General features: G+C 46.8%; 3 long non-coding RNA genes across 4 annotated transcripts; 2 read left to right on the top strand and 1 right to left on the bottom strand.

The window, feature by feature from the left end:
• The first annotated feature begins 170 nt into the window (after positions 1-170).
• LOC144141159 (uncharacterized) lies at positions 171-6,965 on the top strand. The gene is made up of 3 exons (XR_013316452.1): positions 171-807; positions 2,234-2,503; positions 5,388-6,965. It is a non-coding gene; the product is annotated as an uncharacterized LOC144141159 (long non-coding RNA).
• Positions 6,966-54,842: 47,877 nt separating this feature from the next.
• Positions 54,843-57,802, bottom strand: LOC144141964 (uncharacterized). The gene is made up of 3 exons (XR_013316776.1): positions 57,176-57,802; positions 56,325-56,500; positions 54,843-55,115 (listed from the first exon to the last, which is right to left on the bottom strand). It is a non-coding gene; the product is annotated as an uncharacterized LOC144141964 (long non-coding RNA).
• A 418-nt stretch (positions 57,803-58,220) lies between these two features.
• Positions 58,221-61,318, top strand: LOC144141158 (uncharacterized). 2 transcript variants are annotated; one of them, XR_013316451.1, is made up of 4 exons: positions 58,221-58,330; positions 58,412-58,567; positions 59,235-59,410; positions 60,600-61,318. It is a non-coding gene; the product is annotated as an uncharacterized LOC144141158 (long non-coding RNA). The 2 variants fall into 2 exon arrangements; XR_013316450.1 differs by lacking the exon at positions 58,221-58,330 and having other exon boundaries at positions 58,342-58,567.
• Positions 61,319-72,089: the final 10,771 nt, after the last annotated feature.

The raw sequence follows: 72,089 nt of genomic DNA, 5'->3' as shown, positions 1-72,089 counted from the left end.
CAATATTCGTTGACAACTTACGTAATTATAGAGTTGTTTTAGGCGCCTTGAACACGCCCGCCGACATAGCTGTTTGTTAACGCGTCCGTTTACTGTTTTGTAGGTCAATGGTTCGATTCCTCGTCGAACGTTTTTTTTTCTTTTTTTTTTTACGTGAGGGTTTCATTAGCTCCTTTTTTAACGACCAGGGTAAGCACCTGTTCCTTGCTTTCTATCACGCCGACATTTACCGCCCTCTTCCTAAACCCAAAGTAGCTCGTTTTCTCGCACGTTCTCTCTTGAGAAGCCCGCCGTGAAAACAAAACCAAAACAAACGTCAAACCTCTTTACAATATCAGTATATATGTCAATTACTTTATGTGTATTCACTTTTTGTGTTTAAAAACCTTAAATTTAAGTTATAAACACATTTCAGACTTTGAAAGCAGAAAGATAATTACCAACATTACAGTAGTAACACAATTTTCGTCAAACATAGAGGTGCTGCATTTGAAGTCTGGCAACTATCTCTCACTTTTGTGTGTGTTTTTTCATGGCGTTTTGTGCCGAGTGGTTGGTGGCGTGATTTAATCTGTTTTATCTATTTCAAGCTTAAATCATAGTTATAGAAGCTTTGTGGGTGATGTCTACCCTTCTAACCTACGCGTGTGTTGAACATGGGGACCCCGGAAGAACGATCATCGCCGGATAACATACTGCGCGTCAAAAGTGGATGACATTGCATCAGAACAAAGCGTGTTCGTGTGTCCGCGAGATGAAGACGACAGTGAAGGAGAATTTTACGTTGGAAACATCGTTTTTGCTCGGGTAAGTACGCATTTTTTATTATTCTGTATTTGGTTGGAATGAGTTCTGGTGTTTATGGGTCAGTAATTCGCTAGACCCCCATCTCGTTTGCTCTGAGAGCCTACGTGAGTTAGTATACTTGTTTGGCGCCCAGTCCACCGTTTCCGCAGAAGTCAGCATCAATTTACGCTGAAGCTAGACCTTGGCTACGATGCTCGCGCTATGGTACACGGCTGCTAGTAATTTCACATCACGCAAGGCTCTTTAACACCGGGGCGTTTGTTTATGTGTCTCTCAAACAGTGCCTTTGCGGTTGCAGATCGCAGTCGCAATTTCGCGTGAGTGGCACAACGCTGTGATTAGTCCTCCCTCGTGAATACCCGCGGTATACCAAGAAATAACATGAACAGGAGGTTCCCTGGAAGTGCATGTGAAAACGCGTACACGTGATTCCATGGCTGGCGTCTCGTAGGTGTTGTGAAATCTCTCCCCCCCCCCCCCCCCTTCACGAATTCCGTGCAGTGCGCTTCGCAGCTATTGCGCTCGCGAGACCGGCGACCGTACGCCTCGCGGTCTTCGGGCCGCGATATGTGTGCTGTTCTCGTGAAGCTCGACAACAGCGAAATTGCCGTACTCGCTCGCCAACGCGCCCCGACAGCGTACGCGTCGACCGGGTGCTGACGGAGTTGTGCTGGAAGAAAAGCAGGCAAGAGATGAGGGCGCACGAGGTGTAGTTAAACATGAGAATTTACGAAGTGCAAGGTGGAGAAATTAGTATGCAAGGGCCGGAAACAGTGAGAGAGTTCGGGCCGCGTGCCAGCGAGCGAGTGCGGTAATTTACGTTGCCGAGTTTCACGAGTCCGGCACGAATATGAGGACGCCCGTCTGAGAGTTCATAGAGGTATAGAATTCACATACGTGCAAATTGAAGGTGAAATGCGCGCATGTGGCCTCGCAGGGAGTTAGCATAGTCTCGGGGTAGTGGGGGAGATTTCACAACGCCTACGAGGCGCCTGCCGATTCTGTCAGAGTAGCTCTCGTGAAGTCTGGGGCTTGATATCAGAGGCATATGTATTGTTTAAATTAGTGCAGAAAATTGAGCCAATTCGCAAGTTCTCATTTTCGCAAAACCGCAGGCCATACAGAGACTAACAAAAAAGCTGTAGGCACTCACTCAACTCGATTTATATTGGAGAATTGAACGTGCAGATACAAGTCAGACATTGAAATGGAGGAGCCTCAACTATCACACACCAGTTCCGATTGAAAGCAAGGGATACAGATGAGCTGCTAGCATGCGTTCCATGCAAATTAGCTCAGTAGCTAGCTTTGCAGGTTACTGTCTTTAAACGATTAAAAATCTACTTGATGTAAGCATTCGTGCTTTGTGTGTGCTCTTCTTGTATTTCAACAAGTGTCAGCACACTCACAGATTATGCACCTGCAGGTGCTGCTGCTGGCTGTCCTGGGTCAGCTGCCTTCCAGTCCAGTTTCAAAGGCTTTGCCAGGGCCTCCCTTGGCCAACCGACACTGCACCAGCTGTACCCAAGTACTGCCTGGCCTTTCGTTGGTGCTCCGTACGCTTTGCCGCCAGGAATGGTCATTCATCCATCATCTGGCCGCTTGGACCACCCGTTCAGAAGTCAGCGCATTTGCTCGACACATCGGTCCAGGCACTGCTGCCATATCGGTGCACCCACCGATTATGTATTTTCAGGTTAGTTATTGCATGTTGTGGAACTTGCCATGATGTATACCTGTTAGCAGTGCTGTGGCCTCTGATTATTTGAAACATTTTCATGAAGCAGTGCTGTGCGTATGGAGCGTGTCATTGCTTAGCAGAGATATTGAAGAGAATCTGGGGCTGACGACTAAAGGGCAAGAAGAGAAATTGAACTTACTTTGAAGCAAGTATTCGTATGTAATCAAGCCAAGCAAACATTTAGGATCTTTCGATATGGTTTTAAACTTGCAATACAAACTGGTCTACTTCAGATCATACTGGTAATAATTATACTATACCGAAAAGTACATCCCGCAGTCTGTAGAATTCTGACAGCGCTTTTTTCGCAGTCTCTCATGACAGGCACTAATCTCAATGGTTGGAAGATAGTCGAGGTAGCACCAGTCTTTAAATCAGGAGACGGTACTTCACCATTAAATTTCCCTAACAAGCACCATATGCAAGGTCAGGAAACATTTCATCCACTCTCAGGTCGCTAATTATTTATAAAATCACAACATCACATTCGAGTATCACCACGGTTTTCACAAGGGTTACTTGAGAAACACAACTTTCAGGATTTGTTCACGATCTACATTGATCCATTGACACAGGCTTACAAACTGCGGTAGTTTTTCTCGATTTTTCTAAAGCATTCAATCGCATTGCACACCACAGACTACTTCTCAAACTTCACCCTAATGTCCTCACTTGAGCAAAAGATTTTCATTCTTCTCAAATGCAGTTTACTTCTAATAACTGTATACTTCTTTTGCTCGTGCCACTTTGTTGTCCCCCCAGGCAGGTTGCTTGGTCTATCTTCCATGTTGCATATCCTCCCATGTAAGTCTATTTGCAGATGATGTTGTAATTTATCACACAATTTCTTTCAACTACTACCGTCAATGCTTTCAATCTGATCTTAGCACAATTAACTCCTGGTGCTGCAAATGGCTAATGTCGCTTATCTCTAAAACAAAGTGCATGACTTTAACGGTGGCAAGTCTCGGATTGTAAATACTTACTTCATTAACAACAGCCTGATTACCTCTTAAGACAAAGGTGTTTTGGTAGGCCGGTAGGGGAGGGGGGATTGCATGGTGGATTTCAAAAGGTACATCGATTGGGAAAATAAGACGTGTGATTAATATTTTCATTTGCACTCCAAAACTCGCTTTATTTCATATGTTTAACCCACTGCCGTGGCTAGGGTGGTGTGCTGTGGAGGCGAATGTCGGTTAGATACCGCTTGGTGTAGCCGCTTTTCAGATGGAGGAAACACGTAAAGACGCCCGTGTTTGGAGATTTCGATGCGCACAAAAATACCCAGATGGTCAAAATTAATGCGAAGCCTTCCCTTACAGTGCTCCCCATATCCCAAGTGTAGCTTTGGCGTGTTAAACCACCGTTTTTTTTTTCATGTTTTTGGTATAGTACCAGCTGCTGTAGCAGCTGCAACTTAAAGGTAAAATTATACATAATGTTTCCAAGAGCTAAATATAAAGGCCATATTGAAGTGCGTTTATGGGTCTATCTCATAGCAGTAGTGAAAGGTTATATACTCTGGTGCAGGTTAAGAACGCCAATGGCTCATGTGGTGTAGTCCAGTGTTTGACGGAATGCCGTGTAGGCAGGTAGAAGCATTATTGCAGTGATGAAACGTAGGTCGCTGACCAAGTCAAGAAAGCCATTTAACGGTTTGTTGCTTGTTCACGGTGAGCATGTGTCGTGGAAAACGAAGCTATATATTGGGCATTACGCGGCGCAATGAGTTTGCATAGATATGGTGCAGATTGCCATCCATTATGTTGATAATGTTGGGCGTCGTCTGAACAATGAGGGACTCGAGCAGTAATCGAGAAGATAGATTGCACTCAGTTGTCAGTAATTTTGTCTTGTTCCAGTCGACCATGTGTCCCGTCCTCTCACGGTGCTCTGCCAGTGGACTTGTTTTTGCATGGCCCTTGTTCACTTCGTTCCAGTGCTGCATTAATCTTCTGTGCAGATTGCCCGTTTCGCCAATGTACACTGATTTGTATTCAGCGCATGGAATCTAATAAACAATACCCGGAAGCTTGGAGCGTGAGAGGGGGTCTCTCACGCTGACAATGTCAGAACGCAGCTTGCTAGTGGGCACATGCACAATGTATGCACTGCGTGTCTTGAAAATGTGTGCGAGAGTTTCACCGATGTGTGGGACGTAGGTAATTGCTGCACGTTTTGATGCAGTCGTTGTCCTGAATATAATGCCTAAAGCATTATATTCAGAAAGAAGCGAAGAGGGCGACTAGCAAGAATCCACATTGACATTAGCAGGCAGAAGTGTCCACAAGGCCTGTGTCAAAACGTGCTGCAATTCTCGTCCTACACATCAATCAAACTTTCGCACGCATTTTCAAGAAACACATTGTGCACATCGTGCAGGTGCCCACTAGCAAGCTATGTTCTGACATTGTCAGCGTGAAAGACCCCCTCTCACGCTTCAAGCTTCCAGGTGTTGTTTATGTTTTGAACAAAAAAAGGGCCATTTAAACGTGACACCTCCTTCCTTGCCGATTTCTGATGCCTGATTGTTCAGTTTGTGGGGATACGTTTAGCAGATTGCTCACATGTCTAACCTGTATTTGTGCTTGAGCAGTCAAACGCTGATGTTAGCAGTGAAGTAGGTGAAAATTGTACTTTGATTGTAGTTGTGTGCAGATTACCTACATTGTGTTAATTCGTAGAAAAGCAAAATTGAGGTAACCCTGCTAACTGTTCCGCATTGCAGCATTTTATTATGCGAACGTTAAGGAGTTCAGCTGCTTGTTAAAGGTGAAATAAACAGTGGTACAAAAAGAAGAGCATCTACTAAACAGAAATATCTTCACAATCGCAGGATGCCAACGGTCCGCCTACCAACTTGTGTCCTGCATCGTTTCTGCTGGCTGGAGCGGCTCATGGAGCATTTTCCAGCTTCTCAAAGTTTGTGGTCAAGCGCTCCTCCAAGTGAAAGATGCCGCAGAGGGATCTTTTGTTTTAATGCCACAATTTCACGTGCTCAGCAGCAAATTTACTCGTAAGGCTTTTTAAATATTCATCACTCAAGAGGGCATGTTACCTTCGTCTTCGGTGGAATGTGTCTGCACTCAGGTTATTTGTGACAGAAACAAGTCGACCACGTCATGAAAGTCATTGAGGCCTTGCTGATTGTGCATGCTTCTGAAATGACATTTTCATTAAGCTGAATACTTTCCACATATTACGATTTGTGAACAAATTATGGTAAAAGTCATGATTATTTGTACTACACTGCAGGAAGGAAATGCCAACATACGTTTTAAGCACCTCTGATATTTCAGATCGTTGGCTGGTGAGCAATAAAACAAAACTGAAATTTTTTTAAAGTAAAATCAAATATTCGTTGTCACCAGTGCATGACCATAGTAAAAGCTATCTAGTCACCAAATTTAGAATTAGACACGAAATGCCAAGAAAAATAGGGAAATAAACTAGACAGCTGGCTACAATAAACCAATTCGTAAAATTCCTCAATGTCTATCAAGTGATGATTCAGGCGGGTTAGTTAAGATGTCAGTGGGTTTACACACCCAACTTGCAGGGAAGCACATGAGCTCCCAATATTAACATGTTTTTAGTGAAGACCGCCTTCCTTCATTAAGCTGCTTTGTACATTGATGCCAGTCTGATAAATGTCCTGAATTTTTGTTATGATCAATCTTTTTATGGGAACCATATATTTTTATATGATGTCGCTGTGTATTTCTGAAACTGTATCTAGTCACTAATTCCAATTTGTCGTGGTCAGGTTTTTTCAACTGATTCGTAGCTTTTTTAACAATTATGGTATATTTTGTGTGCCTAAAGGAATGCCTCATTGCATGTTTAGCCTATGTAGTGTTGAAAGCGGACATTTTGCTTCAAAGTGGAATGTCGGGCTAGCAACAAGGTACTTCGCGTGCTGCTCACTTTCATTCATGCCATTATTTTTTATATTATCATTTAAAATTAAAAGCCAACCAATTTGCTGTCGTTTTAATTTTGTCACCTACTTTATACTTTCTTTTTTTTCAACTTTGTGTAAGGATTGACTATCCATATTTTTATGATACCAAGGTGTTGGACTGGGCTAGCTGGTACATGTTTGAATGGATGAAAAACCATAGGAAAACCCAGGACACAGAAGAGAACGACGGGACAAACTTGTGCCGTCATTCTGTTTTAACTGTTTCCTGTGTTTACCACTGGTTTTTTATGCATTCAAACATTTTTTATGAGTTTGTTGAACAGTGATTAGTTTAGGTGTGTTCAAACAATTGTTGGCTGCGAAAGCTCCCTGTAGCATTTGTATAAGTGCTCTCTGCTTTTTTTTTTGAGCCAATACCCCACCACCAGTCTTCATGAGGTGGTCTTTTGTAGAAATAAGTTGAAATAAATATTTGTTTGCATTGCTTTACATGTTTTGAAAGAATTTCTTGTTCATTCTTGTTTCATTCAACCCCGTTTCAGAATCCTGCTTAAGGCATTTCCTCTGTTATTTTTTTTCAGAACCAGGAAGGGTGCTCATCCTCGGTTCTTGCTGAAGCAGCAGTATCCATACTTCACACGTGAGCTCTGAACACACAGTAATTATGGTATGAAACATTCTACCAGTATAAGCCTGCTTTGTAGACGTCATTGTAGATGTCAAAGCTCTTGACAGTGTAGTCCAATGTCTGGTGTAACGGGCAATGTCTACAACTTGTAAAAATTAATTTTGTGGCTATAATGTTTGTGATTATTTTAAAATGCACGTCAACTACTATTTAGAATCGCTGTCTAAATTGGCAGCCATTTTCCTGGTGGATACAGAAAGTGAAAAAGCGCATGTGTAGAGATTTCAGTGCACCTTAAATGTCCCAAATTTGCTAAAGCTAATCCAAAGCCCTCCTTGTGGTGCACTTCATATCCCATGTACAGTTTTGCGTAAAAACAGCTAAAAATTTATGATCAATTTAAACTTATTTTAATGTTTTTAAATGCAAATATTCTCAGTTTAAGCTGCCATATTTAGAGTAAAATATTTTGTAACAATTATATAGCTACCAAAGGTTTACAGAAAAGCTTTTTGCTTTTGGTTGTGCACCTTCTTATCAAAAGAAAAATGTTGTTAAGAAAGGCAGAAGAAACCCAACTATGGAAATTAGCAAACCCTAAAGCTGCGGATAGAATGAATGTTTTGTAGAGAATCTTTTGCTGATTTCAGTTCTAGTCAACTCTAAAAAAGTCTATCGACGTAGAATGCTTACCGTGAGGCACCTCGTAATACTAGCCAAAACTAATGGGCCCTGGCTGTTGGCTTTTCATTTGCAACAGTGACAAATGACCCCACATCCACCGGCAGGGACATAATGCAAGGCACCATGTACAAGCTAGCCTCATGATAAAATAATGTTTTCTGAACAATGGCATTACATTTCAACCATGGGCTTCACCAGGGAACTTGTATGCATTGTTCTGTGATGTTTGCAGTTCTTGTTATTGCTATGTGGGGTCATTTAGTCTAAAGGTATGTTTATAAAACTCCAAATACCACCAAACCTTGCAAGTGCTGTACCATATGAATATTTTTCCGTAAAGCAAAAACAATAATGCAAACGAAAATAAATGGCTTGGGTACCCAACTTTTATAAGTAGATTATGAGCCGCAGTACGGAGGGAACTATATTATGAGCCGCATTACGGAGGAAACTATGCATTTTGCATTTGGTCTTCCTTGATATTGAACCTTCCTGCTCAGCTCAAGAATAAGGCACTAAACATTGCAGGTAGCTACCTTGATTGGAAGTTTGATGCAATACTAAGAAGCCAAGGGTTTTAAGGTTCAAGGAAGTTTTGTGTGGTTGAAGTGTTGCACACCTAATTGCTTTCACTGCACAGCATGGTTAGGCTCTGCAGTGAATCTCGAAGGATGTGTACTGCAGTTCGGCAAAGTGAACATATAATTGGTTTTTTACGAAGTTTTGGGTAATCAACTACCTCTAAAGTTATAACTGTACTGAGATGTGGCTCCTGACTTTTTAAATTGATGTTTTAACAATCGGTGACACAAGTTCAAGGAAATTATCAGCTGATGTTGAGCTTCAATGGAATGTCTCACAGAACCGAGCTTGGAAAGCACGAATGTTTCATACCATAATCGTGTGTGATATTGTGCAATATGTGGTCTCACACCTGCTGCACCTGTGAACCGAGGATGACGCACCCGTTTTGTACCCCTTTAGGTGGGTGCTTTTGCAGAAGATGCTCCTACAGATTGGGGTGCTAAGTAGCACCCTAGGATACTTTTAGGCGGACAAGGGTGTTTATAAGGCACCTGTCTTCTGGGGTGCTTCACAGAGGGTGCTCCTGCGGCGACAAAATCCAAGCACCCTAAAGGGCGTAAAATATTCAGTTTTTAGGGTGCTCCTGCGGCGACAAGCTGAAGCACCCTTTTGGGCGTAAAAATTTTTAGTGTGCAGTTGGTGCGGATTGGAGGTGCGGCCAAGTAGATAACATAATGGAAGGGAGATGGAAGGTTACGTAGCCCATAAACGATTAGAAACTCTGCCCTATGAGGAGCCAACCTAACCTAAGTGAAGGGAGGATTTGGGCAAGACCAGCAGCTGTTACTTCTAGTTCAATAATCACAATTTCGAAATCTGGATAGCGAGCTGCCTCAATCCACACCGTGAAGTCATGAGTGTAGATTGCAATACATGGTGTGGCAATGCTCTATAGCTGACGAGCGATTCAAGTCATTGCCAAATTGAAAAGCACAGGCCCGAGGAAGGATCCCTGGGGTAACCCCCCAGCCAACAAATAGGTTCTGGGGCAACGTCCCGGGTGCGTGTCTCTAAGCTCAACAAGCCGATTTTCTATGGGATATATCATTTTGAGCACTTCGGTTGGTTATGCAGCACCCAGTTTAGTAAGGATTGCGGGTTGACTGAAATTGTCGAAGGCCTTTTGCTTGGCCACAACTTAGCCCGGGTCACCGGCACGCGATGTACGGGTAATGACTCTGCAGAGGAGCCGAAGGCAGCCGTGGGTGCTAAGATGCGGACGAAAGCCAGTTTGGTAAGGATGGAACCAGTGCTGTACGTACTCGACTATGTAATTCGGGAGATGGGGCGAGGTTAGGGAGCTGAGCCAGATCCTTGTTGGGTTTGGCAATTGAGCTTACCAATGTAAACTTCAGCGTGTCGGGGACACTCCCTGTCACCCTTTGAAGATTAAACATCCCAGAAAGTACCAACTGGGTGCTCTCATCTATGTTACGGAGGTGCTATCAAGTAAGACCATCATGGCTAGGCGCAAAATGGAGTTTGCCTGGGTGGAGGGCAGCCCCAAGTTCAGGGTTAGTGACACGGCTGTATAGGGCCTCATCAGGGGATAAAATTATATGGGCAGGAAGCGGGGAGGCGGGTGATGATACAAGGAGGCGGAAGGAAGAATGTGGTGATGAGGTTATCTTCCACGGTGTCAGGCGGATTTTGTAGGGTGAGTATTCAGAAGAGCGTAAAGCGACGTTTGCCCTTTCCGACGAGACCTCGGTAAACCCACCATAATTTGCTGAGGCCACGTTCATGGCCGAGGACGGAAAAGAGATTATCCGAGCTTTTGTTAGCGAGAGGGCGTTGATACTCGCGTATGCCCTTGTATTGGTGCCGCAGTTTAAGGAGAACTTGTGTTTTTACCATTTTTTAGGTGCCCAGTATTGAGGGTATGGGACCCTTCCACAAGTTAGCAAGGTGTGCGTCAAGAGAGGCCGTTGTTGCGTCACACTCGATAACTTCACCAGACAGCCTTGGTGTCTTGCAAGGTGGCAAAGACTCTTTCAGCATCGTTGGGGTGGATAGAAAGCTTAATGCTCGGAAGGTTTCCCAATTTATATTAGGAATATTTTTTTTTTGTTCGGAGTCTTTTTCCGTAGAGGGTGATGAGTATTGAAAAGCGATCGCGGTCGCCCGCAGTGTAACAGGGGTTCCAGTCGTAGGAAATGCCTCGGGTCAGAAAGTCAGGTCTGGAGCGGTGTTACTTTGGTGGGGATGTGAACCTATGCGGATGAATGAGCCAGGATCATTTACCAGAGTAAGACCATATTTGTCATTCGTGGCAAAAAATACTTGGCGCTAGCATAGCATGATGTACCATGTAGCATCCTGAACGTCGGCTGCTGAAGGAGGCGAGAAAGCAGACGTAGAGCTGGTTTGCAGTTTCAAGATAAGAATGTATATTTCCAAAAGATGCGTACGCTGAGAGCTTCCCCCGAAGGGAAAACAAGGATAACCCCCGCGTCATTCAAAAGAGAGAAAAAAGGCCCCCCAAGCGAGCAGACGACAACGGCGTCAAGACTAACTCCAGGAGTCGGCCGCACAACAAGTTAAGCGCTCCCCCAAAGGGGACCGTTGAAGACCACCGGGAGACCGTAGAGAAAGGAAAAGTCCCCATCGGCGGGAGCCGTTTGCTCGCGGGTGCCGAGCGGCTTCCGCTACACAGGCTTCCCCCCCCCCTCCCAAGATTGCGGAGCTTTTGAAAAAGTCAGCAGTTACCTGCTAATTGGCGATGGTTAAGAGTCCCCTGGTTAGCACTAAAAACCTACGTGAGAGGCTGCATGAACAGAAACAGGCTTGGCGCGGTCGACGGCGACGACTTCTCGTTATCCATGCTCCTCTATTGTTATGGTCTTGTTATTACGTCCCAAAACTTTGAAAGGGCCGTCGTACGGAGGAGTGAGCGGCGGCTTCGTTGCGTAGCTTCGCACGTATACATTTGTGTATCTGAATCTATGTCGGCAAGAATAAAAAACTTTCTGTGGCGGTGTGAAAACCTTTCTGTTGAGGGCGATGGAAGGTGCTGCTGGGCTGGGTGTTGACCTGTGGTGAAAACACTATGCTATACGGTTTTTTCAACGACCCCCCTTCCAAAAAACGTGCGTGGTCCTTGGAAAGGGGCTGCACCGAATTAATTCTCCTCCCATTGCCATCGGTAACCTTTCCTGAACGGGATCATTTCTCTCGATTTCTTGTCATGAAATCTCTCAGCCAGCCCACCCTCTTGCATCGCAGTCATTCTTCTTGTTCGCAAAATATGTTGAAGCCATAATAGGAAAATTGTATAAGGCCAAAATCTAAAGGACTGGTGAACTCCTCAGCGAGGTAAATGACAAGCAGCAGCCCACAAAGCTTCTATTTCAGACTAGACTGGCTCTTCTCGACATCTAGGTCGCCCCACATCGGAGCCTCAACAGCTCGCAGGGTGTGATATCCTAGCCAGATCTTCTGAACGAAACGGATGCGGATATCCTAGCGGGCTTGAAAGTTCAGGGCGTCACTGCTGTGAAGTGTATCACCATACTCCGAGACAAGGAGAGTGCCACGAAGCACATCATGACTTTTGACCACGCAGTTATTCCACAACATATAAATGCACGCTTTATCCGGTGCTTCATCTCTTTCTACATCCCCAACCCACGGCGCTGTTTTAAGAGCCAAAGTTTAGCGCATGCTAAAAACCCTTGCCGTGGCCGAACAACTTGTTCAAAATGCGCGGCGCAAGATCCCGAGCGACAATTGTACCCATATCTGCCTCACTTGTGGGAACTGCGGGGACCGCAATCCCAATACTCCCGTAAATGTGGAAAATTTCAACTTTACGAAATATCATAAACGTCAAGGTAACTGAGAACATCACAGTCCCAGAAGCGAGAAAGAGGTTTGCCTCATTTCCCCTGGGGAGGTACGCCGACGCAGCTCGCCGAGGGCGGAGCGGCGTCTGGTTTCCACAGGGACCCAGTTCAGCGAGTCTGAAATGCTCCCTCCCGCACCCCCATTTGCTTGCTTCAGCCAGCCCAACCCGTCAACAGTAAGCTTGCTGAGGCAGCAGCGGTTGTGGTGCCAACCGCCTCGGTCGAGACCCATGCCGCTCCCGCCACTGCCTCCTCGTCCTCCATTATGTTGGAGGGTGCCCAGGGGACGGACATCGGGGGCCCCGCATCGGCTCCCACCGCCACCGCACCGCCCGTTCCACCCCTGGCGCCCCCTACGCAATCATTGGTGACGGCTCAAACGAAGGGCCCCCGGAGGGGGTCCAAGTCCAGGGGGCCCGCCCTGTCAGGCACCAGTATGATATCTGACAAGGAGATGGATGTCGGGCCATTCCTGCATGCAATGCAGCGCAAAGAGGGAACCCCGACGTCCAAGCCAACAGAGCGGTCGAAAAAGCCCCTTCCCAGACTACAAGCCCCGAAAGATAACACATAAACACACACACACACACACACACACACACACATACACACACACACACACACACACACACACACACACACACACACACACACACACACACACACACACACACACACACACACACACACACACACACACACACACACACACACACACACACACAATCTCCAGCATCCTTAAATGTAAATAATAGGAACAATAAACATCATTCAGTGAAACTGCGGAGGCCTCCTTAAAAATCTTGACTATGTGTAGGAGATGCTGAATGCCAATCAGCCACGTATCATGTGTCTCCAAAAAATCAACCTCAATTTCAAACAAATTTCCTAAATAGGTACATGGTATTCAGAAAGGACAGGATTGGCTGCACACACTCTTCGGGCGGTGTGGCCATTGTCACCCGGAAATCATTAGCTTGCCACCCTCTCCCTGTCAACACTCTAATTGAGGCTGCAGCAATCTATACGGTAATATGTAATAGGTTTATAACGGTGTGCTCCATTTACATCTCTCCCGATTTTGCACTTTTCAGCTCCGATTTCGAGGCACTGGTTGACCAGCTGCTCGAACCATACATCCTAACAGGCGACCTTAATGCGCACAACTCTTTTTGGGGCTCCTCCAGAACAGATGCCCGAAAAGACAGGCTACGTACCATGACCTAGGACAGAATACATACTCGCATCTTGACTTGGCTATTGGTTCTGCAGTTCTCTTTCCATGTCTTTAGTGGGGTGTGGGCACGGACCCATATTGTAGTGACCATTTCCCCACTTCACTAAAGTATACAGATACAGGCCCAAGCAGCCCATCTCCACAGAAGAGGTTTATTGAATTCAAAGCAACCTTGAGAACATCCACAGAAACAAATAAACTACACCACACATCCATTAAACACCGGCACGTGGAGGAAGCCGCCCCACTCGTTACGGTGCACAACGTCGATGCTTGCCAAAAGTCCATTTCTCAGGCCTCCAGATAGTCCCGCAACCCAAGGAGGCCCTGGTTGAGCGAGGACTGTAGGCAGGCGTGAGAGGCCCAGAACAAAGAGTGGAGTGTCCTTCGCTGGTACCGCACGACGTGTAACCTCCTCTTGTTTAAACGGGCAACCGTTTAAACAACTGTTTAAAGGCCTTTGGAAAACATGTGAATCGTGAGTCAAAAAGTGAGAGTTGGCGCGCTTTCTTTACGTGCACTACTCATACACAGACACTCACAAGGTATGGACAAGAATACATAAACTTAAAGGACAACATACACATTGCCTGCCCCTGGTCTGTACAACAGGGGACACCCTCGAAGACCCTCCTAACAGACTTGCACATCACGTATAACACGTTTTCGACTCTGCACACTTCACAATCACTTTCCTGAAACAAAAATTCTTGTAAAAAGAAGTCCCTATATGCCAATAACGGATCAGAATGAATCTGGTTACAGTTTTCATTTTGCACTCTATGAGTTCAGGCCTGCCCTGAGCACATATAAACCTTCAGCTACTGGCACAGATAAGATTCAATACACCATGATACAACACCTACACCCAGATACTCTTGAAACACTCCTACACCTTTACAACAACATTTGGCTTTCGGGGCACATTCCAAAATCTTGGAGGGAGGCTATTGTTGTGGCGTTCCAGAAGGAGGTGAAGGACCCTTCTTCTCCCGCCAACTGTCTACCCATCACCCTTACCAGCTGCCTGTGCAGGCTGCTCGAGAATATAATCAACAGGAGACTCGTTTTCGTTTTAGAGTACAATGGTCTTCTAGAGAGCTGCCAGGCCGGCTTCATGGTGGGGCGATGCACAAAAGACCAATTCGTCGGCCTTCAGTCGTATATCAAGGATGTGTTTGTCCACAAACAGTTTTCTGCAACGGTATTTTTTGATCTTGAGAAAGCGTAGGACACCGCTTGGCGATACGGGATACTTAGTGACCTAAACGATTTTATTGTTTCGGGCAATATGTTTAACACTATTTATAGCTACCTTGCGGAACGAACCTTTCGTGTAATAGTTGGCACTGCCCTTTAAACGTTTTCGTACAGGAAAATGGCGTGTCTTAAAGCGGTGTTTTGAGCTGCACATTGTAGGGACGCAGCCCCTACGTGCGCCCGCGGAGGGTGATTACACTGCAGTGAGTGCCGGACGAACACTGATAGTGGCGTCAGTGCGTCATGGTGCCCGTGCGCGCGTGTGCGATGAACAGTGAGCCGCAGCGGACACGTGTAGTGCAACAGAACCCGGAGCATGCGCACAACCAACAGAGTGGCTTAAAAGCGGCACTCACAGGAGCAGCTGGACAGTGCGCACCGAGGGACACGCGAGAGCAGCTGCGGCCGCGGGCGGCGGCGAGCCACGACCATGACGCCCGGACCGCGAGGAGCAACCAGCGTCCGAAGCGGACGCTTTTTACCCGACGTCGGCACAAGTGACTGAAGACGTCGTCGTGAGTGTACAGCACCATGCTGTACCTTTCTGGACAAGCAGGGTTTCAACCACCGCAATGTTTTCTTTACGCGCTTTCGGCGCTTGCTTGCTGTGCTCTCTTTTTGTTGCCTCCCAACCTGCCTTGTTTGTTTTTTCCTGTTTTGGTTTTCCCGGGTTCGCAGGACCACCGGAGGAACAATCACGGCTCGCAGCAGTACTAGAACCTTTCGCAGCGATGTTCACGGAAGCTCCGCGTACTGTGAACATTTTGGAGCACCACATCGAGACGGGAGATGCGCGTCCACTACGGTTCAACCCAAGGCCCTTGAGCGTCCACAAGCAACCACAGCTGGACGGAGCCCTGCAGGAGATGGTAAATACAGGAGCGGTGAGGCCATCAAAAAGCCCTTGGGCATTTTCGATTGTGCTGGCAGATAAGAAAGATGGTAGTGTCCGCATGTGCGTAGACTACAGACGCCTAAACGCGATAACTACGAGAGATTCATATCCCTTTCCATCCATCGATGCGGTTATGTATGCGCTAGGCTCAGCAAAGGTTTTTACCACACTTGACTGTAGTAGAGGTTTCCTACAGATCCCCGTAGCGGAGAAGGATATCGAGAAAACAGCGTTTTACTTGTACCAGAGGGTTGTTTGAATTCGTGAGGCTGCCTTTCGGTTTGTCAAATTCCCCAGCAACTTTCCATCGCGTGATGGACATCGTACTGGGGGACGCGAAGTTCAACTACGCGATGGCGTACATGGATGATGTGGTTGTATATTCAGACAACCTTGAGGATCACGTTGTTCATTTGCAGACTGTGTTGGAGCGCATGCAAAACGCAGGCCTCACAGTAAACCCCCGCAAGGTACAACTGGCTGCCAGCAGGATCGAGCTCCTGGGCTTCGTTGTGGACCAAGGTTCAGTCCGGCCAAACGAGGAGAAGCTCAAGGTGATCTTGCAGTTCCCGAAACCAGAGAACGTCAAAAGTCTGCAGCGCTTCCTGGGTATGGTCGGCTTCTACAGGCACTTCATTCCGAACTGTGCGGACTTGGCACGGCCCCTCCATCAGCTGCTAATGAAGGGCGCCAAGTGGTCTTGGACGGCTTTGGAGGAGCAGGCGTTTGAGGCGCTATCAACAGCCATCGCCGACACCACAAGCCTGCGGTTGCCAGATCTCAACCGCCCCTTTGTTGTTCAAACCGATGCAAGTGAGTACGGCATAGGGGCTGTTTTGCTACAGGAGCATAGCGGCGAACTGTACCCTCTGGCATTCGCCAGCCGCACTCTCTCAGCAGCCGAATAGAACTATTCAGTGACAGAAAAAGAGTGTCTTGCCGTAGTGTTCGCCCTCAAAAAGTTTAACATGTACTTGGATGGAGCAGATTTCACGATACAGACTGACCACCAAGCACTGTCATGGTTGTCACGGCTTCAGAACCCCCTGCAGGTCGCCTCGCACGCTGGGCGCTAAACCTGCAGAAGTATCATTACAAAGTGGAATACAAGAAGGGCACCAGCAACAAAGCCGCGGACGCCTTGTCTCGCGCACCCCTACCAGCACAACAGCAACCAGAACCCCAGGTCTTCGCGGTTACAACGCCTGGAGAAGCCTGGGGAACCCTTGTAAGTCGCCAGGAGATGATTGAAGCGCAGCAGGCCGACGAGCAGTGCAAGCGCATTCGGGAGTCGATTACGTCCGCAGAGAATGACGATACTACGGCGGCGAGGGTCCCGGACTACGACTGCTATGTCCAAAGCCAGGACGGCTTGCTACTGCGGTATATTCCAAGCGCAGACACGGACAGTGGTGAGTATCCCTTCCGGGTATTCGTACCAAAGCGCCTAAGAAGGTCTTTTCTGGAATATTACCACGACACTACCCTTGCTGGTCATAGTGACGGTCTGAAAACCTACCAAAAGCTATGCCGCGTTGTCACATGGCCTCGCCTGAGAAAAGAGGTAATGAAGTACGCCCAGACATGCCCAGTTTGCCAGTCTGTCAAGCCAAGAGGCGGCAAACCACCTGGCCTCATGATGTCAGTCGAGAGCCGCTTCCCTTGGCAAATCGCGGCGTGTGACGTGATGGGTCCATACCCAAGATCAGTGAAGGGAAATCGCTACCTTCTGGTCGTCACAGATCATTTCTCCGAGTGGGTCGAGCTGTACGCATTACGTAGACTTGATTCTAAGTTGATCTGGGAGAAGTTGTTGGACACTTTCACCCGCTTTGGTTTTCCAGAACAGCTCATAACAGACAATGCGACGTACTTCACCAGCAAGAACTTCGTGGACACTTGTTCGGTTCTGGGCGTAGTGCATAAGAAGACCACTTCGTACCATCCACAAGCGAACATTACGGAACGGGTCAACAGAAACTTGAAGATGATGCTGGTGGCCTTCACTGAACGTCACAAAGACTGGGATGCTCACCTCTCGGAAATGGCGTTTGCCACTCGGACTACGGTCAATCGCTCTACCGGGTTCACACCAGCAGTCATGCTTTTTGGGCGCGACCTGTGCTTTCCTATCGAACACTCGTTCAGTCGAGGTGCACCCTCGCACTTATGTTAAGTATGCGCAGGATCTCCGCAGCAGCATGAACGAGACCCTCCAGGAAGCCAGGCAACACCTGGACTTGGCACGCCTCGAACAGCGCCAGCAGTACGACAAGGGACGGCGCCAGGTCGAGTTTTCCGTGGGTGACCTGGTACTGCGCCGCACGCATCCGTTGAGCGATGCAGCAAAAGGGTTTGCTGCTTCCCTGGCTGACCGATGGGAAGGTCCTTATAAGGTAACAAAGCGCACATCTCGGCTGACGTATCGCCTTCGCAACCTGCACGGAGGGCGGGATACGGGTCCCGTAGGCATTGACGACCTTAAGGCATATTATGAGCGACTCTCTGTAGAAGAAATCTAATCTTGCTAATGTTCTTCCAGGATACGCTATCCGCTCAACGTTGCAGCAACAAGGTTCGGCGGGAAGACCTCCACCGGCACTCATCTCAAACCCACAGGAGAAGGCATCCTCAACGGCAGCCCCCCAGCGCTTCTCGGACAACTAGCGAGTTGTCCGGTCTTGGGGAGGGGGAATGTAGGGACGCAGCCCCTACGTGCGCCCGCGGAGGGTGATTACACTGCAGTGAGTGCTGGACGAACACTGATAGTGGCGTCAGTGCGTCATGGTGCCCGTGCGCGCGTGTGCGATGAACAGTGAGCCGCAACGGACACGTGTAGTGCAATAGAACCCGGAGCATGCGCACAACCAACAGAGTGGCTTAAAAGCGGCACTCACAGGAGCAGCTGGACAGTGCGCACCGAGGGACACGCGAGAGCAGCTGCGGCCGCGGGCGGCGGCGAGCCACGACCATGACGCCCGGACCGCGAGAAGCAACCAGCGTCCGAAGCGGACGCTCTTCACCCGACGTCGGCACAAGTGACTGAAGACGTCGTCGTGAGTGTACAGCACCATGCTGTACCTTTCTGGACAAGCAGGGTTTCAACCACCGCAATGTTTTCTTTACGCGCTTTCGGCGCTTGCTTGCTGTGCTCTTTTTGTTGCCTCCCAACCTGCCTTGTTTGTTTTTTCCTGTTTTGGTTTTCCCGGAATAAACCGGTGATTTGTTCTCATGCGGATCGGCGTTACTTCTTCGGGCAGGTTCGGGCTCGCGAACCCTTTACGCTCGAAGGGGGATCCTTCAACATAGATAATAGTCAAGATGAACTCACCTCGAAGGGCGTTGCCACGAATCATGTCCTGTACAATGTACGTAGATGATGTGCACATATCTTTAAATCGTGCAACATGTCTATTTACGAACACCACGTCTAGCTTGGTGTCAATAAACTAGCCTGCTGGGCTGATGAGAACGGTTTTAAGTTGAAATCAGTTAAGAGCACTTGTTAAGAGCACAGTTAAGAGCACATCCAGACATCAACCTGAATGGTGTCTCGAGTTCGGTCAAAAAAGAACACAAGTGCCTACAGTCATTGATGACAAACTTTATTTATCCCTCATATAAAACAACTAAAACAAAAATGTCTTAAAACAATGAATATTCTCAAGGTCATGTCGCATCACTCGTACGGTGCTGACAAATAACTTCTGCTACGAGTGTTTACCAGCCTTGTAGGTTCGCGGCCGGAATATGCGAGTGTTGTGTACGGATCAGGAAGGAAAACGGCTTTGAAAATGCTCGACCCAATGCAGCACTTGGGCCTTCGACTTGCGTTTGATGCTTTCCGGACTAGCCCTTTTCAAAGTATGTACGTCGAGAGTGACAAATGGTGCCTTGGCACCGGCGCAAGTATGTTGATTTACTATATGCTTTCAGAGTTTTATCAATGTCTCCCCATCACACTAACTGCATAATGAGCGATTCATCCACATCTCAATTTTTTGTGAATCATCCATCTATTTCTGCGCCTTTCTCTCTTAGGCCGAAGAAGGAGGGTTCCGAACATTGTGTCTCATTTTTAGACACCTTCAAAACATCTGTCATTGATTCTGTAGCACCATGGCAGCATCGAACGGTGTTGCGTGATTTGTCGTTTTCACCCTTTAAGAAACCTTCTGTGCCCGCAATTGGCATTTTGCAGCATTTCATGTGTCTCCAGTCAAATTATGGGGCGGCAGAATTGTTTATTGATGCATCAAAAACATCCAATGCGGTGAGTTGTGCTGCACACCGATCCAACTTCAATTCTTGCAAAACAATTATTGTGAATTGCAGCGTTTTTACGGCGGAAGCGTATAGTATATTTCTTATTTTAAATCTCCTTAGCGAACATAATACTGCTAAGTCCATCATTTTCACAGATCACTCAGCGTCGCGCGCACTTTATCATCCAAAAGGTCTTGCACAAATTATGTTGTTAATGTCGTTTTTAAATCTTTGATGTCAGCATAAGCCTAAAACCTGGTTGACACCGTCTGCTGGGTTCCAGGCCAAGCTGGGATCGCTGGCAAACACTCTAGATATAGCAACGGTACCCTACACTGAACTCAAGCCGGTCATCAGAAAACATGTACGTAAAACAAGGCAAACACACTGGAGTGAACTGACAGACAACAAACTATATGTAATAAAGCTTCACACGGGACGATACACAACTGACACACAACAGACACACCAAAGTGACCTTAGCAATGTTACGGATCGGCCACACACACGCAACACACTCGCACCTGCTCACTGGATCTCGAAGTCCAATGTGCAGCGGCTGTGGAGAGGCCCTATCCATAATACACGTATTCATTCAATGCAAGGCACTTGACAATACAAAGCAAACACTTTCGACAGCTATACGGAGAACACGTCCCATTTTAACCATCATACTTTTTACCAGACGAGCCCATGTTTTCCACCAAGCGTGTTTTTAAGTTTCTCACTAATGTCAAGTTTTTACATCTCATCTCGTAACATGCATTATGATAACCTCGCCCTTTACACCAGTAAAGTTCATCAGATTAAGTTTTACTTCATTTATTTTTACTGAAATATTGCACTTTTACATTCATGTCGCTCTTAAGAAATCAGCTTTGTTTGGCACTCTTTTCTTTTATTCGACTTCCGCCATTAAAGTCCAAACATCATCATCATAGTCATCAAATCGCTCTATCGCGCGTGGGAAGTGTTAAGCGCGATTCTCGCCACGCCGACGTTTGGAGCTTTTCGCCTCGCTGTGTAGTATACCGACAGGCATGTAGATGGCCAGATTATCCTTGGTGGTCTCCTTTCCCCCCCTTCTCGCCTACTGAAGCAGCTTGTACTGCCCTCTGCGCTGAACCCGTGCACTGCAAATTGCTCGGACGGAATGCAACTGCTGTGACGTCGCAAGCCAATGTATGACGTTATTGTAACGCACGCGCAGAGCGTCGGCACACAACTGGCGAAAGATCGCCGGTGGGGAGAATGTGAACAAAGGGGGAGAGTGTGAACGAACGGGGACAGTCTAGTATCACAGGAAGCAGGAGAGTTAGGCTACAAGGTCTGCGCTCCTCTGTCATATAGAGTGCCGGCCTTTGGCTCTGTTAAGTTCAACGTACGGGAAAATACGATGGCCATTCAGCCGCCAGAATCTACTTATTACTGGTTACGCCATCGACGCAGACAGATCAACGGATAAGGATAATGATCTGAGAATAGAATCCTTCCTTCATGGCGACGATCGCAAGACATCAGTGGGGAATGTCGTAGCTGTACAACGGAAAAGAGTCAGGGATGACCGTTTACAAATATTTTCATTCTTGGCTTCATCTTAAATTCCCAAAAAGGTAACGATGCCGCATGAGGCGCTGGGAGATAGTGGACAAGGAACTGCTCGCCACTCCTGTATTGGAGTCCTAGCATGCACTGCTGCGCGCACTCAACGGCCTCTAAAAAGCGCAAGGTGCCTGTAAAAGTTCCTATTTACACGGCATCTTCAAGCACTGCAAGCAAATTGCACACAATTCTCTCAGGCAGTTTCGGTGATACACATACCGCCATACTTGATTTTTAACGGTAGATTAAAATACACAAAATACATCTGTGCATTGCACTCTACTTAGGCATACTTTCATTATCAAGCCTACGAACGGATGTATGGATGGCCTGAAGGGCAAGCATTAGCCTTTCGGCCGTTCCAGTTCCGAGTTAAAGCAGCAAGGCTTTGTTAAAAACTGTACCACGTTTTGTCAAAAATGTCATTTTTAACAAGTGTGAGATATTTTCGTGTGGTCAGAAGCTTAATAATGTCACGGAAATTTTTAATATGTTTAATGTTAAAATATAGAAGGCTTTATTCTAATGATTCAACCGGCCACGGAACTGATAATATTGACTGCTGGGAATCCGGAATTAACGAGCAGTACCTCCCTTCTCGCAGTTGAGCTGCTCCAACTTAATTTTTAGCAGGTAATATATTCACAACCAAACATACTCTATGCACCTTTGCCACGTAATCTGGCAAACTGTTTTAGGATCGCTTTCTTCTAAGCAAGCCCTATTTAGGAAACTTTCATCACAGAAAATAAGCCAGACATAAATATTACCCGTACTGAACACGTACCTGGTATCATTCTTTGCATCGAAGCACCCTAACAGATTGCGGCCCTGTTATTAGAGGGGCTATGGTAGGAAAATACACTTATGTTTCATTAAAATACTTATTTTGCCAATAACCGCAATATAAAGTATATCTGAAACTTTAAAACAACTGTCAAGATATTTAAAAACTTCTATGAAGCTGTGGTGGCTCCGCCGCCCATTTGGGGAAATTTTTCTACGAAATATAGTTTGCGCAATTAACAGCGGACGACCAAACCCACCACCAAGGAATCTGACGGGGCGATTGCTGTAGGGCACGTAGTTGGCGACGTTATTACTACAATAATGTCCACAAACTACTGTTCTTGAGCTGTAATCACACCACTTAATTCGTAACCTGCAGTTCTCACGTTACCATAACTATCATTATCACATATAACGTATATGTTGTTACTGCAGCGTGAAATGTCAAAAGTTAATACTTGTTGCGTTTGGGATTTTTTGGTCATAAACGTGTTACGTGTCTGGTATGGAGCTAAGCCTATCACAAAAGGCCAGTTTTCAATTTTTTCAATGTCATGTTTTTTTTTCTTCGCGCCCTTTTTTTGCCCCTATAGCTTGTGGAACACTGAAAAAGAGAAAAAAGGGGCAAGAGGAAATGAAGCTTAATTTTCTCTCTTAAACTCCTTAGTCAAACGCCGCTACAACGAACGCTTCTACTACGAAATGGCCTGGCAAGGAAGCATGCCATATGGCCTGGCCAGATTCCGGTGTTTCAAATGTATTGTGAACGCCACTACAGCGAATACCACAACAGCGAATTTCCATGTTTAACGAAAAAATTATGCGTTTCCAATCGCTGAATTGTTGCTTGATAACGAATGCGGCTGGCCGCGCAGCAGCGAACCGAATCCGAGCAAACGGGCTTCTCGGTATAGGCTCGGGGCTGCGTCGCCGCGGCCCGCTGCTGCCGCCGATGGCACTCGCTAATGCAAACAGCCAGACCAAGGTTACCCCGGGCTATCTTTTAAAGAACTATAAAAATTAAAAATGCCGATAATGCCGCTGCACTGCTGCTGAGGGATATAGCCAGCGGGAGGAGGGAGTTCGACCCCCCCACCTTTCCCCCTCCTTCCGAAATATTTTCCCAGCAGCGCGCGTAAGCGAGGGCTAGTGTTTCCTCCCACAACACCCCTCCCTGGGAAGCCGACATGTTTCCTTTTCGCAGCCAGTGAGGGGACGGTTGGCCTAATTGCGCCTTTCGCCGTCGGGGCGAAGAACACAATCACTGCGGGGGCACAAACGCCTGCACAGAATGGCGGCATGGCCCGAAGGCGGTTACTCGCTCTTTTTAAGGTGTTGTCCTGGAGCTGAACCAGCTGTACCTTCGGCCTTCCTGGTGTCGACAGACGCCGAATAGACAAAATAGGAGCGCGGAAGACAATGACAAACAATTTCATTGTCGCCTCTTAACTTCCAGGTTGACCCCGCACGGGGCACCTTGAGTATTCATGGTGACGGTGTTGGCGACACCGCGGACCCCGAGCCCCCAACATAAACTGTAACCTACCGTGGTGATGTGTTTAAAGGTGAAGGGTAGATGCCTCGAACAGAGGCCGTCGGAGCCCAGGTCAAGCTCCGGCGGATGGGCTCCCTGTCTGTTTACCAGGCAGGGAGCTCCGGGACCTCTCAGGCTATCAAAGTAAAGTTTGAGAAGAAAGTACCCCCGTTCCCTGCTACTTTTACATGCCATATGGTAAATCGTAAAACCCCCCCCAAACATGATCGGCCCCTGAAAAGCGGCCGCACCGAAGGTTCATTTCCGCCACTTCCAACCCTCAGTCTTCCAAAGCCCGATAACTACCCCCGCTTTTTGGTGTTGGAATCCACTGAACAAGAAAAGCTTCTTGCATCACAGTCCGTGTTTGTAATATCAAAATTTCGGGAAGGCATCATTGGTGACAAATATAAGACCAAAAAACAACGAACTGGAGAAATCTCGGTTGAAGTACACAACCAACAGCATGCCAAGATCCTTCTTGAACAAACTCGCATAGCCAATCTTGCAATCAGGGTGACACCCCACCGGAGCCTGAACAGTACTCAAGGTGCCATCTCTGAACTAGACCTCATGAATGAGACAGATGCTGACCTGCTGGAGGCCCTGATAAATCAGGGCGTGACAGCTGTGAGGCGCATAACTATGAGGAGGGATGACAAAGTAGTATGAACCAAGCACATTATCCTTACTTTTGACCGGTCCGCACTCCCAGAGTACGTCAATGCAGGTTTTGTACATTGTAATGTCCGGCCCTACATTCCAAACCCGCGACGCTGCTTTAAGTGCCAGCGGTTCGGGCACGGAACCAACTCCTGCCGTGGTCGACTGACCTTCGCAAAGTGTGCTCACCATGATCATTCATCGGATAATTGTCCATCGTCAACCCTCACCTGCGCCAACTGCCAGGGACCCCATGCCGCCTACTCTCGAAAGTGCGAGAAGTTTAAGCAGGAGAAGGCGATTATTATTGTGAAGGTTACTGAGAACATCACGTTCCCAGAGGCGCGAAAGATGTTCGCCTCTTTCCCTCTGGGGAGGTACACCGACGCAGCTCGCCGGGGGGCGGAGCTGCGTCGGCGTACCACACATCCATTGGATGTGTGGTACGCCGACGTACCACACACAACCACACATCCATTGGACACCCACACGTCGAAGAAGCTACCCAACTCCTCACGGCGCACATCCTCGACGCCGCCGAAAAGTCCATTCCCCACGCCTCTGGTGCCCCGCGACACCAGAGGAGGCCGTGGTGGAATGAGGACTGTAGGTGGGCGCGAGAGGCCCAGAACAAGGCGTGGGGTATCCTTCGTCGGTACCCCACGTCGAGTAACCTCCTCTTGTTCAAACGGGCCAAGGCGTTTGGAAAACGTGTGTGCCGTGGGGCAAAACGAGAGAGTTGGCACTCCTTCTTGACATCCATAAACTCGTACACAGACACACACAAAGTCTGGACACACATACGTAAGCTCAAAGGACAACAGACACACAGCCTGCCCCTGGTTAGTACAACAGGGGACACACTGGAAGACCAGGCTAACACACTCGCACAACACTTCCAACATGTGTCCAGTTCAGCGCACTACACCAACACTTTCATAAAACACAAAACATCCTGTGAGAAGAAGCCCTTGCGAGACAGTAATAAGTCGACCTCGTCTTATAACACCCCCTTTTCACTGCATCAGCTGAAGTTCGCACTTAGTACTTGTAAACCTTCAGCTCCAGGTGCAGACAACATTACATACACTATGATCCAACATTTGCACAAAGACACACTTGAAGCCCTCCTTGACCTCTACAACAAAATATTTCTTTTGGGGCACCTCCCAGGGTCATGAAGGGAGGCCATCGTAGTGGCCTTTCTGAAAGAGGGGAAGGACCCTTCCTCTCCCGCAAGTTATCGTCCCATCGCCCTCACAAGCTGCCTGTGTAAGCTGTTCGAGAAGATGATCAATAGGAGACTCATGTACTTCTTAGAGTACAATGGTCTTCTCGACAGCTGCCAGGCTGGCTTCAGGGGTGGGAGATCCACCAACGATCAACTGGTTGCGTTGGAATCGTACGTAAAAGATGCCTTTATCCATAATCAGTTTTGCATGACAGTCTTCTTTGATATGGAAAAGGCCTATGACACTGCCTAGCGGTATGGCATGTTGAGTGACCTCAAGTCGTTTGGTGTCTCTGGCAACATGCTGAACACCCTCGCTAGCTACATGTCGGAAAGGACCTTTCGAGTGAGGGTTGGCAGTGCACTTTCCAATGTATATGTGCAGGAAGATGGCGTTCCCCAAGGCGGTGTCCTGAGCTGCACGCTATTCATTGTTAAGATGAACTCGCTCCGGAAGGCATTGCCACCAACCATTTCTTGTTCTGTATATGTAAATGACGTCCAAATATCTTTTAAGTCGTGTAACTTCTCAATTTGTGAACGCCAAGTCCAGCTTTGGGTGAACAAACTTGCTGGCTGGGCGGACACAAACGGTTTTAAACTGAACCCTGTAAAAAGTACTTGTGTTGTGTTCTCCCGGAAGCGCGGCATTCATGCGGATCCTGATATCTCTATTAATGGTGTAGTAATCCCTGTCAGAAGGTAAGAGAAGTTTTTGTGATTAATATTCGACAGTAAACTCACATTTATCCCTCACTTGAAACACCTCTAACACAAATGCCTAAAAACAATGAATATTCTTAAAGTCCTGTCACAGCAATCTTATGGTGCTGACAAGCAGCTCCTCCTGCGGCTTTACACTGCAGTGGTAGGATCTCGCTTGGATTATGGCAGTGTTGTTTATGGGTCCGCGACGAAGACGGCGCTAAAAATGCTTGACCCAGTGCTACATTTGGGGCTTCGTCTTGCCTGTGGTGCCTTTCGCACTAGCCCCGTTGAAAGCCTCTATGCAGAGTGTCACAAATGGTCCCTGTATTACCAGAGGACATACACTAACTTGTTGTATGCCTCTAAAATAATGTCTATGACAAATCATCCTTTTTTTCCAACCATTCATGATGCATCATCAGAGCAGCTCTTTGCAAATCGTCCATCTATTTCCATGCCGTTCCCTCTCAGAGTGAGAGCAGAAGCTTCTGTGCTGTGTCATTTTCACAGATCTACAACACACCCATTACTGATTTTATTGCGCCGTGGAACTCCGGGCAGTTTGTTGTGACTTGTCCTTTCTGCAATTTGACAAAAACAGGGCACCAAGGGTAGCCATTATTCAACATTTCCTGTTCCTGAAGGAGAAGTATCAATGCGCAGAATATTACTGCGACGCATCAGACAGCTACAGCTGTGTCTTGTGCTGCGCATGGGCCGAACCTCAGCGTATGTAAAAGAATGAACTCCCACAACAGCATTTTTACGGCTGAAGCACACGGCATTTTACTTGTTTTACATCACATCGTTCAACATCAAATTTCAAAGTCCATAGTGTTTACAGATTCACTTAGTGTTTTACGCGCACTTTTGTCAAGAAAACGCTAAAAAAAATATGTAATCAATCTTGTTTTTAAGGCCCTTATGTCGGCATACGCCTCAAGTCTTGGAATAATAATTGTTGGGTTCCTGGCCACTGTGGAATAGGAGGGAATGAAACCGCAGATCAAATGGCCACTGCTGCTACACTCTTGAATACAGTGGACATCTCAACAGTGCCGTACACAGACATGAAGCCACACATTAGACACCAACTTCGCAACGCCTGGCAAATACACTGGATTGAACAGACAGATAACAAGGTACACGTAATAAAACCACACTTGGGAGCATACACTACTGACTCACACAACAGACACATTGAAGTTACCTTAGCTAGGTTGTGGATAGGCCATACACATATAACACACTCACACCTGCTCACTGGTTCTCCAAGACCCATGTGTAGCAGGTGTGGGGAGGGTCTATCCGTAATACACTTCTTAATTACATGCAAGGCACTCGACACAACAAGACACAGGCACTTCAAGGAACTATACAGACAACACATTCCGCTACACCCTTCCTTGTTTTTGGGTGACAATGCCATCGTCTCTGTGAAACGCGTTTTTAAATATTTGTCTGATGTTAATTTTTTAAACCTCATATCCTATCATGCACAATCAACACTGGCCCTATAAACCAGCCATCTCCATTGGTTTTATTTGATTTTACTGTTATTCTCGCTTGCACATTTTAGTAGCCACTGTTTTCTGTTGTATAATTTTGTTTGGCGCTCTTTGCCCCAGCTGGCCTTGCGCCAAAAAACCCCAATCATCATCATCACTTCCAGGTTGAGTGGCCTTCCTTTTCTTCCGCTCCCTTCACTGTTTTCGTGCCGGCGGAAAAGCAGTGTGGACCGAGTTTCGTCGTCGCAGCAGGGTCTACAGTGTAATAAATAAAATGAGAAATGGCACCAAACAGGCACCGTACGTCGGCGTGGTCCCAAGTCCTGACTGGCTGTTGTGGTGTTCCCGGAGCGCTTGCACTTTTTAGCGAGAAGAAAGAAGGAAAACGGCGATCGGTGTACAAATTTGGGATGAGACGTTTATTTGAGCTTTTTTTAAAATGACAGGGCGGTTGCGAGAAGGAAGGGACAAAGGGCAATAACAATTTGGAGGAGAGTTTTCGGGCTAGTCTTGGGGAGGCGGCAGCAGAAAAACGGCGTAAGAAGAATCAGCTAAGTGTGCGCATGCGTGCACTGCCTGACTGCAGAGAGAATCGAGTCTGTTCCTGATCTGGTCTGTAGCCTGGTTGTTCGATTGTGCCGTGTTCTTGTTGCAACGTCTTGGAATCGCGATGAGTGCAGGTGAAGGTGCAGGGACTAAAAAGCGACGACAATTCAGCCACGATGAGAAGATGAAGATCATCACTGCCATGCAGAGTGGCCGGAAAAACAAACGCGTAGCCGAGGAGAACGGTATCGGCGCATCGACCTTGTCGACGTTCCTTAAGGACAAAGAAAAGATACGGGAGCAAGTGGCACAACATAAAACGGACCCTTCATGGAAGCGGATCCGTGCAGCCACATTTCAGGATGTTGACGCCGCCGTCTACACGTGGTATGCCGATGTACGTGCAAGGAAGATTCCTGTCAGCGGGCCGCTGCTGTGTCAGAAGGCCAAACAGTTTGCCTTCGCCCTTGGCGTGAATGAAGCGGACCTCAAAGCGACGAGCGGCTGGCTGAGAAGCTTTAAACAACGACATGGCGTTGTTTTCAAGAATGTGGCTGGCGAAGAGGCCGACGCACCGCACGACCTCGATGACAGTTGGCGTGAGTCCGAACCTCTGAGAGTGCTGCACGAGTACAGGCCGGAAGACACATTTAATGCCGACGAAGCTGCTCTTTTTTATGTGTTGCTACCTCAGAAGACCCTGTGCGAGAAAACAGGTCACTGAAAAGGGGGAAAATAGTCCAAGTAACGTCTGACTGCGCTGGTCTGCTGCAATGCAGCTGGTGCTGAAAAGCTGAAGCCATTAGTGATTGTGACGTCGGCAAAACCGCGATGATTTAATGGCTTGCGTAGCCTTCCAGCAGAATATGTTGCGAACAAAAAGGCCTGGATTACGGCGGACTTTCCCCAAACCTGGCTTTTGCAACTGGAGAAAACAACGCGCCTTCAGAATCGCAAGATTGCTCTTCTCATCGACAACTGCGGCGCACACAAGATCCCGGTGCTAAATCACGTGGAAATGATTTTTCAGCCGCCGAATTGCAGGTCGGTGCTGCAACCATTGGAGCAAGGGATCATACGGTCCGTTACAGCCCACTACCGCACGAGGATGCTGCAGCGAATTCTGCTCAACCTCCAACAGAACATTCAAGGGCCTGTCATAATTAAGGGGGCAAGGATGACGTGTCATAGTAGGGCCATAGGCCGACGATGAGGAAGACGAAGAGAATGCAAATTTCCCGCGAAGAGGGCGGAAGAATGACGAGGTGACGCGATGGAGGCACGTGGAGAAATGAACAATGTGATGGTGACCCGTGCGGTGGACACGGGTACAGCGAATGGAAGAGTGCCGCGACGGCCGGGCAGATGCTATTTAATCCCGGGGCTCAGGCCGGGAGAGCGGGAGAGAGATCAGAAGAACGCCACAGCAGGAAGGTAAGGTGGCATGAGTCCGAGGAACAAGCCGGGGGTACGAGACCACGCCATCGACCAGAACCACGTCAGCCTGGGCCGGAGTGGACCGACGTGGCATCGGCTCCTACTTCCACGTCGTACCACCAACGTGCGCTTTGGTGGCCCCAGCGGCGACGGTCGGGCGTCTGGGTACATCCAGCACGGACCGTCAACTAACGCCTTGGCGGTCCCCACGAGGCGACGTTCCCGGAGCTCCCGGTGCTACCTGCTACCACTGCGACGGCCCCAAGGCCAGGGGCTGCTTCCTGCTACGAGGGCTACCACGAGGAGTAGCTGAAAAGCAGTCTACGGGGTGACTACCACGCACAACTAAGTTGGTACCACCACCACCGGCACCGCGGCAGCGGACAACGACGACCACCAGCGTGTCACGGCCACGCTGCGGTTACGACACGTCAGCGCCGGAGACAGCGCTAGGCCCGTCCGCTAGGGATTTGGGTATTATATGACCCTTGTTCGTAAGATGGCTAACATTGACGTTGTATAGAGAGGAACTAGGACTGGTTGCATTATTAGGGACTTCATTATAGTGACTTTCGGTTTGGTTTGGTGGCTTTTTTGGGTTTTTGTTAGGGATTAGTAATTAGGAATTTCTTTGGTTGAGTTCTTTATTTGCTTTGTTGTTTATTTTGCTTAGAGGTTGTAATAATAAATGTGGGCTGTGGGAAACGTGCCAACGATTCACCAGTGTACATTCTTCTGAGCTGGTCGAGACGTGCCACAAAACGTGACAAATACTTGGTTAGCCTGCCAGGATTGATTTATACTCACCCACGATATTTACATCGGGCCCAGTCACGTGTCTAACCAGCTTGGAGAATAGATTTGGAAAGGTTGTTGACACTAGTTCAATCGCGAGGTTTGAACAACAAGCAGTTTTTTGAATTGTTAGACCACGAGAGCCACAAAGTGCATGAGAAATTGGATGCAGAGATAGAAGAACTGCGAAAGAAGGTAGAACTAAAAGAATCGAGGCGGTGGTTCGGAAGAAATAGTTTCTACGAACAAGGACGAAGCGTTGAACCCGCCGCACATGAAAGTCAGGGCACGCGCCCAGCGCACAGAGTTGATGCTAAAAGCAAAATATTAGAAAAAGAAAAAGGCCTCTCGCGAAAGAGCGCCCAGGACAAAATACGCCAATAAAGCGGTGAACATGCTGCACGTGAGATCGAAGGCACGCGGACCATCGACTGCGATAAGGCACGTGAGACAAAAAGAACGCGGGTCGGAGACAACCACGAGGCCGCGAGTAAAAACGAAACAATGAAAAAGATTGTTTCTGCGGACAGCCCACTGAAGAGAAAGGCGCGTTCGAAGCGCGAGGGGGTGAACGTAGTCTGTTTGAAGCGGTGGCAGAACAGACGCAGAAAAATGAGTGCTTTGAGAATAAACCTGGCGAAGAAGCAAGGACTGTTGAAAGTACGCGCTTGGCGCATAGCGAGGACTTCAATGAGAAAATAAAAGAGCAATGGTTCTCGCAAAACACAGTCGAGGGGGCGGGCGCGTTCGAAGTGCGAGGCAGTGTACTGACTGGGCGTGCCCCACCGCAGGCCAGACGCTGAGAGATGAGGGAGCTGAAAACGCGCAGAGCGAGCACACTGAGCAACCGAGCTCACGTCATAGAAGAGGGAATGTCCTTAGCGGCTTGCGAACTCGTAAGGGGCAAGGAGCAGCACGCAAGCACAGAGTGGCAGGTGAAATTTTAAGGCGTGGCTTGCCAGCAAAACCATTCAGACAGGCTACGTGCTACCGGCATGCAAGTGGTGTAACTAACGTCAGTTGTCATAGCCGAACTGATTGTGTAGCGAAAGGTTCTGAATGGTTGAGGTGGAAGAAGGTGAAAATGAAGCCGTAGCGGAACGAACCTGGTTGAAATCATGGAGTCTACTTGGCCAGAAATAGGACCCATAACAGTGACGAATAAGTGGTGTGTTAGAGCATACATATTGTAGTATAGTGAAAATGCAAGGTTGGCTATATGAATCAGTTAGTGACGTAGTTCGGTGTGAGAAACAGTGTTGTGAAATACTAGATCATTGAAAGGTTTGATTTCGGTGATGTACCTGGGCGTGGATTGTATAAGCAGGTTGGCTGTAAGCGTTTGAAACGTAGATATAAAAGAATTCATTGCGAAGTGCCGATTGAGGAATTAGAGGAGGAAAAAACGGTATTTAGTGCTGATTGAAAAAGAATGTCGTCGAATAAGAGAATATTGAAGTGTTTCATTGCAGTGATGTGTTAGAGTAGAGATTGAGTCTCTCAGGGTTTAGGAAAGGGATGTATTGATGATAAAACGGGAGCGTTCTGTGAACACAAGACAAGTGTTAAAGAAGTGAAAGTGAAGTGTGTAGTGAAAAGAACGACTAAAGTGAGCAGTGGTGGTGAACAGCGGACTGATTGAGTAGTTGTGTGAGACATCATTACTTGGGGGTTTGTAACGTGAAGAAAGTTGTGTGGACGAAATGTATATTACGGTGTGTAGATAGAGTGAACTGTAGTGATGAAAAAGTGAACGCTGGTGTGTGATTAGGTGTGTTGTATGTGAGTACTGAACAGTGGTGGTGATCTGAAGATACATCGGCTACAAGTAAGCAGTTTGTTGTGAAAAAACTCTTGAAGAGGGGGCCCATTGTCATGATTAAGGGGACAAAGATGACGTGTCATAGTAGGGACAGAGGCCGACGAAGAGGAAGACGAAGAGAATGCAAATTTCCCGCGAAGAGGGCGGAAAAATGACGAGGTGACGCGATGGAGGCACGTGGAGAAATGACCAATGAGATGGTGACCCGTGCGGCGGAAACTGGCACAGCGAATGCAAGAGTGCCGCGACGGCCGGGCAGAGGCTATTTAATCCCGGGGCACAGGCCGGCAGAGCGGGAGAAAGATCAGAAGAACGCCACAGCAGGAAGGTAAGGTGGCACGAGTCCGAGGAACAAGCCAGGGTTACGAGGCCACGCCATCGACCAGAGCCACGTCAGCCTGGGCCGGAGTGGACCGACGTGGCATCGGCTCCTACATCCGCGTCGTACCACCAACGTGCGCTTTGGTGGCCCCAGCGGCGACGGTCGGGCGCCTGCGTACAGCGAGCACGCACCGTCAACTAACGCCTTGGCGGTCCCCACGCGGCGACGTTCCAGGAGCTCCCGGTGCTACCTGCTACCACGGCGACGGCCCCGATGCCAGGGGCTGCTTCCTGCTACTAGGGCTACCACGAGGAGTAGCTGAACAGCGGTTCACCGGGTGACTACCACGCACAACTACGTTGGTACCACCACCACAGGCACCGTGGCAGCGGACAACGACGACCACCAGCGTGTCACGGCCACGCTACGGTTACGACACGTCAGCGCCGGAGACAGCGGTAGGCCCGTCCGCTAGGTACTTGGGTATTATATGACCCTTGTTGTTAAGATGGCTAACATGGGCGTTGTATAGAGAGGAACTCGGACTGGTTGCGTTATTAGGGTCTTCATTATAGTGACTTTCGGTTTGGTTTGGTGCTTTTCTGGGTTTTTGTTAGGGATTAGTATTTAGGAATTCCTTTGGTTGAGTTCTTTGTTTGCTTTGTTGTTTATTTTGCTTAGGGGTTGTAATTGTGTATAATAAAGGTGTGCTTTGGTAAACGTGCCAACGCTTCTCCAGTGTCCATTCTTCTGAGGTTGTCGAGATGTGCCACAAAACGTGACAGGGCCAACTACGCTCAAGGTCCACCAGCCCATTGAAATGGTTACCGGCGCATGGTGGAAGGTGCCCAACAACTTTGTACGCAATTGCTGGCGCAGTGCTGGACTGAAGCTGACGACACAGCCGATAGATGTGCCGACGATCGTGAGTTACCCATTTCGGCCCCGGAGCTGCAGGAGTTCATAAACACGTACAGTGCGTGTTGCGACACCGCATTGGTTGTGACGGCCGACAATAAAGTCTCGGTGGACGACCAGGTCCTAGTTTGCTCTGACCTTACAACTGACGACATCGTAGAGGCCATCATAGAGAAAAGGGACGCCACAAATGACCAGGCGAGTATCGATGAAGAGCTTGCAGAGGAGCCAAGCATTATGACTGCCCGCGAAGCAATAGCGGAATTTGACGCGCTACAGATATATATCTCGTCACTCCCTCACCTCGCGCCGCACCATGCCGTGAACCTCGATAGTATCATGTCGGTGGTGGTTGCGGATTCAGTACGTCATACTACTGTGCAGTGAGAAAGTTGTTGACTTTTTTCGCCTATTGGAGTTTAGATCTAATGTAAATAAACATATAGGTTCGCTGGTAATTCTAATTATTTGCTTACTTTATTATACTAATTACGGTAAAATGCATTCGCATTTTCATTTATAGCAAACTACAGCAGCCTGACCGATGAAATTGAAGCTCTATCGTCTTTATCATCATTTAAAAGGCTTCTTAAAAAGTTTCTTCTAGAGTGCTGAATGGTACATAACAGTCATAGTGATTTTTTTTTGTTTATTTTGGAGTAATATTCGTTTCACTTTTGCGTATTGTTTTTTCTCGCTGAATGTATGTTTAATTCCTTTAATTCCTTCTTCTCCTTTTTGCTTCATCGTGTGTTCTCACTCTGAGTGAATTTAATTATGCCTGCTTTTGTTTCTTGTGGCATAGGGTGTTTATAAATTTCACCTAGATGTGCCGTTTAGTGTTTTCTATCTCGTGAAAATTCCTTAGTTTTCTTTTGAATATTACTTTAATTTTACGTGTATAATATTGCGTTTCCTGTTATTCTATTTGTCCTTTTTTTCCTCCCCCTTCGAGTCCGCCCTAAATATACAACCTATTTTGTATTGCAATATTGTCAGTATTTTTTATAATTTTTATTACTACTCTGCAATGCATATAGATCTATATTATGCCACTGTACAGTATGATTCTAGCGGCCTTCACTGTGTTCTATTCTTCTATGTAACATATACCCGAGGGTCCTGGTGCAGTCTCGACTATGCGAGCTTTGTCTGTATAATTTTGCTTTGTAACCATCTTCTTGTAAGATTGAATAAACTTCTGCTTCTTATTTGGGCTTATCTGTTTAAACGGAGGCAATTAAATGCGCGACGCATATTGCGAATTGACGTGTATAACGAACAATTACCACGGTCCCGCACGCTTCGTTATACAAGCGTTTGACTTATGTTTACGTTCCGTGAAAACGCGTGTGTCCACGGCTGACGGCAACTCCGCAACTTTTGAACGCTTTCTGTGAACTACCTAATGACACTATATTAAATTTGCGTATTGACATAGTTGTCTTGGATGCCATACGTCATATCACTGCTTTTCGGTTATATTTAAAAGCAAAGAAAGTTCAATGTGACGTTCAACCTGAACTATAATGTGACGTGCAAAGCGCGGGGTGTTATTCCGCGGTCCCTGCGTCTCAAGAGAACTGTGCCTACCAGCTTCGGGAACAGCGTCATTTTTCAGGCGGAGCGTCAGGTGCTACGAGCCAGGATTTTGGACTGCAGACAACATGTACGAACGCTCGAGAACAAGGCCTTGTTAGCCCGTCGTCGACTAGAGCACCAGTTTCCGGAGGAGTTCGCGAGCATTCAGCTACACGCCAACTTCAAGACCAAACTGCATTGCCGCCGTGCCCAAGAGAGCCAAGAGTGCAAGCTCGAGAGGCTTAAACATGGAAATCCGGCCTTAGGTCCAAACTTGGCTGCTTCGGCTGTGCACAACTTATCGTTGCACGACCTGGATCCTGCTGAACTATCCGTTCTAAGCCTCGGGCTGAACTTCAACCCGGCTCCTGCGAACGACGCAAAACCGATAATGTGTGCCGTAGAAAAAGCGGTGGTGCTGGTCGGACCCTCTGAACGTGAAGAGGCACGCACTCGTGCGATTGGCGTTCTATGGTAGTTTCGGCCAAGAACGTCTTCTTCACCGATCTCCTCGGCAGAACATGCAGCGATCAAACACCTTCGAAGCAACTCGGATATAGTAGTCCTCCGGCTTACAAGGCAACGCTACTGTACTCCTTGACAGTGCCGAGTACCAATCCAAAATGATGGCTCTAGTTTCAGACAGCAGCACGTACCAACGCCTCGAGAAGAACCCCACACAGAAGCTGCAACGGGACTTCCAAAAGCTCCTCTCCGACGTAGTTTGTTGCGTACCGCCACACCACAAGTCTCTCTACCACCGCCTCCTGTGTCATAACGGTTCTGCGCCGGGCCTTCACGGATTACCCAAGATCCATAAGCCAGAAGTGCCAATGCGCCCCATCCTAGATTACACTAGCTCCCTCCTCCACAAGCTGTCTGGGTACCTGCATCGCGTGCTGAGACTACTTGTAGGGAACAGCGCAACGCACGTCCTCCACTCAAAAGACTTCATAGACAAGGTACGGGACATCGCCCTGGAAGATGGCGACATTTAGGTGTCTTTTAACGTCCAGTCCCTGTTCACAAGTATACAAACGGACTTGCAGCTGACGCATGCGTCGCAGCCCTCAAAAGAGACACAACTCTGCCAGAGCACACGCCTATTGAAGTCCAAAATTTTCGGCGGCTCCTGAGTTTCTGCCTCGAGAACACGTACTTCACTTAGGAGTGCACGTTCTTCGAGGAGGTCCACGGGACAGCGATGGGCGCAGCCGTGTCAGTCACAGCAGCAATTCTTACGATAGAGGCGCTTGAGCAACGTGCACTGAATTCAATCCGTCCTGCGCCCAAAACCTTTCTACGTTACGTAGACGATTGCTTCAGCGTGTTTAAAGAGGAGGCACTGACTGCATTCACAGCGCACCTGAACAACATGGATTACGGAAAGAGGTTTACCGTAGAGGAGGAGCAGCACGGCGAGCTTCTGTTTCAGGACGTCCTGGAAAAGCACGAAAAATTGTTGACGTTCAGCCGGTACAGAAAGAGTACCCATACGGGTCGCTACCTGCATTTTAAGTCTGTGAACCCTGCCTCCCACAAACGGTCTGTAATCACTTCGCTTGTAAGCCGTGCGAAGAGTATTTGCAAGAAACCGGAAGATATCGCCTCCGACATGCAGCACGTGCAGCGGGACCTCTCTGCAAGTGGCTACCCTGAGTCATTTGTGCGCTCCGTGGAACGTCAGCTAGTACGTCCTGCGCTGTCCGGCAACGTGCTTCCTAATCGTCGTGCCCCGATACCTTAGGTTCCTGTAATTAGCGAGTACTTGGCGCGTGTTCTGCGCTCCTACAGTGTATAGGTAGCGCATGTGCCAACTCAATTAGTTACGGCCCTCCCTGGTGAACGTGAAGGAGAAGCTCACAGAGGAAAAGTTCCCAGGCGTTGTCTACAGCATTCCCTAAGCAGATCGCGACCGAAGCTATGTCGGCGAGACAGGAAATTTTCAACAAAGGCTCAAGCAGCACGTGTACGATGTAAGAAAGAACAACGTGTTTTGTAATGCTCTCGCTGAGCAGGCAACAGCAACTCACCAAGAAATAGATTGGGTCAATGCAAAAATATTCGCAAGAGAGAAGAATTGCACCTCTCGGCTTTATCTTGAATCCCTGACAATCCAGACCACGGAGCACACACTTAATCGCAATGACAATAACTTCCACCACGTGTACGCACGTTGCCTACGTCACATCTTGGAGCAAACATAACCGGACCACTTTCGCTCCAACTTTTCATTGTGAACAAGGCACCCGTACGGGAGCCGAAACATCTTTTTAGGGTTTTAAACATTCTTGGTCGGTGCCAGTTTTAATTGTTTTATTTGACCAGACGGGTTTCCGTCCAACCTTCGATTTCGAAATGTTCAACTTTTACATTCATGTCGCTCTCACAAAATCACTTATTTTGGCACTGTTTTCCCTTATTGGTCTGGCGCCATTAAAATCCAAACATCAGAATCATCATCATCAAATCGCTCTGTCGCGCCTGGGAAGTGTTAGGCGCGATTCTAGCCACGTCGACGTTTGGCGCTTTTCGCAACGCTGTGTAGTAGACCGACGGGCATGTAGAAGGCCAGATTATTGTTGGTGGTCTCATTTCAGCTCCCTTCGCGCCTACTGGAGCTGCTTGCACTGCCCTATGCGCTGAACCCGTGCACTGCAAATTGCTCGGACGGAATGCAACTGCTGTGACGTCGCAAGGCAATGTATGACGTTATTGTAAAGCACATGCGGAGCGACGCCGCACAACTGGCGAACGATCGCCGGTGGCGAGCCTGCGAACGAAGGGGGAGAGTGTGAACGAAGGGGGAGAGTCTAGTATCACGGGAAGCAGGAGAGTTGGGCTACAAGGGCTGCGCTCCTCTGTCATATAGAGTGCCGGCCTTTGGCTCTGTTAAATTCAACGTACGGGAAAATACGAATGCCGTTGAGCCGCCAGAATCTACTTATTACTGGTCACGCCATCGACGCAGGCAAAGGAACGAATAAGGATAATGGTGTGAGAATAAAATCCTTTCTTTCATGGCGACGATCGCAAGACATGAGTGGGTAATTTGGTACCTGTACAACGGAAAGGACTCAGCGATGACCCTTCAAAATATTTTCATTCTTGGCTTCATCATAAAATGTAACTTTAGTGCAAGTCCCTAAAAAGTAACGATGCCGCATGAGGCGCTGGGAGATAGTGGACAAGGATCTGCTCGCCACTCCTGTATTGGAGTCCTAGCACGCACTGCTGGCACATATATTAGGAAGAGTTGCGCGCACTCAACGGCCTCTAAAAAGCGCAAGGTGCCTGTAATGGTTCCTATTTACACAGTATCTACAAGCGCTGCAAGCAAATTGGACACAGTTCTCTCAGGCAGTTTCGGCGATACACATACCGCCGTACTTTATTTTTAATGGTAGATTAAAATACACAAAACACATCTGTGCATTGAACTCTACTTAGGCGTACTTTCATTATCTAGCCTACGAACAGGTGTATGGATGGCCTGAAGGGCAAGCATTAACCTTTCGGCCGTTCCAGTTCCGAGTTAAAGCAGCAAGGCTTTCTTAAAAACTGTACCACGTTTTGTCAACACTGTCATTTTTTACAAGTGTGAGATATTTTGGTGTGGTCAGAAGCTTAATATTGTTACGGAAATTTTTAATATGGGTATTGTTACAATATACAAGGCTTTATTCTGATGATTCAACCGGCCACGGAACTGATAATATTGAATGCTGCGAAGCCGAAATTAACGAGCAGTACTCCCCTGCTCGCTGTTGAGCAGGTTCAATTGCATTTTTGCGGGTAATATATTCACAACCAAACATACTATATCCACCTTTCCCACGTAATCTGGCAAACTGTTTAGTGATCGGTTTCTTCTACGCAAGCCCTATTTATTAAAATTTCCTCAAAGAAAATACGCCAGACATAAATATTAGCCGTACTGAACACATACGTAGCGTCATTCTTTGCATCGAAGCACCTTAACAGATTGCGGCACTCTTATTAGAGGGGCTATGTTAGGAAAATACACCTTTGTTTCATTCAAATACTTATTTTGCCAATAACAGCAATATAAAGTTTATCTCAAACTTTAAAACAACTGTCGGGATATTTAAAAACTTGTATGAAGCTGTGGCGGCTCCGCGGCCTATTTGGGGACCTTTTTCTACAGAACATAGTTTGCGCAATTAACAGACGACGACCAAACCCACCACCAAGGAATCTGACGGGGCGATTGCTGTAGGGCACGTAGTTGGCCACCTCCACTCGATCGGCCCGCGCTGCCGGTTTTGGACGATGTTTGCGTAAGCGCTGTTGCGCCCCAGTTGGCACCACATTCATGGCTAATGTATCATTAGAAAGCAGAAGTCTTCTGGATTCCGAACTCGCTTACCGGTCTATTCCAGCTAATTTGGCTTTAGAAGGAGAAGCCAATTTGCAAGAGAGAAAAATTGTATTTTTGCTTTTTTTGCTTCGGGCGGTGTAAGAATTTGAGAAAACTATGCGACGTAATTACATGTAGTTTGGTATGTGCATAGAATAGATGTCTATGCAGTTAGTTACGTTTGGAAGTTCCGTTTCAGCGAATAGATTTTGTTATACGGCCGTTTGAAAATAGCTAAAATAGCGCAACTTCACTCGCGCTAAACTTTTACATGGATAAATGCAGAGCAATGTGTTTTCGTGTGCGCGTTGCCAGCATATGTATTTGTATACTGCCGAAATTTCGCTGAATTTCGTTCAGCGGTTTTAAAGTTATTTTGGTCTACATATGGCAGTTTACACGTACACATGGGTTTTCTGGTGTAACTTTTCTGCGTTGCTGCTGAAGACGAAGTTTCAATATTTTCACACATCAAACTTGAAGACCTCCTTTACTTAGTTACGTTCAATGTTTGCGCTGTGATAAATAGAACACGTATAAACTGTTACTGAAATTGGCTGATTTTCATCACGCCGGCCGAAGCGCTCAAACGCGCCTATTTACGTACACACACGGAACTCCAAAAAGTGCGTTACATGGAATATACGCCGATGTCATATCTTTATAACATTACCAAGTAAATGTACAATTAACCCTTTTTTATTCCTGTAGCGACAATTTTACAGCCATAACAACGTTGCAGTTTTATGTGGCGCCATCCAGTGTCGAAGCTGTAAAGCTACTTTGTTACGTTTCAGCTTTCTGCTACCGATGGCGCGGCCAAACGCACTATTCGAGGGAGCCTCAAGGCGGTACATTCAGGCTCCCCAGACTTTTCGCCTCTTCTTTGTCGGGGTGCCGACACTAGTCGGCGACTTTGGCTAGTTTCGGTTTCCGAAATTGTGGCGATCCTAGCGGCACGGTGCTGCAGCGTGGCCCTTCCCTTTCCCTCGGCGTTTCATTCTTTCCACACCGTCAATGCTTCCTTGCCTCGCCACGCATGCGCAACAGCTCACCGGCGTCAATATATTTTTTTTTTCGTTCTCTCGGCGCGCACGGCGGGCCAGTTTGGTGCGTGCGTGAGCGAGCCGGCGTGCGAAGGGTTGCGCGGGTTGCCTAAACGCCTCCACGGGCTGAAAGTTTCGCTGCATTATAAAATACATTCGAATGTATTCTAAATATGGGGTAGCGGAGGAAGGAGCGTTACCACTCCTGCGCAGCTCTGTGGTGCAGCAACACAGGGCGGTAAAGTTCGGCCAAGTTTCTCGCCTTCTCCAAAGACGACAGGTAAGAAAATTAGCTTTGTACAAGTTATAGTGAATTCCTTAAAAGCCGACCGATTGCACTCTTCTGTTTTCAAATTAATTCGCGCATGTAACGTGAACTTAATGAGACATGTCACTCGTCTTGGAGTGGAAACTAATGTGCAAATATATCCCAGCTGTGCAAGTACGCAAAGTTTTCGTAGAAGTAAACGCGTCTTTGGCACGCACACTCTTGCTCGCCAGATCAATTTGTGGTGGCATTGCCGTCTTTTGATTGCCTTAGTAACTTCTGGAATGTCGATTCAGTATACTTATCAAGGTATTTTTTGTTGTTTCGTGCAGCAGGTATGAGTCTAGGATTGGGCCCCAAGTCGAGGATGGTTTGCGACTTCATTGGACGTTTCCTCCGGTGACTCTCCTCAATCCATCTAATGTCATCACGACGCACCTGCTCACAAAGAAGGCAAGCTCAACTGTACGCGCTTCTTGCCTTTCACGGCGTACCTACTACCACAGCGATTGGTGGCATGGAGGTGCTGCGCCCTAAGCATTTTTTTCCTCCGCCGTCTTGCTCCAAAACGTATATTTGCGGCGAAACTATACTGCCAAGCGTTGCTTCAGTGCTCCGAAAAACCTGACGTAACACCGCGGTGTTTAATGCAAGTTGATTTTCACATAAAGCAGTGGAAGGCCGAACCGAAATACATGCGTTGTCTGCAGCCGCCATTGCAAGCGTTTCGCTCATTAAAAAATAAATAACTAAAACCAAGTAGCATTGCCGGCTTTGCTGTTCAATCTAAATTGCGCGCCCGCGCCTTGTCATCTTATCGCGAGTGGGTTTGGTGTTCCATAGTTCTGAAGTTAGAATGGTCATGCCGTATCGGACAGGATGAGATAAGAGGCGCTGCCCGAGCTAGAGGGTAGCTTGTAACAACCTGGCCGATATCTGTGGCTTACAATTTAGGAAAGCTTTTATTTCTGGGTGTCTCCTCCCCCCGCCTTCCCTCCCATCCGCGGTAAGCAGACTGTTCATTCACGCGCCATTAAAAGAAAAGATGGGTGCGTTCCAGGGCCGTACCCAGAAAATTTTTCGGGGGGGGGGCGGGGGGGAGTTATGGATTTTGGGAAGGGGTAGTTTTGCTGAAAGCAACAGTAAGTATTGCTTACGTGCTGCCTGGAAAAGATTTCCGGAGGGGTTCGAACCCCCAAACCCCCCCTCTGGGTACGGCCCTGGTGCGTTCGATTTATGTTCTGTGTTCTACGACGTGCACATGGTTGCGCATTGTTTTTGTGCATAGCTACAATCCAGCAATGAGTGTCTACAGTGCGGTCATTGTGTTGAAACAGTTTTTTATGGCTGCATTTTGTTGGTGTGAACATGATTTCTCCGAAGTGTATGCTGGTTAATGGGCTGTTCAACGATTTCTTTCAGAGCATGCGTTAACTCACCCGAAAGGCAGGGCTTGAAGCATACGTGCGCGTGCTTTCGTTTAACATATAGGTTCCGAACTATTGTGTCTCTGAACTGAAACGAATTTTTTTAATGTCTAAGGAACATTCCTGTCTCGAGGTGAGCCCAAGAAATAAGTATACACGTACTGAGTGGAACTTTTAAGTTCTTTTTTTCTCCCGCCGAGGTGTGCGCGAAAAAAAAATCTGTGTAAACGGACTAGAACTTTCGGAGTTCTTTCGTCATCAAATATTGTGTACCCAAATGTGTATTCATGGATGTTACTTTTGCGCAACTTTAGACGGAGGCAGATACAAAAAGGACCTGTATCTGTCTCCGTCTAAAGTTGCGCAAAAGTTACAGCCATGAATTCAGAATACCAACTAGCCCGCCTAACCATGTTATTGTAAATGTGTATGTAGCATGTTTTTTTCCTATTGTACAATATTGTATGACTAAATTTGCATATGTCATATTTTTGCTTAGTCTTATAGTGTGTACAAAAAATGTATGTGAAATATATGATTGTTTTAATGACTTCGAATCAAAGACGTCCTCATATGAATTTTTAATAAACGCGAAGCAAAAAGAATGTTTGTGTAACACTCCAATTAATACCGCCACAAAGACAACAATTCGACACCACATACTATCACCTACATGTTTTCTTCGTTGAATTATTAAACACGTTACTTCACAGATAACAAACGATGGGCAGCGGCCATTTGAAGACATCGCCGCCGCTCGTCCAACTTTCGCGCCTAGTGCCATTGCCGAGCGGCCCATGAGGCAGCGACCGGCGGCAGGCGCGAAAGTTGGGCCAGCGTCGGTTTCAGGGGCCGGCGCGCGGCAGCCCGGCCTGTCTGCCGCGGGAAAAATGACGTCAGCAGCGTCCGCGACGTCACCAACCTCCTTCCTCCCCTCGCCACTCGTTGCCATGACGATAAGTGCAACGTTTTTCAGACGCCACGTACTACTAGGGGAGCATTTGGCGCTGTTGTTGCGAATTACGCGGGACCACGGTAGATGCTAAAGAGGCCGCCCCGTGGTGCCGATACCCGATACTGCCGATACTCGTTCAGTTTTTGTCGCCACGCCGTGCGGTCTGTGCGAACTTCGGTGGTAGCAAATTTGCTCGGTATCTCTGGGCATTCTGCACCGCCGTTGTCCGGTGGAGTACAGCGGTGCGACGTTTTGTGATCTGCGATGGGTAACACCCGTAAAACGCGAAAACGTTTGATAAGGCGTAAAAATGCATCACAAAGTCGCCGAGCGCAAGCGAGAGCGGCCGCAGCTTCCTCATGCAAGTAAGGATTTTCTTTTTGTGTTCATTGCACGCAATCTCGCGCTAACGCGCTGCGAGTGTTATTTCTGTTCAGCCTTTGTTGTGTTCTGGCGGAATATGAGGGTCCGCATAAGGGTTTTCATGTGTTGGGGATGTGAAACAGCGCGCTTAGTTCTCACCACGATTTTGACCGGCGTGGGGCTACTAGTTTTACCTTTCAATGCTAAAAGCTCTGGGTGGTTTGTTATTCGGAGCCTAGCCACCGCTTGCTGCCACCGCTTGCACTTTTATTCGCGGCCCCTTCCCATTGCATGTGGCCCGGCCACCAATGCCTGGCCGTAAAAATGTAGAAGGTAGCCATATATGGCTGGCGTCTCGCTGGCGTCGTGAAATCCCCCCCCCCCCCCTACCCGTCGTGAACTAACCTGGCTCGCTCGCCGGCGCGCGCCCCGGCGTGCCCTGAAAACTCTCCGTCGTCGCTGCCGTAGCCGTAACATCTAGGCGTCGTGAAATAGCCGTACTCGCTCCCGCCGTACCCGTAAAAGCTACGCGTTGTGAAATAGTCGTACTTACGCCTCTGCTTACGGACGTTGTAGTTGGGTGTTGAAATCTTGCCGAGCTCTGTTTTTTTTTTTTTGACGCATTTAGAACTTTTGTAATAACTATACTTCACGCCCGCCTTACAACTCAGTTGGCTAGAGCAGTCGATTTTGGTTTTACCCAACCGGCTGAACCGCTACGACTCCCTGAAGCCAAGGCCGACGCAGCCAACGCTAGGGTTACGTCCGATAATCTGTAATTATTATAAGTGACTATGGCTGCACAAAGCTAGTCTGTAAATTTTTTTGTAACCATTTACTTTTGATGAATCAACTTTAACTTTCAAACTTAAAAAAAACAAGCGGTTTTGCCTTTGCATAAATATCAAGAAAGACTGTTTTCTGTTCATGTTGCCAAGCAGGCTTGGGGTAGCAGCTTGGAGTTCCTTCCGTACTTAGCTAGAGGTAGTCCGACCATTTATAATTACTAAATAGTGATTACTAATTAACAACGACCCTGGCGGTGTGAGGAAGCGGTGTGTTCGGTTGGATAAAAATCAACAGATTGCTCTCACGGAGAGTTGCGTTCCTCCTGAACAGAACTTTAGTGACAGCTGCCGTTCCGCAACATTAGCATTCCTTATCGTTCCGTCTGGACGGAACGCTAGACAATGCCTTTTTTGTAGTGCTCTTTTGTTCACCTTATCCATAAGCTCCTCCTTTCTTTATCTGGGAACTAGGCGATACAGGTTTTCCGCCCAATTATGGGGTTGCGTCTGGGGTTTTATGTACATTTGCACATTTATATGTTTCCTGACATTTTGTTTTTTCTTGCGATGCATTTTGCTGGTGCACATGTAGTAAAGAGACATTGTGTTTTACAGAAAACGTGCTGAAAATATGCACAAAGCAGTGCCTCTGATGAACACCAACACTGCAACCATCACGGCTGATTCCATCATCACGGCTTTCTCACCCTGTTGTCCCATCCCTGTATTTAATAACCATTATGTTATATTTTTGTCTTTTCAGCTTGCTGTAAGATACAAAGGTCTTTTGCCAGTTTGTGTGCCTCTGTAGGGCTCATGACTTTTGCTTAGTGCAAATAAAGGCCTTTGTTGTTACCCTTGCTTGTTGATTTTTGTTTTGCAAAGTTTTCAGGAAAAGCAGCTGAGTTCGGTATGCCAGGAAACAACATGCAACCGCGAGAGGAACATTTACCAGCCGAAAGCCATTGTCAACGAAACTGGTTCCTATTTCGTGCAAAACCTTCATGTAGTTAGCATGTTCAGTAACCTTGTCCATTTCAAGCAAGTGAAGAAATTTGTGTACCATTGCGCGTTGATTGGCAAGCACATCTTTCTTATGAACTTATTGTAACATTACATAGCCGAGAGTATTTCAAGGGTAAGTAAAAGTTCCTTCGCAGCAGCTTTGGCGAATCTCTGCCTCCTGCATCCGAGTATGCCAGCTTTCTTTTTTTTATTCACATTCCAAGCGCAGCAAAGTTTGTATGGAGGCAGCGGCGTTGGAAGTTTTGTCTCCAATAAACAGCTGTGTCAGTGCCTGTACTGTTGCAGTTCGACCTCACGTGTGACCTCAGTTTGCTGGGAAAGGTGGCATCTCACTTTGTTGGCAGAGCAAAATTATGCGATGATCTTGGCGCTGTAATGACCCCGTTGCTGGACGGAAAATTTTCATTCAACCAAGCACATGCAATATAATTACTGATTACCTCATTCCTGTCAGATCGAATGCAATCTCTGGAACATTTGGTGACTGGGTGATGGCACCATAAATAGCCGATGGTGGTGGTCAGTGGCGTAGCCAGAAATTTATTTCGGGGGGGGGGGGGTTGCGCCCCAACCCTAATGCGTGTATATATATATATATATATATATATATATATATATATATATATATATATATATATATATATATATATATATATGTATGTATATATAATTGGTAGTTTTTACAGGACAACATTCAACATTACATTTTAACAAATTTGAAAGACAAGAAAACATCCAGCAATAAAAATTTCTGGGGGATTGAACCCCCCAAACCTTCCCCCCCCCCCCTGGCTACGCCACTGGTGGTGGTAAAAACGTTTGCGCAAAGAAAATAAATGTGACGAAAACTAAGGTTAGGTGCACGATTTGAACCTATGCTAGGGTATGCCCGTCCAGTCCCACACGCGTCCCTTGCACCACGACTAATTAGATCTTACTCACTACAAGGTGAAACGGGAAAGCCCGGCCCCGTCCACTGAGCCGCCACGGCCGCAGAGCGCCGTAGAGCGCTCTGCGGCCGTGGAGCGCCGTAGAGCGCCGCGTACCTCCCGTTGCGGCCAGAGAGTCGTGGGTTCGAAACCGGGCATGGCCTAAGTATTTTTTTTATAGTAGAGTGCGGACGCCGACGCCGCGGGACATAGACCCGAGCAAGAGATTCTTCGCATCTAAAATAGAAAAGCCTCCCCCCCCCACCCACATCGATGTGGCAATGTCAACAAGCTGTTTGGGAGGTACTATCAGTTGTCTTGTTCAATAAAACGATTCATTCAAAACAAAATGGAAATTGGAAATTAGCTTCTCCGCAAGTGTATATATGCTCGGTAAAATAAACTCTGAACAACGGTATCAACATAAAATACAACAATACTTTCCTAAATTTAGGCTTTGATTTCTACCTGGAGAGTGAAGCTATGACTTAGCAGTCTTCCTATGCAGTGTTTTTTTTTGAATAAAAGGCAACCCTGTAGAAAGTGGAAGGAAGAACGCCGAGCGGCCCAAACAATTCGCTATATGCCATAGCTATTCTCATAGCTATGGTACCACAGCCATATTGTGCTGAAGTGAACAATCGAAGTGCCACAACAACGCTTTATTCGAACCATCTTCCCCTGCCCTTATTCCCAGATCCCACAACAGGGCCGCTTGGCCTCCTTTCTGAAATAAAGTCATCCTTCTCCTCTCAAACACTTTCAAAACGCCATCAGCAAACAACTACAAAGAGCCGCGACCAGGCTCCCATTCAGAGGGACTTCCTCAGATAGGGAGGGGGGTGTCGTGGGTTGCGGAGGTGAATTCGCTACGGTATGCGGAGGTGAATTCGCTACGGATTAAGTTGAACCACCTGGAAATTTTTAATGTGCGCCGAAATCTCGAACACACGGGTGTTTTCGCTTTACGCCTCCATCCGAAAAGCGGCCGTCGCGGCCGGGAATCGAACCCTCGTCCTTGGACAACAGCACAACGCCTTAACCACAGAGCTACCACAGCGGTATTCAGTTTATTTCAAAGCTGTGTTGGTTCCAAGCTTTTTACGGTCCCCATGGAGTTCGTATCAATAGCAGTCAACTATATTGTTAAATTGCAATTCAAAGCGCTTTTGTATTTCATTTCGTAACATCATTTTCATTGGTGTCTAACAGCTCCACTGTCCAATCAGCTGAGCAGGACTGATGCTCAGTTTTTATGCGAAGTTTCCGTATTTTGGTACAAACTGTGCGCATCGCTACTGAAGTAGTTTGTTTTGGCTTTGCGCGTTTTTAAAGCGAAGCTTCCGGAAGGTTCAAATATTCCAGAAAAGATTCAACGAATAAACATGTTTTTGCCGATGCCGCATAACCATCCGCTGGGCAAAAATTAACGCATAATTGCGAACAAGGACATCTGTAATGAATATGTTTGATTAAATAGATTCGAATCAAAACGTCCGCGCACCGCGTGTTTGGGACCCCCGCTTCAGAGGAATCGATCAGGAGCCCGGCGGGCCGGGAGCGGCTAGCGGGGCTTCGGCCGCGGTTGGGGTCAAGAAGACGACGTAGGCCACGTCTGAAGCCTGAATGCAGACTTTACTGTGGCGCCAATAAATGTTTTTTTTACAAACCAATCGGAGATATTAAAAAAAAAAACGTAAAGAGAATAAAACGTGATCGAGGAACTATTCTCAATTAATAATTACACGAGAAATCGTTTCAATGAAGTCGAGTGCGTTTATATTAGGCTGTGGCTATATGCCGCCCCGCGGTATTATAAGCCCTTCACTAAAGCGACGCCCACCGGCGGTATTTTGATGAAAAATGGTCCGTGCGGCTGTAGTGCCTAGAATATACTAGGCACTGTAGTCTGGCACTACTTCGCCTTCCATTATGGTAACGTAAGGTTAACGAATCGAACACAACCTCACTACGAGAGAAAAAAAAAAGAACAACGAAAACTAACCTAAGCTGTGTATGAAAACGCAAAAGAAAAATAAAGGATGGCAACGAGCCGCACTCGACCCACTGCTTTATGTAGCAAAAAGCTAAGATGTAACCGCTAAACCACAACGGCAGATGTTCTGGCCTTTTTTAGGTGCGATTGTGCAAGCTCGAGCCAATACGGTATGGTTCGGATAAATGCAAACAAAGCGTGTAGTAGGGGGCGAAAAAAAAATATGCCCAGCGAAATGAAACTAAAGAAATCGAGGCTCGCCCCTCGTGCAGCCAAACATCGAACGCCTGCCGTGGGTGCCGCGCAAATAAATTCGCTTCTTACCTTGTTCCATTCCCGCCACGCCTTGACTCAACACAGCATTAATAAAGCACATGGCGTTAAATACGATTTTGGGCGGCACACTCAGATTGAGGATGCGGTGGAGGCGGAGGCCTATTAAAAGCTGTTCTACTTTCCTAAAAAAACGACAACATGCCCGAAAATATTAACTTACTTGCATGCGAGAAACTTGTATGCCCTTTTTTAAAGTATGCGATAGGTACAATGGGTACAAGTTTATCTTATTAATAGAAAACAGTACGTTGATGTTAGTAATCGTATTTCAAATGTATGTGGTGTTTCTTCTGGAGTTCCGCAAGGAAGCGTACTCGGACCGCTGTTATTTTTAATTTACGTGAATTCTGGTATTCCGGCTGACGTTTCATGCGGTTGTTCGTGGATGATTGTGTTGTTTTTAAACAGGTTTTATCTCCAGATGATCATAGTTCACTACAAGGTGCTGTTTCTGTTATTGACAGGTGGTGTGAGAAATGGGGCATGGAACTGAACAGGGGAAAACTGTACTGATGCGCATAACCAGGAAAAAGTTACCGAGCTCATATTTTTATAAAATTCAAGATTGTATTATTTCTGAGGTCAAAGAACACAAATACTTTGGCGACACCTTCACAAGCGATTTAAAATGGTCAGCCCATATCTCGAAAACCTGTGCGTCCGCAATGCGTAAGCTTTATTTTCTCATAAGAAAACCCAGAAGCGCCCCGGACAGTTAAGATTTTAGCTTATAACACTTTGTACGAAGTAAATTAAAATATGCAGCGGTAATATGGGACCCGCATACGAAAAAAGATAAGATTCAACTAGAAAGAGTCAACCGCAAGGCCGTGCGATTTATATTTGGGAAGTACAAAAGGGAGGACTCTCCTACCGAGTTAATGCATGATAATCAATTTCAGACCTTGGAAACTCGTCGAAAGATTAGTCGCATTGCATTCTTACACAACTGTTTCTCGGGAAAAAATTAAACTAAACCTACCCGATTATGTAGAACCTCTAAAAACAAGGAGGACTCGTCACAATCACCAACATTCATTCGCTCCCATCTTGGCAAAAATTAATAGCTACAAGTACAATTTCTTCCCTCAAACAATTGAAGATTGGAATTCACTCCCTGCACAATTATTTCTTTTTTCTAATTTCATCACCGAGGTAGAAAAACATTTGCCTTTTTAAATTTTCTGGACAAACATTTATTCATTCTGGTCAATGTGTAACCTTGATGTGAATAGTGTCGTGCATTTAGCGTTGTACCCTCTCCTGGTTGGGCCAAATTTATGGCCTGCAGTATTGTCAAATAATATATGCCTCTTCCATGCGGAGTCCTCATCAGCATTGACTGAGCAAAAGATTAGTAAAAAAAAATAAACAATACCAGTGCGACTATACGTCGGGATAGTATCTGTCAAAAATATCTTAAAATCATATGACCTGGAACTGCTGCAAGTCAACTGACACAAGAAGAGACTGAAAAAAGTTTGAAATTATATATTAGGGTATAAAAATAAAATAAACGAAGACGCGTATGAACAACCGGCCACCAAACGAGGTGCTCCGTTAAGTTATAACGAACCGATAAGGCCTTATCTGGCTCGTCTAGACGGGTTTAAAGATCTTTTTTTCTTAAGTGCGGAATAGGCTATCGGAGTACGGTGTTCCTAGTTTGATTGTTAGAGTTTGAGCATTCGCTAGGATTGTATTACCGGCAGCACGAATCCTAATGTTCTTCGTCTTATAGTATATTGGTTTCTCGTTTTATACTCCTACCTGTATACCCTGAAGTGAGGTTTGCAGTATAAAATAAGTAAATAAATAATTTAGCAAAGAAATGGACACGTTCGATCCCCGACCGCAGCGGCCGGTTTTCTGATGGAGGCGGAAAGCGAAAACGCCCTTATGTTCGAGATTTCGGCGCACGCTATAAAGATCCCTAGGTGGTCAAAACTAATCCAGAGCCCTCCACTACGGCGCGCCTCATCACGTGTGTGGCGTCGGCGTGTTAAACATCATAATAAAAGCAATGATGCAATGAAAAAAGCAACCCCAGAAAAAGACGAGGCACAGCTCCGGGTCTGTGTTTCCCTCCTTGCGTTGCTTTTTTACGATGTTTCATTTACTTCTATTGGGCACAGAACCGACAAAAACCAAAAAAATAAACCTTTTTTCTGTCCCGTCTTCCTAGCAACCGCCACGGCGAACTAAAATTAGCAGTAAGGCACCCCCCCCACCCCCCATCTCCAAAGTAAGGTTTTCGGAGAACCTGTGCACATAATATCATCGTGGTCAATCTCAAACGTCTTTGCCCGTTTCCTTTGAAAGCCTTCTTTGCGTGCAGCACGAGCTCACCACGAGCTGTCGACAAAGCGGAAATAAAGGTGTGCAGCGCTAGAAAGCATTAGGGTGCCTCGATGCGCGCCCGGGCGCGCATCGAGGCACCCTAGAAAGCATAGCCGCGCCCTAAGCAGTAAGCAGAGGGGCGCCCTTTTGTTCATTTTGTAAAGCCGGAATGGTAGGCGGCGGGGGAAGGTTTCTCCCCTAACTACCCTCCTCTCCCTCCCACCCCACCGAGTCACTAGATCCAACGAGTCGTAAGATCCAAAGGGTCGGTACATCCACCCGAGTCATTAGATCCAACGCGTCATTAGATCCAACGGGTCAGTAGATCCAACCGAGTCACTAGATCCAACGCGTCAATAGATCCACCGAGTCAGTAGATCCACGAATGGATGTAATGACTCGTTGGATCTACTGACGCGTTGGATCTGGTGACTCGGAATCGTTCCACCTGGCCCTAAGCCCCCTTCACGGTGCATTAGGCGGACTGTTCACAACGATGTAGCCTCCACAATGCTGTACGCAGCTTCTGGTATGAGCTACCACGCACGAGCTAAGGAAGAACGCAACAAGGGTGAGCACTGGCTCGAAACGGGAGCTTATAAGTAGTTATAATCGCATTTGAAAATGGAAAAAAAAAATCTGTTCGGTGTTCCCGCTAATGGGTTAGTATTCTGCCTTCCGACCAAGAGAGAAACTACATAGTGCAAGCAGGCCAAACAAACGCAGAAAGGCTTTAGTTGATGGTGTCGCGTGTTTCGATCTTTTTTTTTATATGTATAATATTTCTGAGCAGCATGTTCTGGCGTCGACAGAGAAGCCAACATTGCCGCCGTGCATACGTCGAGGGTGTTGTTGATGAATGAGCAAGTGGAAAACCGCCGTGCAAAACAACCCCCATACAACCTAACAGCAGCGTATATTTACCTTCCCCCCGCCAAATAAAAATAAAACAAGAAAACATCGTCGCGTGTCGCAAAGAGTCCGACCCTCACCCCCGAATTCATAGATGTATCTTCTTCTCAACTTAAACCGAGCTTAACTTGCCGCCGTCTAAGTCGGCTTCCCTCAATTCATAGACCCAACCCGCTCTTCGATCGCACTTCAACCGTACTTCGACTGATCTTGGTCGGCCGAAATTCAAGTCTGCTTCGTAGCTACCTTGAAGGCTTGAAGCGCTTGAAGTCAACTTCGTCGCTTCGTTATTCCAACATGGCGCCTCGGCAGCGGTAGCGGCGCGACGTTACGCGATGGATCGCCGGCTTCGAGGCAGTCTGTCGTGCCACTGATGTTGTGTTTGGTGACGCGTATACGACGAAAAGCCGAACTTGAAGGCAACTTCGTCGCTTCGTTATTCCAACATGGCGGCTCGGCACCGGTAGCGGCAGCGGCGCGACGTTGCGCGATGGATCGCCGGCTTCGGGGCAGTGTGTCGTGCCACTGATGTTGTGTTTGGTGACGCGTATACGACGAAAAGCCGAAAATACCGCTGCAATCGTTGAGCGGCCACCAAAGCCGGTGTACGATGATCGCCGGGGACTGCCACTGCCTACACTGCAGCAGCTGATGCTGACCCTCCGTTTTCGCCAGTTTTTACGGCGCCGGCTCCTTTCAAGCAGCTACGGGAGACTGGTGAAACCTACTGTGTGCCACACCGTAAAGAGGGTGACGGAGCTGATCGGAAAAAAGCCACTGTTTGAGCGGCTGGTGCACTTCCCGGTCGCGTCGAGGTAGTGCTGCAAATAGTATTATTGCCATTCACGGCCCTCTGATGACTGATATCAGCCAACTTGCTTTTGCGCTTCGGTATCCCTTGAACTTGTCACCGAGTATACCTTGTCGCATCCCTCCCGAAAGTGGCTTCACGTGGTTAGTTTGAACATTTCCTGATGTTGTTTTTTCTCTTTGTTGCAACATTGTGTTATTGTTAAGTGTTTTTGGTCTACACAGTAAATCCAGCGAAAAGGGAATGTTGTGCAGGTTATAGTGCGCAAGTTTCTCCTTGAGAGGGACCATGTATACAGCATACATCTTTGTTTTGCATTAAAGGACTGGCCTTCAGTTACACCCAGTTCTTCTGGCCCCAAAAGTGGTCTCACATGCACAAAGAGTTATTGCAGCTCCAATTTTTTTTTACTCTACAGTGTAATCAGTAAGGTCATTTGTGAGGTAACCAAACAGCGTAGTTGGCGTGTTAACTGCATGCTAGCATTCAGGCAGCACAATCCACTGGAACCTAGGGCCCAATACAATTACACAGTCATGTTTATTGAAAATGGCTTTTGTCGACCGTGTACTACATCACTAGTCCAGTCCCAGTGACGACACGGGCAGTGCGAGTTGCTGGCTATAGTCTCCACTCCGTCATCTGGGGACGCCAACCCACACTTACCAGTTACGACGTGCTCGCTGAGATAAACGGGTGGTAATTTCTTGAACAATTATAACGAATAGCCTGATGTTACACACAGTTATGTGGAGACCGCACTGAAGTGCTACTTTTTAAGCAAGCCGAAAAGAAATTGTGGGGAATGCTTTGGTGTCACTCTTTTTTTTTCTTTTGCCGCCTGAATAGCTGTCACGTAAAGACTGGGGAACGCTTCATCTTCGGGCTAGAACAGCAGTGATTGTTCTTGGCTTGCTGAACTAAAGAGGCCACCCACATTTACTTGATTTTAATCGGCTTAAATAAATGTTTTTGCAACAACCGGGTTGGCTGGCCGGAAACTCCATCACTGATATCGTGTGATTTTCACATGTTCCTCAAACCGTTATTTTCTTGTGAATTGCATTATCCTGCTATAGCCTTCTTGTGGGGTTTGTTAGCTTGATGCATGATAAAAGTGGATATTGATGACTGAACTTGGGCAGCGACTCCTACGTAGATTGAATACTGTGAGCTGGGGAGGCACATATTCACAAAACGCTGATGTTGCTCAAGCAGCAAACATCACTGCAACGCACCTACATGAACATCCACGTTTCAATTCGAATCAAGCAAGTAGTTCCCTGTCCGCTAAGTATTTCTGTATTTTATTATAAATTGCTCGCCATTCTTGTTGCCCTTAGTGCAAAAAAGCTGCCACTAGAGTGTACAAAGAAAAATACCAGACCAGTAACAAAATGCCTGTACGAAGGCATTTGGTTTTGTTCAAGTACTCCTAAAAGCTCTAATAGCCACATTTGTCAAATAAAGGCAGCAGACTGAAATCACAGAGCTTACAAATACTTTTATTATTTCTGTTGCAAAGCCTTGGCCATAAAAATTAAAAAAAACACTGGCAAAACAAGAGATCCAAACCTTTCAAACACAAACACGTTTTGGTTTGCCTATGGACAACAAAACTCTAGAAAATCCAAAATGTCGTTTGTTTTTGTTTTTAAAAGTTCTTCGGCTGGTGTCCAACACAGTCCAACAAGAAACACCACTCCAGAAAGGACAAGGCCCTGACAACATCCTCCTGCTCGCAATACGATAAAATTCTCTCTCCCTTCATCCCGACTACACGGGCTCCTGTCGAATTCTCACTCCAAAGCCTGGGCGAGCAAAGTTTTCTCACGCTTAATTTTATACTCAGGAGCTCTAAGTCAAGCTCTTTTTGCTGGTTTATCAGCTGGTCCTCTAGCTGTATTTTCTCAGGTGCACCTCTTATCAGCAGAAGGTGCAGGTTGTGCTCCTCCTGCAGGAGCTCCACCCTCGTGTTATCGTCAGCCCAGAGCTTTCACTCGAGGAGAGCCATATGACCGTTTGGATGCCCTGCGGCCTCCGTAGCGGGCACTGCTGCATCACTGCCGCTGCAACTGCCGGCTGCGGAAGCTGTAGCTGCCGCCACCAGACTTGGCTCCCAAAGAGACTCTCGTGGTAGACTGTCGTCTTGCGCTGTCACAGCCCATGTTTCCCCTGGAGATGAGTCTGGCTTGGATGAGTCATCTGAAATGAACAAGCAAACTATATCTGTTGAATGTGAAATCTTATGCGATATGTGAGTGCACGGAAGGGTAGGTGGAGGTGATCTTCCTTTCAAGGCAAAGGTGACGCCACTGCCTATTCCACGATACACAAATTGGCTGCCTTACTCTTTACACAGCCATTTGAGTATGTACGGGGAATTAAAGGGGCCATGTTAGTTACCACTCCGTTTTTTCAGCACATGGCCTGGGGCAAAACTTAGAGTTAGCTTAGAGCGTGCCATGTGACAGGTAAATGTGATGGCATGCAAGTAAAAAAGGTGCGCACTGTAGCTGCGGAGAACTATGTTTGTGGGGTAGCCGCGGCGTGACGTGTCGCCAGCCTGCTTGTCCAAGTAATTCGCACCAAAAGACAAAAAAATGAAAGTAAAGCAGTGTTTGGGTTTTCAACACTGCGTCCTTGTGTGTGTGCAACGTCTATTAGAGAGCAGTATGCCACACGTGAGGCTGGTGTGCAGGACACGTCACTCCATCTTTACACTGAAGTGCAACTGAGGTGATTACGAGACGCACCGTAGTGGATAGCTAAGAATTTAGACCACCTGGGGGTCCTCAAAGGGGCCATTAAGACAAAATACACCTTTCTTCTATGTTTATGTATTCACTTGTAACTTCTACTGTTTACCCAACACTTGCTACTGCTATAAAAAGCATGTGCACTAAATGTAAATGCAGAGATCTTGTTCTGCAAGCTTTGTACTTTGCATCAGATTTTGTCGGCCTCAGCGAATTGCAGCGAGCTGCCAATAATACGTCGTCAGTTCAGTGCGGAAAAGTAGCTAGGGTATTGCAAACCCATTATCTGTTTTCCTCATTATTTCATTTATTTGAGTCAAGTCTGTGTTAAAATTTGTGCAGTGTTATTCTAACGAGGCAATCTTTCCAGTCAACCAAACTTCAATTTTGTCTTCACGGCCCCTTTAACATGAGCTGACCTTTCATTTTTCAGCCTCAACCAGAAAACAGGCTGCAACAGCCTGCATTAAACCTCCATGCTAAAAAATGCGGATGGCTACTGCTTTTTCTTTCTTCTGCGGCAAAATGAATTCACATGTGATTAGGCCCCTGTTTAGAAACCAAAGCTAATTAATTCAACCACGAGCCCTCACTGCAGTGCAGCTCAGAGATGTTGGACAGTTTTTTTCCCTAAAGATGGAAAATTTGTACCCACCTGAGGCATAAACACAGTGTCCCTGGTGCTGTCCACCATTGCCTGCACCAACTATAGGACCAGTCGACTCTGCACAGGCAGCAGGTGGCGTGTTCCGACCAAGTAATTCTTGTTTTCAGGCCGTATGCCAACCATCTCCATGGTCGGCGACATGGGTCGAGGTAGTGGTCCTCCCCCTAGAAAGCAATGCGTAACACACCGTCAGTAAAAAAAAAAAAAGGCTGGAGTGAATGTGAGCACTGCAATGGCTCTAACAGCAGCATTCCAGTGAAAATAGTCACACGCACACACACATATACCTGTTCTTCTGTGGTCACATTTTGACTTCTCTTTCAAACTATAGTAGACAGTAGTTGAAATGTGAAAATGAAAGCTTCACTTTAAGGCTGCTGTGCTATAGCTAGGGCAGGCCTCCACGTACTGCAGTATGCTGGGGTTTCACAGTACTGCCGATAAGCTCTCAGTACCTGGATGTGGACAGATTATTTGTCAGGGTTCAGAAGCTGAATCTGGCTGGCACACATTTCCTTTGTGTACATGATGCGCGGTACACTACAGGTTCGGTTACTAAATTTTGTATATCCTTGTTGAGGGGAGGTTTTTTATTTTGAAAGGCTTGAGATTCAAAATTCCGCTACGTTGAAACGGATTATTATTATATCCAAGAACGAAACAGGGATGACATAACATCCGCGGCCCTTAAGAACCGGCAAAGTTCTTTTAACACAGGAAAAAAATCACAGCAGGACGCGTGAAAGAAGCAGCTTTCGAACGTAAGGCGCGACGGCAGTAACATCTATCGGTAGCGCAATGCTAGGGTCTTTCAACGAAATTGCGAACGTGTTACTTACCGGCCTTCAATTCCTCTCGCTTTCCGCGGAACCATTCCTCGTTCCACTTCTGCTTCATGTTGTTCCAGCATTGTTCAGTCCTGCCGCGTCGCGTTTTGTGACACCAAAGACGGAGTTAAAATTCCGTAGCAACATCTCTCCACTGGGAAGCTTTCGCTGCAACGGAAGATACGTCGTCCTTGCGCTATAATTTGCTTCGCCGCGTCTTTAAAACCAACACAAGAAGAGTCTTTTCACCTTCTGTGAACCTTGGTGCAACTTTTCTGCGCACTTCTTGGATCCTTTTGCTGCGCACGCACAAAAATACGAAGAAACGAACATGAAACCAACGAAACGCTGTCGAGAACGCCGATGCAGCTCGGTTGCGAGCGCCCGGGTTGCCAGATCACATTCACTAATGTCTGAAACACGCGTCATGCTTTGACTGTAGATGATTGGGGATTGCTATTTGCTTAAACAGACCATTGTTAACAATTACTATGGGTGGTTTTTAGTTAAAGGGACTGTTTTATGACCTTGATTTGCATCTTAAACGAAATAATTCCCGGTTACTCTCGATCCCAGCCGCGTCCGTCGCCGCCCCGCTCAAGTCGCCCCCTGACTTGACGAAGCAAGCTCGCTCCAACGTCTATGAAACGCGAAGGTCGTCTTACCCCCGAATTCATAGACCTATCTTAAACTTAAGCAGCGAGCGTACTTCATGAAGTCCGTTCCAAGACAGCAGGCGGCTTGAACGGGTCTAAGACGACCTCCGCGTTTCATAGACGTTGGAGCGAGCTTGCTTCATCAAGTCAGGGGGTGACTTGAGCGGGGCGGCGACGGACGCGGCTGGGATCGAGAGTAACCGGGAATTATTTCGTTTAAGATGCAAATCAAGGTCATAAAACAGTCCCTTTAACTAAAAACCACCCATAGTAATTGTTAACAATGGTCTGTTTAAGCAAATAGCAATCCCCAATCATCTACAGTCAAAGCATAACGCGTGTTTCAGACATTAGTGAATGTGATCTGGCAACCCGGGCGCTCGCAACCGAGCCGCATCGGCGTTCTCGACAGCGTTTCGTTTGTTTCATGTTCGTTTCTTCGTATTTTTGTGCGTGCGCAGCAAAAGGATCCAAGAAATGCGCAGAAAAGTTGCACCAAGGTTCACAGAAGGTGAAAATACTCTTCTTGTGTTGGTTTTAAAGACGCGGCGAAGCAAATTATAGCGCAAGGACGACGTATCTTCCGTTGCAGCGAAAGCTTCCCAGTGGCGAGATGTTGCTACGGAATTTTAACTCCGTCTTTGGTGTCACAAAACGCGACGCGGCAGGACTGAACAATGCTGGAACAACATGAAGCAGAAGTGGAACGAGGAATGGTTCCGCGGAAAGCGAGAGGAATTGAAGGCCGGTAAGTAACACGTTCGCAATTTCGTTGAAAGACCCTAGCATTGCGCTACCGATAGATGTTACTGCCTTACGTTCGAAAGCTGCTTCTTTCACGCGTCCTGCTGTGATTTTTTTCGTGTGTTAAAAGAACTTTGCCGGTTCTTAAGGGCCGCGGATGTTATGTCATCCCTGTTTAGTTCTTGGATATAATAATAATCCGTTTCAACGTAGCCGAATTTTGAATCTCAAACCTTTCAAAATAAAAAACCTCCCCTCAACAAGGATATACAAAATTTAGTAACCGAACCTGTAGTGTACCGCGCATCATGTGCACAAAGGAAATGTGTGCCAGCCAGATTCAGCTTCTGAACCCTGACAAATAATCTGTCCACATCCAGGTACTGAGAGCTTATCGGCAGTACTGTAAAACCCCAGCATACTGCAGTACGTGGAGGCCTGCCTTAGCTATAGCACATCAGCCTTAAAGTGAAGCTTTCATTTTCACATTTCAACTACTGTCTACTATAGTTTGAAAGAGAAGTCAAAATGTGACCACAGAAGCACAGGTATATGTGTGTGTGCGTGTGACTATTTTCACTGGAATGCTGCTGTTAGAGCCATTTCAGTGCTCACATTCACTCCAGCCTTTTTTTTTTTTTACTGACGGTGTGTTACGCATTGCTTTCTAGGGGGAGGACCACTACCTCGACCCATGTCACCGACCATGGAGATGGTTGGCATACGGCCTGAAAACAAGAATTACTTGGTCGGAACACGCCACCTGCTGCCTGTGCAGAGTCGACTGGTCCTACAGTTGGTGCAGGCAATGGTGGACAGCACCAGGGACACCGTGTTTATGCCACAGGTCGGTAAAAAAAAACTGTCCAACATCTCTGAGCTGCAGTGCAGTGAGGGCTCGTGGTTGAATTAATTAGCTTTGGTTTCTAAACAGGGGCCTAATCACGTGTGAATCCATTTTGCCGCAGAAGAAAGAAAAAGCAGTGGCCGTCCGCATTTTTTAGCATGCAGGTTTAGTGCAGGCTGCTGCAGCCTGTTTTCTGGTTGAGGCTGAAAAATGAAAGGTCAGCTCATGTTAAAGGGGCCGTGAAGACAAAATTAAAGTTTGGTTGACTGGAAAGATTGCCTCGTTAGAATAACACTGCACAAATTTTAACACAGACTTGACTCAAATAAATGAAATAATGAGGAAAACAGATAATGGGTTCGCAATACCGTAGCTACTTTTCCGCACTGAACTGACGACGTATTATTGGCAGCTCGCTGCAATTCGCTGAGGCCGATAAAATCCGATGCAAAGTACAAAGCTTGCAGAACAAGATCTCTGCATTTACATTTAGTGCACATGCTTTTTATAGCAGTAGCAAGTGTTGGGTAAACAGTAGAAGTTACAAGTGAATACATAAACATAGAAGAAAGGTGTATTTTGTCTTAATGGCCCCTTTGAGGACCCCCAGGTGGTCTAAATTCTTAGCTATCCACTACGGTGCGTCTCGTAATCACCTCAGTTGCACTTCGGTGTAACGATGGAGTGACGTGTCCTGCACACCAGCCTCACGTGTGGCATACTGCTCTCTAATAGACGTTGCACACACACAAGGACGCAGTGTTGAAAACCCAAACACTGCTTTACTTTAATTTTTTTGTCTTTTGGTGCGAATTACTTGGACAAGCAGGCTGGCGACACGTCACGCCGCGGCTACCCCACAAACATAGTTCTCCGCAGCTACAGTGCGCACCTTTTTTACTTGCATGCCATCACATTTACCTGTCACATGGCACGCTCTAAGCTAACTCTAAGTTTTGCCCCAGGCCATGTGCTGAAAAAACGGAGTGGTAACTCACATGGCCCCTTTAATTCCCCGTACATACTCAAATGGCTGTGTAAAGATAAGGCAGCCAATTTGTGTATCGTGGAATAGGCAGTGGCGTCACCTTTGCCTTGAAAGGAAGATCACCTCCACCTACCCTTCCGTGCACTCACATATCGCATAAGATTTCACATTCAACAGATATAGTTTGCTTGTTCATTTCAGATGACTCATCCAAGCCAGACTCATCTCCAGGGGAAAGATGGGCTGTGACAGCGCAAGACGACAGTCTACCACGAGAGTCTCTTTGGGAGCCAAGTCTGGTGGCGGCAGCTACAGCTTCCGCAGCCAGCAGTTGCAGCGGCAGTGATGCAGCAGCGCCCGCTACGGAGGCCGCAGGGCATCCAAACGGTCATATGGCTCTCCTCGAGTGAAAGCTCTGGGCTGACGATAACACGAGGGTGGAGCTCCTGCAGGAGGAGCACAACCTGCACCTTCTGCTGATAAGGAGGTGCACCTGAGAAAATACAGCTAGAGGACCAGCTGATAAACCAGCAAAAAGAGCTTGAGTTAGAGCTCCTGAGTATAAAATTAAGCGTGAGAAAACTTTGCTCGCCCAGGCTTTGGAGTGAGAATTCGACAGGAGCCCGTGTAGTCGGGATGAAGGGAGAGAGAATTTTATCGCATTGCGAGCAGGAGGATGTTGTCAGGGCCTTGTCCTTTCTGGAGTGGTGTTTCTTGTTGGACTGTGTTGGACACCAGCCGAAGAACTTTTAAAAACAAAAACAAACGACATTTTGGATTTTCTAGTTTTGTTGTCCATAGGCAAACCAAAATGTGTTTGTCTTTGAAAGGTTTGGATCTCTTGTTTTGCCAGTGTTTTTTTAATTTTTATGGCCAAGGCTTTGCAACAGAAATAATAAAAGTATGTGTAAGCTCTGTGATTTCAGTCTGCTGCCTTTATTTGACAAACGTGGCTATTAGAGCTTTTAGGAGTACTTGAACAAAACCAAATGCCTTCGTACAGGCATTTTGTTACTGGTCTGGTATTTTTCTTTGCACACTCTAGTGGCAGCTTTTTTGCACTAAGGGCAACAAGAATGGCGAGCAATTTAGAATAAAATACAGAAATACTTAGCGGACAGGGAACTACTTGCTTGATTCGAATTGAAACGTGGATGTTCATGTACGTGCGTTGCAGTGATGTTTGCTGCTTGAGCAACATCAGCGTTTTGTGAATATGTGCCTCCCCAGCTCACAGTATTGAATCTACGTAGGAGTCGCTGCCCAAGTTCAGTCATCAATATCCACTTTTATCATGCATCAAGCTAACAAACCCCACAAGAAGGCTATAGCAGGATAATGCAATTCACAAGAAAATAACGGTTTGAGGAACATGTGAAAATCACACGATATCAGTGATGGAGTTTGCGGCCAGCCAACCCGGTTGTTGCAAAAACATTTATTTAAGCCGATTAAAATCAAGTAAATGTGGGTGGCCTCTTTAGTTCAGCAAGCCAAGAACAATCACTGCTGTTCTAGCCCGAAGATGAAGCGTTCCCCAGTCTTTACGTGACAGCTATTCAGGCGGCAAAAGAAAAAAAAAGAGTGACACCGAAGCATTCCCCACAATTTCTTTTCGGCTTGCTTAAAAAGTAGCACTTCAGTGCGGTCTCCACATAACTGTGTGTAACATCAGGCTATTCGTTATAATTGTTCAAGAAATTACCACCTGTTTATCTCAGCGAGCACGTCGTAACTGGTAAGTGTGGGTTGGCGTCCCCAGATGACGGAGTGGAGACTATAGCCAGCAACTCGCACTGCCCGTGTCGTCACTGGGACTGGACTAGTGCTGTAGTACACGGTCGACAAAAGCCATTTTCAATAAACATGACTGTGTAATTGTATTGGGCCCTAGGTTCCATTGGATTGTGCTGCCTGAATGCTAGCATGCAGTTAACATGCCAACTACGCTGTTTGGTTACCTCACAAATGACCTTACTGATTACACTGTAGAGTAAAAAAAATTGGAGCTGCAATAACTGTTTGTGCATGTGAGACCACTTTTGGGGCCAGAAGAACTGGGTGTAACTGAACGCCAGTCCTTTAATGCAAAACAAAGATGTATGCTGTATACATGGTCCCTCTCAAGGAGAAACTTGCTCACTATAACCTGCACAACATTCCCTTTTCGCTGGATTTACTGTGTAGACCAAAAACACTGTTAACAATCACACAATGTTGCAAGAAAGAGAAAAAACAACACCAGGAAATGTTCAAACTAACCACGTGAAGCCACTTTCGGGAGGGATGCCACAAGGTATACTCGGTGACAAGTTCAAGGGATACCGAAGCGCAAAAGCAAGTTGGCTGATATCAGTCATCAGAGGGCCGTAAATGGCAATAATACTATTTGCAGCACTACCTCGACGCGACCGGGAAGTGCACCAGCCGCTCAAACAGTGGCTTTTTTCCGATCAGCTCCGTCACCCTCTTTACGGTGTGGCACACAGTAGGTTTCACCAGTCTCCCGTAGCTGCTTGAAAGGAGCCGGCGCCGTAAAAACTGGCGAAAACGGAGGGTCAGCATCAGCTGCTGCAGTGTAGGCAGTGGCAGTCCCCGGCGATCATCGTACACCGGCTTTGGTGGCCGCTCAACGATTGCAGCGGTATTTTCGGCTTTTCGTCGTATACGCGTCACCAAACACAACATCAGTGGCACGACACACTGCCCCAAAGCCGGCGATCCATCGCGCAACGTCGCGCCGCTGCCGCTACCGGTGCCGAGCCGCCATGATGGAATAACGAAGCGACGAAGTTGCCTTCAAGTTCGGCTTTTCGTCGTATACGCGTCACCAAACACAACATCAGTGGCACGACAGACTGCCTCGAAGCCGGCGATCCATCGCGCAACGTCGCGCCGCTACCGCTGCCGAGGCGCCATGTTGGAATAACGAAGCGACGAAGTTGACTTCAAGCCTTCAAGGTAGCTACGAAGCAGACTTGAATTTCGGCCGACCAAGATCAGTCGAAGTACGGTTGAAGTGCGATCGAAGAGCGGGTTGGGTCTATGAATTGAGGGAAGCCGACTTAGACGGCGGCAAGTTAAGCTCGGTTTAAGTTGAGAAGAAGATACATCTATGAATTCGGGGGTTAGACCCGTTCAAGCCGCCTGCTGTCTTGGAGCGGACTTCATGAAGTACGCTCGCTGCTTAAGTTTAAGATAGGTCTATGAATTCGGGGGTCAATCTTGGCCGATTCGTTTCACCCGGCGTGACCAAAGCTAGCGTTTTGGCAGAACTCTTTACTCAGACGGCGCTATTGTTCTCTACATCTGGAAGCAAGTTAGTTCGCTCCTCCAGCACCAACATCCTGTTGAAAGGTTAGGATAAGTGGAACCAGAAGCAAGGGAGAGGAACACAAGAACAAGAGGGATAGCCAGCTGCCTTTGGAAGTTCAGCCTGACACAGGTGTAGGGCAGCGACAGCACCGTGAATAGAGATTTCACTGGTAAAAAAAGAAAAGACAGGTGGCCTCACAAAAATAATAATCATAATAAATCTATAACATGGAAGCGTGTGGACCGAAAACCCGTGAAATGCTGAGGTGCAAAGTGATGAACAGAGGTAAAAACGAAGCAACCTGCCGTATAGTGACTTACTGTGAACAGAACAAAAAACGCCATGAACGAGAACGAAATCAACGGAAACGCGAAGAACAGAATCAAAGGATTTGTGGAGACAAATTTATACCCATCACAAAAATATAAATGGCACTGAATAGTCCGTACACGGAAGTGTCCGGGTCCCGCGTAATTAGTTGCCTGAGAAACCTCCGCCACATGGAGCCCAGGGTCGTCCTGATGATCGGCACCAACGACCTGCGTCTGGTATGCACAACAGATGCAATTCTGCCTCTGAGCTAAGGGTATACCCTTAGCTCAGAGGCAGATATGCTCAGAATTTCTGCATCAACACTGCCATTTTCATTCTCTTTTTTTCACAGGCCAGAACCATGGACGACGCGTACCAATTGATTGCGGATTTGGAGGTCGTATTGGCGCTGTTACTCGGACGCGGATTTGGTGTTGTCGTGATGACGCTGCCGCCGGTGTCCCGCGCTGCGCGGTCCAGCACCCACTGGTGAATTCTGAATGCCGTGAACGCGTGGATCTTCGGGCTGACTATGGGTACTATGTCTCTCTTTACGACAGTTTGCGGCAGAGAATAACCTGTTCGTTGCGCTACTTTCACGCAGACGGAGTTGTTGCTATTGAAATCCATCGCCTCTTTGTGCTGGGCAGACGTCGTGTCCGCTATTGCCTGTACGAGCGGTAAGTTGTCCCGGCTACATTGGTTGTAGTGTAATCAACACTGACACATTTACAGGCGGATGGGGTCGGACCGGCGGCTGGACATGGTGCACTGGAACGAAGAGGCGATGGGTCGTGTGACGATGGTGCTGAGGGACGTGATCGGCGCCTGAACACACCCTCCTCCTCTTCTCAGCAAAAAAAAAAAGGATAAGTATCAGTTGCACTGCTTTCAAAAGAACTCGATTATTTCGTAATCTGTTCATACGTAATTTCACACCGACCATACATTTAGGACTCAATTTTCGTTGCAAAAGCACGCAGACTCGAAATTTGTTTGTTTATTTTATCCTTTACCTAGTGATTTTTTTTCAATTTCACTTCTATGTCCTTTTTCCCCTTCAGGTATGCATAAACTTCCTTAGTACGTAGAAAAAATATTTTTATAGCTGAACTAAGTGTCCTGACCGCCATTTCACCATTTCGTTTTGCTGGCCGCATCCGGCATGATTATTTCAAGCGTAGTTATAAATAATCAAAATTAGTCCCGAGAACACCCCATTGTATTGACGAAACATTCCCGTGATATTTTATAACGCGCGTTTTGCTATTGCACTAGCATCACTGCCCCATTGCAGGTTAACTTGGCTCTTCTTATAGATCATTTGTTTTTGCTCATAGCGTGCACATATCTCACCCATTCTTTTTTTCCTTTTTTACAGCGGAGTTCGGCCACGGCCAACTCCCACTGGGAAGCAAGGGTGGGTTGAAAAGCAATTTCCTGCGATCTCCTGCGCTTGCCTGTGCGAGCTGAAGCCGCTGAGCGACGTATATGCTGAAGCTGATATGGTCTTCGCACTTCGCCCCCCCCCCTCTCATACCACCAGCTGCAATATTTATGTTGGAAGCTAAATAAATATTTCCTCTGACTCGGCGTGCTATGCTCAGTTTCATCCGGTGTAAAGCCGTGATTGCAGTGCAAAGCATGTAGGCTGAAAGGTTCTACGAAATGTTGACTGCCGCAGTGAGATGTTGGTTATATTTTCGAGGCGATCACGTGGGATGCCACAACGACATGTGATGTCGGAAAAAAAATTTCGAACAGTAGCACCAGGATAAATTCAACAGCGCACCTGTCGCTTCCTTTGACCGGACAAAATGCTTTCGGCATCTTTTGACCTCTATCTTGAACATGCATGATGAATTACGTTTGGTGCCGGAAGGCAAGAATAGAAGACAGGCCATCTGATACTTGCGCATATGGCGCAGTCTATTATATTTGCAGTATTATGTATGTAATACGATAAAAAAAAACTTTTGTGCCAGACTTAGCTTGCAACCCATACTAGGGTCCAAAGGTGTTCTGATTCCGGCTAAAGTTGCCATGACATCAACACAGAGGACATTATTGCACAGCGGGAAAGACGAGGATAGAAGGAAATACGCAAGGCCCGTGCCGACGATTTAGCGGCGGTTCATTGAGAAAAACCGCCTGAAATATATCAAGAGACGCCGATAATTTTCACAATATCTCTTTCTTCATTCCTTTACACCGAGCTTTCTTTCTGCTCTTTTAGTAATGTGCGCTGGCAATCTTGGCGACATATGTATTGCTCATTCGTCCAACGTTTCACCCCAACAACAGTGAAACGTTTAGTTGATTATTCTGTTTTATTTGTGCTACGCGCGTGTACAGAGCAAAAGCTCTTCAGCGCGATTTCGGAGGCCGAGCGCCGAGCAACTCGCGGCGAGAAAGAAGGCAGGGCCAATCCAGCAACCCCCCACCCCCCCCCCTCCCCCCGTGCACGGCGGCGAATAGAATAGGTTGGTCATTGTTCAGGTTCGGACAAAAGGAGCGTCTCCCCTCGCGAATCGCAGGCGGAGGGGAGGGGACGCCGGTACGGGGAACATCGCGCCCGGAAAGCCTGTGCCGGTATTTTCGTCCGCCACGGGTGGGTGGCGTAGTCTGGTGGCAAACTCTGAACTAATTCCAACATGACGGGTGTGGGACCGCCACCTTAATTCAATAATGTCCACAAACTACTGTTCTTGGGCTGTAAGGGTACCACTTAAATCGTAACGTGCAGTTCACACGTTACCATAACTATGATTGGCCCATATTACGTATATGTGGTTACTCCAGCGTGAAATTTCTAAAGTTTATATTTCTTGCGCTTGGGATTTTTTGGCCATAAACTTGTTACGGGGCTGGTCTGGAGCTAAGCCTATCACCAAAGGCTAGTTTTTTATTTTTTCAATCTGATGTTTTTTTTTTCTTCACGCCCCCTTTTTTTTTGCCCCTCTAGCTCGTAAAACACTGAAAAAGAGAAAATAGCCGCAAGAGGTGATGAAGCTTAATTTTGTCTCTGAAACTCCTGATAAGGGGTTTGTAGAAGATGGTAGAAGATGGAACAAGCGCTCACCAGTAACTATGCCTGGCGGACTCGTCCTTTTCCCATAAACCGGGCTCGGCCTCCCATCGCTGCCAGGACCGGAGTCGTCCCCCTTGGCTTCAGCCTCTCCAGCCTTTTTCGTCGATTCTAGCGGCAAAAGTACAAAGTGTTTGCGATTTCCAGTGAAATTTTTGCGGCATTGCGGCGTTTCCTGACAGTACGAGCCAGCTAACACTTTCGGCACAACGTAGAATCTCTGGACGCTATGTTTTTTTACTTCCCTCATTGGGCAGTGGTAGTATGTAGTAAAAGGAAAAAAATAGTTATTGATAACTTGTTTATATCGATTACCATTACGAGCATTCGTAATCATACAAATATAAAATAATTTGAAGCACTGGGTAGGCCGATGAGCCGTGAATCTGTACGAAATTAACGTTTCCCCAATGGTTAGAGACTGCGCACTTGTTTTTATGTTTCTCGGGATTTGGTAGATCTAGTGAGCATGGGTTTATGATTGCCTTACAAAGCTAAGAAGGACTAGAGTTTTCTCATGGCAGAAAAGATTCGTGCTGTATGGTTACGTCCCGTGAAAACGCGTGTGTCCACAGCTGATGGCAACTCCGCAACTTTTGAAGGCTTTCTGTGAAGTACCTAATGACACTATATGAAATTCGCGTATTGACATAGTTGTCTTGGATGCCGTACGTCATATAACTGCTTTTCGGTTATATTTAAAAGCAACAAAAGTTACATCCGTTTTTTGATGCGCCTTCCCAATAGTGTTCGCTTTGGCGGAATGAATTTTTGCACACGCTAAGCAGAAATGCGGGGAGTAGAAGCCTACGTCCACCTTGAATTCGGGATGCTTCATCGTGTCATTTAAGTACAAAACTGAAGGAAATGCTTCCTTTATTGTTTAAAGCATGTGTCACATGGAGTTGCACTGCCGCATTTTATTGGTGAGTGGAAGGAACATCCCCGTGCCTGCAGTAATGGCGAGGTCGCAATAAAATTCGTGTCATCTCAAAGGCCCTACCGACGGCCCTGGCTTTTTACATTTAAGAACAATTAAGAAAACCCAGGCTGCCAAATGTCCCTTCCTTTGAAAAATGTCCGAGTGTATTTTCGCTGACAAACAAGAACAAACAAAACCCTGGGCATATACAGCTTCACTGCAAACCACAATGTGAAACGATGACGTGACATGAACAGACGAAGCATCAGCGCTGTGTCAATGATATTAGCCACTCCATGTGATAGGCGGTGTGGGTTATGCGAAGCACAGAGAAAGAAAACGTGTTTTTTTTTGTGACGCACTTTTCCCTCGACCTCTTGATATGTGGTTTCACTACTGCTTTGACTACTACCATTTCCAACAATTCTGCGAAGTGATGTTAAATTGTTCTACGAATTGGTATTAGTTCAAAAAGGCGTGCGTAATATAACGAGGACATTACGTATATTGTAGCCTAGCATTGCATTATCCGTACACCAGCTGTCGGGAATTTTCCCTCTACTAATTTGAGGTAGGGCAGCCGAATCCAGTTGAAATAAATTACCCCAGACGTTTAAAGCAGACAACTACTTTCAGGTAAAGCACAAAAAGGCCATTTTTTTATGTCTCATGCATAACGCCATTGCCTCTCTGGTTCTCGCCGGCACGAGCTATACACAAAATATGTCAGCGGTTCCGAATGATGTAGGGCGCACACAAGCAGTGAACTACTATACATAATATGGGCTGACTATTCAAAATTGCACTGTCATGGGCAAATGTAAACACAAATACGTAAACCAGAACGCAAATATAGCGCGCTTTATGTTCATGTGGGTAAAAATGCTGCGTGGATCATTTACAGTAAAAAAGTTGGGAGATGTGGCATTGGAAATATATAACATTAGCTTACCATTCTCGGACCTCCGTGATCAGAATTCGGAAATTTGCGTGTTCTGGTTCATACTTTTATGTCCACATTTCATTTGTCGAGGGACGTAAGTACAACGGAAGTAGGCTGTTTTTGTGACAGGTGGGACAGCGGGTGCGGCAGACCTCTTTTTTTTTTGTACAACGTTTGTGTAAAGCCTCACGGTACAGGTTATTTTCAACGAAAAAAATCACCTACGTAAAATAACTCCAAATCCGACTGGGGCGTTAGGGGCTTTGCCAGAGTCGCACGAAATTCAAAACTTCTTCAGTTCAACACACAAAATATTGCAGTTGTAGCAGCTATTTTCAGCGGAGGATCTGTGTACTACCAAAAGAGTTCGCAGGCTCATTTTTTGATTTGAGGTAAAAGATATTTTGGTAAAAACTAACAAACTTCACAATTTCAAAAACCGCCAGAATGACGGGCACTCTTTGTCAGCAAATAAGCAAGCTAGGGGCTTCACTTTTACTAGTTATATTGCTCCATTCATGTTCATTTTTCGTCACATTTTTAGTTTGTGGAAACAGCCGTTCATGATAAAAAAAATGCTCTGCTTTGCAGGTAAGTGGCACATGTTGCTATTTTTAAACCGACATGAAAGAAGCCATCTTTACTGCGTTCACACATTCTCAAATTGAAGGCAAAGTGGTCCTCTTTAACTGGCTTGAACAATATGCTGCACGTTATTTATTCTTTTTACTATAGAGCACTATACAGGGTGTCCCAGCTATCATGCACCAAGATTTAAAAAAAGAGTAAAGGCGTAACTCGAAGGAAACCAGGTGCATAACGTTTGCAGTACTGTGAAGAAGCGGTCAGTATTTTTTTCTTAAATGAGACCTAATTAACTAATTGTAAATAATTATATAACTCGAGAAATACTGTCCTAATATATAAAGTGTCAATGAGGCACTTGTAGGTAACCACGAAAAGCATCTAACTGCTGTATTTTCAGCGATGAACTAATTGCGTACACATTTATTCTGACTGATAAAGGAAACCCGCGAAATATGAAAAATACCACGTGACGGCGCCTCCGCGCGCTCCGTAAAGCAACGCCCTCAAACAGGCTGCCTCTGAGTCAGCCAGAATAAAATAGACAAAAAAAAATAAAGAAGAAATCGCGACGAGTTTGTTCCTTATCTGCACACGCGTCCCGCGAATCTTGCTGCTGATGCTCCTTCCATGCATGCTATTATCAAGGTGATGCGCTATCTCTTCGGGCGGGTAACACGCGAAGCAGTTGCTTTCAATTAGCTTTGTTTGGGGACGCTGATTTACAATGCGCGCGTAAGCGTCATCACGTGGTATTTTTCATGTTTTGCGGGTTTCCTTTATCAGTCAGAATAAATGAGTACGCAATTAGTTGGTTGCTGAAAATACCGAAGTTAGACGCCCCTCGTGGTTACCTACAAGTGCCTCATGGACAGTTTAGTGATTAGGACAGTATTTCTCGAGTTAGATAATTAATTACAATTAATTAATTAGGTCTCATTAACGAAAAAATTACTCTCCGCTTCTTCACAGTAATGCAACCATTATGCACTAGTTTTTCTTCGAGTTAAGCAATTTCTCTTTTTTAAAATCTTGGTGCATGATAGCTGGCACACCCTGTATATGACCTTGTAGGTGTATTGTGGTGATATAACAGTCTTCTGTCGCAAACTTGCAGCCACAAGATTAGGCGAAAAAAGGCCGCTACAACTCAAAGGTATAATTGAAATGGCGGCGACCACGTGTTTTCGAAATTAACCGGAAATAAAGTACACATCCACCGAACCTTCTGTAAAAGCTGGGGCTGTCAAATAAATGACTAGTGGCTCATCTTAATTGCTTCCGAACCACACTCTTTCAAATGTGGCCTTCTTAAAACCCCGGCCGTAGTTAAAGCAGTAGTTACGTTTCGTAAGACATAACAGGCCCCATTTCACTTATCATAATACTTTTTAGGAGACGAGACGATTTTTTCCACCAAGCGTGTTTTTAGTTTCTCACTGCTGTCAAGTTTTTGCATCTCATCTCGTATTATGCATTATGACAACCTGGCCCTTTACTCCAGTCAAGTTCATTAGCTTGTTTTTTACTTTGTTTATTTTTACTGAAATGTTCCACTTTTACCTTCATTTCGCTATCATGAAATCACTTTTGTTTGCCACCCTTTTCCCTTATTGGTCTTGCGTCATTAAAATCCAAACCTCTCCATCATCATCGAATATCTCTGTCACGCCTGGGAAGTGTTTGGCGAGATCCTAGCCACGCCGACATTTGGCGCTTTTCGCCACGCGGTGTAGTGTACCGACAGGCATGTAGATGGCCAGATCGTCTGTGGTTATCTCATTTCAACCCCCTTCTGGCCTACTGGAGGTGCTTGTACTGCCCTCTGCGGTTAACCCGTGCACTGCAAATTGCTCGGGCGGAATGCAAATGTTATAACGTCGCAAGGCAGTGTGTGACATTATTTTAAAGAGACATGCGGAGGGACGCTGCACAGCTGACGAAAGATCGCCGGTAGCGAGCATGTGAACAAAGGGGGAGAGTGTGAGTGAAGGGGGAGAGTCGAGTATCAGAGAAAGCAGGAGTGTTAGGCTACGAGGGCTATGCTGTTCTGTCACATAGAGTGCCTGCCTCTGGCTCCGTTAAGTTCAACGTACGGGAAAATACGATGCCCTCTGAGCCGTCAGAATCTACTTATTACTGGTCACGCCATCGACGCAGACAAAGGAACAGATAAGGAGAATGGTGTGAGAATGAAATCCTTTCTTTCATGGCGATGATCGCAAGATATCAGGGGGAATTTCGTACCCGTACGACGGAAAGGATTCAGCGATGACCCTTCACAAATATTTTGTATTGGCTTCATCCTAAAACGTAACTTTAGCGCAAGTCCCCAAAAGGTAACGATGCCGTATGAGGGGCTGGGAGATAGTGGACAAGGAACTGCTCGCCACTCCTGTATTGGAGTCCTAGCATGCACTGCTGACAGATTTATTAGGAAGAGTTGGGCGCTCTCAACGGCATCTAAAACGCGCAAGGTGCCTGTAATGGTTCCTATATACACAGGATATTAAAGCACTGAAAGC

Source organism: Haemaphysalis longicornis, unplaced genomic scaffold (assembly GCF_048455015.1).
Source record: "Haemaphysalis longicornis isolate Haplotype H1 unplaced genomic scaffold, Haemaphysalis longicornis Haplotype H1 scaffold_6, whole genome shotgun sequence".
NCBI classification, from domain to species: Eukaryota; Metazoa; Arthropoda; class Arachnida; order Ixodida; family Ixodidae; genus Haemaphysalis; species Haemaphysalis longicornis.
This window is presented reverse-complemented; position numbering and strand designations above follow the sequence as displayed.